The sequence below is a fragment of the Camelus dromedarius genome, chromosome 12 (genome assembly GCF_036321535.1).
Source record: "Camelus dromedarius isolate mCamDro1 chromosome 12, mCamDro1.pat, whole genome shotgun sequence".
In the NCBI taxonomy this organism is placed as follows: Eukaryota; Metazoa; Chordata; class Mammalia; order Artiodactyla; family Camelidae; genus Camelus; species Camelus dromedarius.
In genome coordinates, this window is record NC_087447.1 from 8,422,003 (window position 1) to 8,491,680 (window position 69,678).

The window sequence follows — 69,678 nt, forward strand, 5'->3', positions numbered from 1 at the left end:
GCCCTGAGCCCTCAGGGACAGACACAGGTGACATTTTCTGCCTGGATGTGCCTACCATTTCCTGGGAGGCAAATCTCCAGGCCCCTTCCCAGGAGGCACCAGGCAGGGGAAGCTGGTGCCCTGGGGAGTATTGTCTGCTTATAGGCAGTACCACCCTCTATTCCACTGGGGGCTATTCTCAGCTCCAAGTCTCCAGACCATCCCTCAGAGAGGACCCTGGGCCCTCAGGGCTCAAACCAGAGCCTCCCAATCCTGCCCCAGCCAGACTCCTCCTGCCTGAAGCACCGAGCCCTCTGTCCCGCTCGAAGCCCCGCCAGGCACAGCCCTGCCACCGCCCCAGCCTTTGCTGAGGCAGCCCTTTGAGGAAAGCTGGGCTTAGTGGGTCCACAGCTCTCTCCCTGCCGGTATCATTAATCCCCAAAAGAAAGTCAAACATTAGCCCGGAAAACGGCTTATGCCTTATATAAGCCCCCCTGGGGAAGGCACAAACACAGCTTGTAGGAGCTGAGCTGCCAAACTACAGCAGCTGCCGGACGCGGGGACAGAGCAAGGGCTTCAGCCACACCGACAACCAGCCCCACCGGAGGGAGCCAGGCCCAGCTACCAGGTGAGGAGGGATGGAGGCCCCCCAAGCTCCAGCCGCCAGGGACCCCTGGGAGGCCCCCGAGGCCAGGTGCTGCTTCCTCACTGCAACTGGCCAAGTCCCTTATGCCCTCTGGGAACTGCCTGGGCCCCTTCCACTGCCCCAGTATGATGTGCCCAGCCCCAGGGGACAGCCAAAAGCCAGGAGGTGCTGGGCTTGGGGAGACCTTCCCAGCACACAGCCTGGGCTCTGCTAACCCTGTGTGTGACTGGGGACCTCTCCCACCTACTCCTGACATCCATCCTGTGTGGCCAAAGTCCAAGACCAGGCCCCTCGGTCCCAGCCGGTTGGCCTGCACTGCCCCCACGCCTGCAGCATACGTGATCAATCTAGCTTAACACATGCCTACTCGCACCCTCAAGTCCCCACACACACAGCCACACGCCCAAGCTCACCCAGCTGTGCCCCCCACACCCCATCTAAATGTGCACATCCCTGTAGACACCCCTGTGAACACATGCCAGGACACACCACGCCTGGGACCCCGCATCTGGACATGCGGTTGGGTACATCCTCATCCACACATAAATCTGCGGGCACACAAGCTAAGCCCCACATCCTTACACATTGATACATACATGCGCACTCACACGTACACCTGGGCACACCCTTCCACATGTGTTTCCACACCCATCCACCTGCCCTCCATCACCACCTACCTCTCCCCGGCCTGGCGCCCCGTCCACAGCTCCGGTTCATCTTGCCCGGCACCATGACCTTCGCCGAGCTCGTGGACCGTGTGTCCAGCAAGGGACCCTTCCAGTTCCTGCACACAGTCCTGCTTGGCCTCCCAATCCTCGGCATGGCCAGCCACAACCTACTGCAGATCTTCACAGCAGCCACCCCCATCCACCACTGCCGCCCACCACCCAACGCCTCCGCGGGGCCCTGGGTGCTCCCCATCGGCCGGAGTGGGAAGCCTGAGACGTGCCTTCGTTTCGTGTATCCACCCAACACCAGCCTGCACAATGACACCCAGGGGGCCACTGAGCCCTGCCTGGACGGCTGGACCTACGACACCAACAGCAGGGACTCCATTGTGATTGAGGTATGCCCAGAGCCACCCCCTCCCTCTGCTTACAGCAAGCACCCCACACCCTGCAGCACTGATGGACAGGAGAGCAGGCTGGGGCCAGGACAGGGCGCGGGGCAGGCAGAGAGGAGGGACCTGGGTGCAGATGCTCACAGACCAAAAGGCTCTGTTTCTTCACATTCAGAGCACAAGCTTTCTTCAACAAACATCCCATTCTATGACAGGTACAGTGCCAAGCCCTGGGGATACAAAAATGCACGGTCCATGTTCCCACGGGGTCCACAGCCTAGCAGGGGTAGCATCAATTAATGGAATATCAAATTATAACTTCAAAGTACTTAGGGCTGTGACCTCAGACCACGGCCTACCCCTGGGCTGGGAGCAGGCGGGGAGGGGCAGGAGGGAAGTGTCGGAGGAAGTTCCTCTAAAGAAGTGACCTGGGCTGAGATGAGTCCCAGTAAGAGTTAGCCAGGCAATGGGAGAAGGAGGAAAATTCCATCTCGTGCAAAATCTTCAAGGTGGGAGGGCGTGTGGAGGAGGCAATGGACAGAGGGGAGGGTTGGAAGATGCCTGAGCAGACCCAGAAAGCTTCTCACCCACTCCCACCGGCACTCACAGGTTCACCTGCCATTCATTCACACCCTCATTTATTTACTGATTCTTTACCTGCCATCGCTGGGGGTTACGGAGTTAAATCAGGCTCTCAAACGAACTGGAGCCCAGGGTCAAATGAAGAGGAGGAAATGGGAACTGGCGTTTGTTGAGGATTCATAAACGGCCAGGCGCATTTTAGTGTTGGGCAGATGTTGTCTCCTGCAATTTGATTCTCACAGTGATGTTCTGTTGAAGGTGATTTTATCTTCTTTTACAAATTTAAAAAAAAAAACAAAAAAACTAAGACTCAGAGAAGGGAAGCGAAGGTTCAGCGCCACACAGCTGGTCAGTTTTGGAGCCGGAATTTAAAGCGAAAGCCCAAAAAAGGCCCGGGAGGGAGGCATTTATGGCAGAACAAAAGAGGGATGAACCACAGGGTTCTAGGGAGGCTTCCTGGAGGAAGTGGCATCTGAGCAGCAAGCACAGCCCAGTGTTTTCCTTCTCCCACAGGGGACCATGAGCCCCTCAGCGGCAGGATCTTGCTTTTACCTCATCAGAAGAGATGCATTTCAAAGTCCTTACCTGGTACCAGGCCTGCAGTCCTGGAACCCCGGGAGATGGCATCTCAGTGAGGGGAGTATCGTTAGAATCTTCAGTTCACAGATGAGGAAACTGAGGCGCAGTCTGGTTCGACAGCTTTCCCAGGATTTTATATGATTACAACCTGACAGAGGAAAGAGTTGAATCCAGGACTATCTACGTTCAGAGTCTATGATTGTTATTCATTTGTTTAATGAGTATTTGTTTATATATAAGGCACTTATTACATGCCGGACACTGTTTTAAGTGCTTTATCAATATTAACACTTTTAACCTTCCCAACAGCATTCTAGGGTAGTTTGCATGCTAAGCCCATCGTTGCGATGGGGAAACTGAAGCCCATAGAGGTTAAAGAGCTTGTTCAAGGTCGCACCACCGGTAAGAGGCAGATTCAGGATCTGAACACAGGCACCTGGCCCCAGAGCCATGCTCCTAACCATCACATCTGCTGCCTCTCATAGCCCCAGATACTTCTTCCCTGTCCTATGTACTTTTTCTCCCCAGCACCAAACACAGTGCCTGATACGCATCCAGCATCCAACAAACATTTATTGACTGCTACACGCACAATATCGAGGACATGGAGTCAAAGAACTCAAGAGCCCTGGCTGCCCTCGATGAGCTCACCTCTCGTGAGGAGGCAGACCCACCCACCAAGGATTATTAGCAGGGTGGTGGGGTGTGCGAGCTCCCCGAGGCAGGGATTTTCAGCTGCTTTGCTGTATCCCCAGCAGCTGGAATAGTGCCTGGCACAGAGGAGGCACTCTGTGAAATAAATATTTGTGTAACGAATGGATATGAGCTTTATCATCTCAGGGTGCTCTGGGAGTCCGGAGGAGGGGCATCTAATTAGCCTGGACAGGGAATCCAGGAGGGCTTGCTGGAGTCAGCAAAGTCTGAGCTGAGTGTAAAGGAGGAGTGAGAGTTAGGGGGCAGGCTGCAGGGGGCAAGTGCACCCCAGGCAGAAGGAACAGTGTGCATGGCGTCAAATGCACAGTCACAGAAGCATGAAGAGAGCAAAACAGTCAGGACCACAAGAGACGGAGGAAGGCTGAAAGAGGCGGGCAGTGGGGTGCAGAGGCCATCGGGCATGGGCTGGAGAGGACAGGGGGAGGGCCTGGCTTGGATGCTGAGGTGAAGGTGTGGCCTCTGTCCCCAGGGTGACAGGGAGCCACTGATCGGTGTTGAGCAGGAGCGGGCATGCTCAGCCCACCTTCTCAGGATAGTCACTCTGACTACAGGGTGGAGAGTAGCTTGTGGGGAGTTTTAGTCCAGCGGCAGAGAGACCAGTTAGCATGTTGCCACAGGGATCCAGGACAAAGATGACAGATGGCAGGGGCAGTCAGAATAGATATCAGAGATGTTAAGGAGTTAGAATCTCTGGGCCTGGGGAGCCAAATGGATGTGAGGATGAGGGACAGGAGGAGGAGGGAGAAGTCAAAGATGCTCCAATACCTGTAAATAAGTTTCAGATGTACAGGTGGCTTGGCTGTACATCTTGTCCCTGGGAAGACAGAGAGAAGGGATAAAGCCACCGTCCATGTTCTACAAAGCACATAAGCTCGCCAAAGAAACAAAAATCCTACAGGGAGTAATTAAATAATCGCCATCGCTACCACTTACTGCATGCATGCTTGTCCCACCCCAGATGGTCCTAAGCACTTTGCTCATATTAACTCATTTAATCCTCGTAATAACTCTCTGAGGTTAGTACCTTTATTTATGCCATTTTCACAGATGAGGAACCCCAGTAACAGGTTCCTGGTCCAAGGCAGCCCATTTCATAAAGCATGGAGTTGAGAGTCAAAGCAGGTCTCAGGGCTCCAGAACCACCCCTCCCTACCAACCCAACTGCCCCAGCCCTGGCTCATTGAGACTGCGCACCCTGCCCTGCTGCGGCCCTGCTCGGTGCAGTGTGTAAGAAGCGCCCAGTTAATGCTGAATGAAGTCTGTGCCCCCTCGGAGCCCGCAGGAGGGACTCAAACAGTGCTGACTGCAGGCAAGTGGCTGCCCCTCCAGGGTGCACATCCGGATCCAGGGAGCCTGGCCAAGAGCAGAGCTTGCACGTCTTGTACCCGGTCAAGCGTCAGTTCACATCCATGCCAACTGGGTTCCCAGTCACCCTTCCAGCAGTTGAGGCCATGTGAATCTGCATCCCACCAAAATGCAGGATTTCACCGGGCCTCAGGGTCTGCACCCTTCTCCAGGTCGGGTCCTGGGCAGGCTCTGGCTCCCCTGAGGACTCTCAGCCAGGAGAGCCCATTATTGGGATCCCCAATCAGTCAGGGAAGTGTCGGTGGCCAGACCCAGCCAGGTGCTAGTACCAGCCCAGCAACGTCAAACTCTTCTGATTTTTCCACTTATGGTTCAAAACTTGACAAATACATGCTCCATCTGCTGGAGGTGGGGTGTGGTTGCAGGCCACCACCTGTTAAAGGTAGAGCAGTGGCTGGGCCTGACCCAGGGGTGGGCCTCCGGGGTGGAGGCAGGGCACTGGACTTGCCAGCCCTGAGGGGCAGGATGGTGATGGGGAAGGCAGCATCTGGCAACCAGCTTGAGCCAGATGACCCTGGTTGGTAGTGGCAAGAGACCATCTCCCAGGTGGACAGTGCCAGATCATGAGCCAGCACCAAGCAGCAGAGTTCACATTCTGACTCTGCCATTTTGGGGGGATTTAACGGCCCCAGAAGTCTTGGTTTCCTCATCCGTAAAATGAAGTAAGAACAAATGTGAACATTAAAAGAGATACTGCAGGGCCTAGGGGGTAATAGCTCAATGGTAGAGCACGTGCTTAGCATGCATGAGGTCCTGGGTTCAATCCCCAGGACCTCCATATAAAAAAAGAGAGAGAGAGGGAGGTGGAAGAGGTAATCCCAGGACAACATTAGCACAGGGCCCTGCGCCTGCAGGACACATTCAGCTAATGTCTGCGGCCACTGCTGTTGTCACGGTCATTGTTAAAGAGGTGTCCTGAGAACCAGGGGGTTAGTTCCCCTAGAAGAATAGGGGGACCCCCAGTAAGAGGGGAATCAGCCGTCACAGCTCTTCCCGGCTCACCCAGGCCACATAGCTTTGCCTCACTCCACGCCCCCACCCAGCCCTCCTCTGGAGGAAACATCACAGGCCTGAACGCAGGACCTAGCTCTACTCCCCTAGTCGGCAGCCTCAGTCCCCTCACCTGTGAAATGGGATAACAAAGAACTTCCCCATGGAGGAGGCGAGGGTGGGAGGACCATGCTGGGTCCAGCCCAGAGCGCGGGGAGTTCCTCTCCCCCTTCTGATCCCATAAGCTTTTCTGGCAGAGGTGACCCTACATTCCTTTCTCTAGGTTCAGCAAAGACAGGGTTGGAATTTTTCAGAAGGAGCTTTACTAGGACATTAAAAGGAAACAAAGGGCTTTCTTTTAAGTCTGGAAAGTGTAGAGGGGCATGGATTGCAGGCTCTGGGTTCCCTGGAGAGGAGCCAGAGCCCACAGCTCCCATACCACAGAACCTCAGGCCTGCCGGTGCCCAGCTCGGTCTGGGGGGCTCCTGAAACCCACCCCTGCAGCCCTCGAAGGCCTGGGCCTGTCCTTGGATGAGCATGCCCCTCCCTCTAAGGGCCTCGAGCCTTCCTGTCCTGTGTCCAGGGCCACAGAAAACTTGTCCAGCCACACAGGTCCCTGGAGGCCCCAAGTCAGCTGTGGGAGAAGCAGAGAGCCTGCCCCAGTGGTCCTCCCAGAAGCAGGTCTCCGTGATGGGAGGTTTCCCTGCTGAGCCTCTGGTCTTCCTCCACCCCCACCCCCAAATCCCCAGGCTGCCCACCTCCCAAACCACCTGTCCATCTCTTGTCTCCTGCTTCACCCCCATTTGCTCACCTCAACCCTGCCCTGGGCACCCCTCCTGTCATCGCCTCTTTCCTAGCCTCTAATTTGACTCCTGGGTAAAGATCAGAGCGCCCCACCCCAGCCACGTTTCTGGGCCAGCCTGACCCCCCATGGCGGCCCTCACCTAGAAAGCCGGGATTCTGCATAGGAGGAGCCTGGAGTCGTGCTGTGGGCTCTCCAGGATCAGGGACTCTCTCACTGAGCACCTGCTATGTGCAGGGCCCTGGGTTGGTACTTTGCATTCCTTCTTTCATGACCCTGAGAATCTTCTTTTATGACCACAGCAGATGTCACCCCAGAGGAATACACTGGGCTTGGATCCAAAAGGTGGCTCTCTCAGCCATGATGGTCATGTCAAGCTTTTATAGGAAGAGGGACGGAGCAGGGGGCTTGTGAAGGGGGAGTCCTGATTCCAGAATCCATTGCCTTTCTACTGCATCATTTGTCCCTACAAGTGCAGGCCTTGCAATGACATGTGACAATCATAGTAAACAGCTATCACATACTGTCAGCTGTTTGCCAGGTATAGTGCTGGGTTCTCCTCATTCCTTATGCTATTTACAATCCTGAGAAGCAGGCCTTAGTATTACCCCCATTCTACAGTCAGGAGACAGCCGCAGAGAGGTTAAGTAACTGGCCCAGGAACACACAGCCGCTAGGTGGCAGAACTCATGCCCTTTTGGGTCTCCCTGGGTACCTGGCTCATCCTCTCTGGCCCTCGTACCAGGTTTCATCAGGGACCCGAGAGCTCACAGGGGCCACAGCAATTCTCCCCAAGGCCTAAACTAGATCTAAAAAACCCCAAATCTAGGGAACGTTTCTTCCCTTGTTCTTGCTCGGGGCGGGGGGGGGGGGGGGAGTACGGTCCATGTGTGGGGTCCCCTGGCAGAGTCAGCCCGTATATACACACCAAGCAGGGTCCCCATCCTGCCAAACGTGATTTTCATCACGAATGGTTTGCCCTGACCTTTTATGACACGCCTTCTGCTTCGCCCTCCTAGGGGCCTCCTGGCCTGTGATTTTGCTGCTGCCCCAGCTCCTGAGCCTGTCCCTCACCCTTTGGGTCTGACATCAGACCAGCTCACCTGGCTGTGGCCCCGGCTGCCTCCTCAGCCCCAACTCGGGCCCATCCGATGCTGCATGCCTTACAGTGCCGCATGGCCACAGCTCCCGCGCACTGAGCCTTCCCTCCGGCAGCTCAGCGCTCAGAGCAAAGCACGCATCAGGGGGCCGTGGTCAAGAGCGCTGGCTGGGGGTCCAGCCAGTCTGAGCTTGAGTCCCTGCCTTGAAATGAGCCAAGCTGTACTCGTGGGCTAGTTATTTACCCTCTAAGCCTCAGGTTCTCTGTCTGTAAAATGGAGACAATAGCACCTATGAAGGCATCATCTGCAAACCTCCCTCCTGAGCACAGTCGGCCCCCTGTTTCTCCCCCATCACCTTCCTGATACATTATCACTCAGGAAGACATGGCAGCGGGCTTCCTGTTCTTCCCTTCCTGACCCCAGCTCCTTAGGATTAACCATTCCAAGAAAGGACAAAGAGGGCCAAGAACAGTGGATAGGATATTGGGAGCAGCCGAAAGTTGACAGACCAGAGGTCAGCCCAGGCCATGCCGAGGACTAGACAGAAGCTGAGTGACTGGCTCCCTCCAACCAACAAGTTACATTTTTCTCTCGGGGCCTTATCAGTAAAATATGTAAACCCATCAATTATTCATTGGACAAACATTAACGTTCACTGTGCACCAACTACTCTGCTAGCTGCTAGGGATAAAGAGTTAAATGAGAGGTCTCCGCCCTCAGTGAGGTTACGGAATACAGGAGAGACAGACAAGTAAACAGGCAGGTAGAATGCTATGTAACTGGTGTCCTCTTGGAGGTGAGAACAGGATGCTGAGGGTGGAAGAAATGAGGAACTACACTGGGGTGTCTGAATGTGCTTCTCCTTCCACAAATACTTACCAACTGCCTGCTTGTGCCAGGCAGCCAGAAAAGATGCCCCTGGACCAGCCTGAACCCCGTGGCCCCTGGAATTCAGGAGAGATGATCTTGACGTATTTCAAAGGGCCAGCAACATTGCTAAAATAAAGAGAAGATAATCAAGTACAAAAGCAAAGAGGAGCACAGTAGCCTGAAGCTTTCGTAGAATCACTGGTGTAACCCAATTAAAACCACGGAGCCCACGTGGCCAGGCCCACTCACGGGGCCAAAGTCAAAGGAACCATAAGTCACACTCTCAACACCTTGAAGAATGGAGGCTTCAGCTATAGGGTTTTGGGGTTTTTTTCAATTGAAGTGTAGTTGATTTATGATGTTAGTTTCAGGTGTGCAGCACAGTGATTCAGTTATACCTATGCATACATGTGTATATTTTTTTCAGATTCTTTTCCATTATAGCTTATCACAAGAAATTGAATATAGTTCCCTGTGCTATATAGTAGGTCCTTGTTGTATAACTATTTTATATATAGTAATTTATATTTGCTAATCCCAAACTCCTAATTTACCCACACCCCCAGCCAACCTTTATAGGGTTTTTTAAATCAGTCTTCTCTAGGATTTTGTACAACTAACTACACAGAAAGCATGCCAGAAGTCCTTCAAAATATCTTTCCCTCCCTCCAAAATTCCAGGATGCCTTTAAAAAATCTCTCCAGTTCTCTCTATATCTGGTCCCTTGTTTGCCATGCTCCTCTGTTCCCAATCCCCTTCCTACGTCATTCAGAGACCCAGACGAACAGCAGCTCTGCTGTCTTCAACACGTGGTTTTCAGGGTCTCTCTAGTTGTCACCATTCCCACCACCATGAAGGGGGAAAACACACAAGTCCAGGCCAGGGATTCCCTCTTAATTAAACAAAGTGGAAGGAGCATCCATTTCTTTCACTCACAAGCCAATGTCAAGAACGACATGTCCCCATCCAGCTCCAGGATCCCCCGTCATTGAACATGGCATGCCACAAGGTATCAGAAGTCTCTCTAGACACCGACACCCACTGGGGTACTCCTTTCATGCCCCTTCTCTTCCTCCTTTACTCTTTTCCCTCCCCCATCCTCACACACGTACCACACAGGCTCCCTTTCCAACCAGAAGAGCCCACTGGGTTTGCTGGCCATGCCGCTCTGAGACAGCTGGGGGACCTGGAGTCTTCCCCATCCCCCAGCCCCCCTTCACTTCCCTCGAGGAGAGTGGGAAGGGCTCCCCGGCATGTGTGGCTCTTTCCCCACACTGTTTTCCTTCCCAAACATTCTCATGAGGCATTTCCAGTGAATAGATTCTTCACTTCATTACACAAGTAATTCAGAATAGCTGGACCAAGGGTGCGTGTCAGGGATTAGCAGGAGATTAGGCCAGACAGGTAGGCAGGGGCCAGAGCATGAGGACTTTATAAATCTGTGTTAACAGAGCTTCCTCTTTACGCAGAGGGCAAGAGGAAACCAGTGAAGTGCCTTAGGGGAGGCAGGAACCTGATTTGAGAGGTGTTTTAGAAAGCCATCCAGGTTATCATGGAAAGGATGGATAGGAGGGACTGAGGCCAAGACCTGTCGGAAGATTGTTGCAATAATCCTCTCCGGGATCAGTTTCCTCAACTGTAAAATGAGGAAGGTAGTAGCTCTATACCATCAGGCGGTGCTGAGGATTAAAAGAGTTAAGGCATGGAGAGTGCTTACTTAGAACCGTGCCTGGTGCGTAGTAAGTCCTCAGTACACATTGGCTGTTATTCTTAACCCAAGGAAAAGATGATGAGGCCAGTGCTAAGTAAGCAGTAGTGAAAATAGTAGAATCCATATTCAAGAAATGTTTTAAAAATTAGAAACTGGAGAAGCAAGTGATAGTAACATGGAAGAGGAAGGAGTCAAAAAAGGACTACCAGTCACTGAGATTGAGATCTTACAGGGAGGGAGGTGACAAGTCTCGTTAGCTCTGAGATGCTCGCAGAACATCACCCATGTTGAGATTTCAATTAGGCAGCTGAATCCACTGGTCTCGAGGCAAGAAGAGAGGTTGGGCTAAAGACAGGGATTTGGAGTCTTCACCGTAAACTAGTCACTGAAGTCATGGGAGCAGATGGCATTTCCTGGGGAAAGTGAACAAAAAGAGAGGAAGGTCCAAGAAGAGCCCTGGGGAACCTGGAAGGGTGAGAGAGAAAGGAACCTATGGAGGAAAAGGAGGAAGACTAGGTGTTGAGGGCAGCCAAATGTAAGTCAGGTCAGGAAGCAGAAGGTTCCATTGGTTCTGGTGAGAAACGTCACCGGGGGCTTCGGCAAGCAGTTTCAGAGGAGTGATGGAGGCAGAACTGGGAAATGAAGGCAACATGAGGACAGGGTGACAGCAAATGTGGTTCCTTGTTCAAGAGATTTGGCTTTGAAGGAAAGGGAGAAATAGAGGGAACGTGGAAGGAAAATAGGCTCTAAGATGGAGAGATTTTTTTTTAATTGAAGTATAGTTGATTTATAATATTGTGTTAGTTTCAGGTGTACAGCAAAGTGATTCAGTTTATATACATATATATATACACACACACACATATATGTTTTTTTTCAGGTTCTTTTCCATCATAGGTTATTACAAGATATTGACTATAGTTCCCTGTGCTCTACAGTAGGTCCTTGTTGTTAAGGTGGAGAGATTTAAGGACATGCAAATGCAGATGGAGAAGGAGTCAGGAGAGAGTAAGAGACAGAGGCTGAGGGTAGGGGATGGAGAGAGGTGGCAACAGTAGAGAAATGTCCCCTGGAGGAGAGAGGTTGCAGGCAGGGGGACTAGCCTTGGATGTGTGAGGTGAGGAGCAGACAAGCAGAGAATCACCGGGTGCGGATGAGCCTGGAGGGGCAGAGTGGAGGAGCTTGAGGACAGACCTGGATGTGACAGCTGAGCAGACTTTGTAAGCTATATGGCAGGCCACATGTGCTTAAGGGGTGTTGTCATTACACAACCACGGGTCAGGGACCCAAGGAGCCCCGGGTCAGGCTGGAGGGGAAACAGCACTTGGGGGTAGCAGGCCGGGCACAGGGAAGTCAGGTGAAGGTGCAGGGAGAGTGAGCCGCACATGGGGGGACACGGGCTGAGCACGGCTGAGAGGGCTGGTCTGGACTGAGCCAGGCTGGCGCTACCTTTCTCCCATGCAGTGGGACTTGGTGTGCAGTTCCAACAAACTGAAGGAGATGGCCCAGTCTATCTTCATGGCGGGCATACTGGTTGGGGGGCCCTTGCTGGGAGACCTGTCTGACAGGTGAGATGCTGGGGCCTCACAAGGGGAGGTATAACCCATGGAGACCCTCGCCCCTCTCTGTTCCACCCAGGCACCCCCGAAGAGGCAAAGAGCTGGGGGAGGTGGGAGGGGGTCTTTGCTGTGTAGCCAGCCCTCTGGGGGGCCATAGCCTTCTCTCTGCCTCCCAGACCCCTCCACCTTGAGTATTCCAGCCTCCCCAGGCCTGGGGGTCATGCCTCAAGGTTTTTGGACACCAGAGTGGTGGCGTGGCAGTGGAAGTGGGTAGATGCCCAGCTTGGAGATGAGTGGTCCTTTGACCCCTGTTCAGACGGCTAAGCTGGGGGTGGAGGAAATCACTCATTAACTCAAACCTGTAACTGCAAACTTGTCGAAAATAATACAGCAATTTCCAGTAAGGCTCTATCTGGGGAGAGAGTTACACGCCCTGCCTGGCCCTTTGGGAGGTGGGAAGTCCAGCCCTTTGCCCCGAGGCCTGCATAGTCACTCTCCTTGGCTGGCTCACAGTGGCTAACCGACCCTCTTCTTCTTGGAGCTGCAGGTTTGGCCGCAAGCCCATCCTGATCTGCAGCTACCTGCTGTTGGCGGCCAGCGGCTCAGGCGCAGCCTTCAGCCCCACCCTCCCTGTCTACATGGTCTTCCGCTTCCTGTGTGGCTGCGGCATCTCAGGCATTAGCCTGAGCACCGTGATCTTGAGTGAGCCACGGGGGAGGGGGCAGGGAACAGGAGCTGGGGGAGCACCAACCTGAAGCCAAGAGTGGGGTCCGAGCCTGGCTCAGCCACTGGCGCCGGGTAACTTTGGTCAAGCAAGGTGCTGCTCCTCTCAGGACCTCAGAGGCCCCCCTCTGAACATAATGTGAGGTGGCTTCAATATGAGGACTTACCCTGGGCCTGGCACCTGCCAGGTACATGATCTCATTCAGTCCACACACAGTTAGGTAACACTATTACCCTGATTCTACAGATGAGGGAATTGAGGCAAAACAAGGGAAGTCACCTGTCACTAGGGAGGCAGTCAAGAGTGTGGGCTTGGGAGTCACACAGACCTGGGTTCAAGTCCTACCTTGTTGAGCCTCAGTCACAGTATCTGTACAATGGGGGCAATGCAGCCTTAGGATCAGGGTCAGATCAAGTAGCCAGTGGGGGGCAGGAGCTGATGCCCCTGCTAGGAGGTGCCCAGGGCCAAGCAGGGTCTTAACCTGGTCCTTGGGCTCTCCCTGCAGATGTCGAGTGGGTGTCCACCCGGATGCGGGCCATCAAGTCAACTGCGATCGGTTACTTCTACACCGTTGGCCAGTTCATTCTGCCCGGCCTGGCCTACGCCATCCCCCAGTGGCGCTGGCTCCAGTTAACTGTGTCTGTTCCCTTCTTCTCCTGCTTCCTGTTGTCCTGGTATGTGGCCCCCTCCTCTTCAGCCCCCTACATAGGCCATCCATGGCTAAATGGGGAGCCCATGACTGACCAGGCTGGCCGACTCTGTCTGTCCAGAGACACCCCATCCCAGAGTCAGGAAGGGCATTCCAGGGAGGACATGTGGCTGGAGGGAGTGCTCAGGGGCTGCCCACAGTGGAAAACGGGGGTAAGTTGAGGTGGCTGGCATGGGGCCAGGCTGTGGTGAGTGGTGAGCCCAGAATGCCAGGGAGGCCTTGGCTTCGTGTGGAGGGACAGACCAAAATCCTGAAAGTCCTGACCAAACTGTCATTTGGGACATAATCACACAGGAGGGCAGATCCAAGTAAGTGGAGACAGGAGACAGAGGGAGGTGACTGTGGGCAGGAGGAGCCTGGGGGAACGTGTCTGAGAGGCACTTTGAAGGAATAAATCCTCAGAGCTTGGGGACTTCTGAGTCTGAGATAGAAAGGAAAGGAAAGGTCAAACCTGAGAACCTGGGAGAATCAAGGGGCCTGGGGCAGAGACCCTGAGTAAGGACACACTGAAGACAGGAAACGAATCTGTGGGTGGTAGCTGGCAGTTGGCCAAAGAACAGGAAACAATGAACAAGCTCAGGAACAGACATGAAGTCTTGGAGGGACACTTTCTCAAGCACTTACTATGTACTTACTAAGTTCCGGGCATCACCCTATGTCATCCTGATGCTCATGGCATCTCTGTGTGAAGGGGGCATTAGGATTCCCATTTCACAGATGAGAAAACTGAGGATCAGAGAAGTGAAGCCATCCCCCAAGTTTACACAAAAAGATGCAGAACTGGAATGTGACCTCTGGAAAGGACAATAAGTTCCCAAGGGGAGTGGGCAATCTTGCAGTGAGAGAGATGGTTGGAGGGTCCAGGCTGGAGCTGGGGATGTCCACAGCCTAGGATGGCAGGCAAGAGTCAGGAAGCAAAATGAGGGCAGATGGTTAGCAGGCCCCTTCATTGTGTGACTTGGAACAAGCCTCACCCCCACTGAGCCTCAAGATTTTTCTAGGAAAAATGGAGATACTAATGCCCATCACCCAGAGTTACCTGTGCCTGGTCCACGGGGAGGCTCACTAGTTTGAAGTCACTGTTGTCATTATTCTCAGGGAGAGGAGGACGGATCCAGGCCCCGCCTCTGGTGTTTGGGAGGAAGTCACTGATCATCTTGGTAGGCACAGGCTGAGAAGACTGTCAGGACAGAAACAAGACCATAAGGCCAGGAGGGTGGGTAACAATGGACCCAGCAGGCCACCACTGGACCAGTGATCTGAAACCAACTGACCAACGTCCACTCCCCCTAGGGCCTTGCTAGAGCCAAGACCTGGGTGCCCACAGGGGCCACAGCCAGAGTGGACCTCACCTTGGACTAGACTTTCCCAAGCATCCCTCCTTTCTCCCCACATGTCTGCCTCCTCCACTCCTCTTCACCCAGTGACCTTCAGGGGTGGCTCAGCAGGAGCCAACCCCAAAAGTACAGCCCGGGCATTGGGGAGAGGGAGCTTGGTCACGCTCCGGCCAATCCCAAGACCCCATGCTGTGCTGGCACCCACCCTTCCTGAGCACATCTGGCCTTTTTCAGGGAGAATCGAAGGGTCCTCAGACTCATTCCCTAGGTCACAACCCTAAACTTGGCCCCCTTCCTAAGCTGCCCCAGGACTGCAGCCCTGCCCCCACTTCACCCAGGACCTGGAATGCACCCCAAAGAAGGTGGACGTGCAGGACCCTCCAGCTGTCCAGCCTTGAACATACCGTCCCTTCCCTAGGCCCGACCTGCCTTGGCCCAGGGCCCAGGGCCCAAGGCTCCTGGCTAAGAACGACACCCAAGGACAACAAGCGACCCAGGTGGGGGGCGGGAGAAAGGCTCTCCTGGAAAGAGAAGAAGAGAACACTGGAATTTGTGCTGGCTGCAGGCTGCCCAGGTGCAAGGCTTGGCCAAGTTTAAATTCCATGAAATCCACAGTGAGGCAGCTCGAGTTTCCGGGCCTCCTACCCCCTGGCCGGCTATTGATCTTCTTCCAGACTCTCAAAGGGCCTCTGGTGTTGAGGAGAGGAGGGTGAGCCACTGTGACTTGATTCTGGTCCCCCAGGTGGCTGCCAGAGTCCATACGCTGGATGGTCCTGTCTGGAAAGTCCTCCAAGGCCCTGAAGACACTCCGGCAGGTCGCTGCCTTCAATGGCAAGAAGGAGGAGGGAGAAAAACTCAGCCTGGAGGTAGAGGCTGAGAGGGTCTATTGTCTCGGGCAGAATCTGGGCTCTGCTTTTGGGCTGCCCCTGCCTCCTCTGTTTCCTCCGCTCACAAGCCTACCTCACATCTAATGCCCTAAGCAAGCTTCTCTGAAGTCACCGGCCTGCACCGCCCTCTCTTCTTCTTCCTGCCCCCAAGCTGGTCACTAATGGCCCTCTCCCTTTCTTCTGCCCCAAGGAGCTCAAACTCAACCTGCAGAAGGAGATTTCTTTGGCCAAGGTCAAGCACAGCTTAGCTGACCTGATCCGGACACCCATCCTGCGCCGTATGACCTTCTGTCTTTCCCTGGCCTGGTAATCCACCACACCTCCCTGCCCACACCCTAGCACCCCCACCAAGGCAGGAATGACAAACAGGCCTCAGCCAGCTCATCTGAGGACAAGGCCTAGGGCATCTGCAAGAGGAGTCAAGGGATCCCCTCCTCTGGGCTGCCCCAGCCTAGCCCCAACCCCAGAAACCTCCCACATCCCTGCCCCACACCCAGGTCCAGCCATCAGGTCCTGCTTTCCTCTGGGGTCACACTCACCTCACCCACAGGGCAATGCTCCAAACCCCATCACCAGTTTACATCCCTGCCATGGCAGTTCCCTCAGGATGTGCCTCTCTGTCTCTGCCCCCACCACCACCCCTGGGTCCAGCTCTGCTGCCTGGGACCCCGCAGAACAAGGCTGGCTCTCAAGGCTTCAAGACTTAACAACAGAAATCGTGTTTCTCCTGAGAAGCCTCTTCTGTCTGGCATCCTGCAGCTCCTTCATAGCCCCTTCTGAGTCCCTTCTCCAGCCTGGCCATCCCCATATGAAAAGGATTCAGTTTGTTCAGGAACTCTTCAAAAGGGATCCTACAGTTCAGAAGGCGGGAAGGGAGGCGTCTGACCCATGTGCACAGCTGACTTTCACCTCCTCCCTTCTGGGTATTAAACCATGACCCAACCAAGAGAGATCATTTACTGCTCCCTTTGGTCTCCAAGAGTCTCTCCAGGATGGATATTCTCTGGAGCATCTTTGCAACCACAGCATAGACCACGCCCCTGTCAGACATAACCAATCAATCCCAGCACTCTCTCACTGAGCCCAGACACAATCTCAGAGACCTCAAAACGGCACTCAAGCAGCCCCTACCAATCAGTGGCAATTGGGACAAGAAATGAAACTATTCACCATCCTGGTGACCCAATAAGCCGGATGAGGAGCAGTCCCAGCCTGGCTGCAGGTCTTACTCAATTGCTCTCTGCCCTTCAGGTTTTGTACCGGTTTTGCCTACTACAGTTTGGCTATGGGTGTAGAGGAATTTGGAGTCAACCTCTACCTTCTCCAGCTCATCTTTGGTGGGGTTGACATCCCAGCCAAGTTCATCACTATCATCTCCGTAAGCTATCTGGGCCGGCACATCACAGAGGCCGCTGTTCTACTCCTGGCAGGAGGGTCCATCTTGGCTCTCATCTTTGTGCCCTCGGGTGAGACGCTGGGGCTACCCCAGGACCCTCTGAAAGAGGCTGACCTGTGAGGCCAATGTGTCTGTGAGAATCACAGGCTGGGAAGTGGGGTCCCGGGGACCCCAGATGTGCTGACTCTGCCTCTCACTCACTCTGTTACCTTGAGCAGATCCCTGTGCTCTCTGGGGCTCAGTTCTCTCATCCAGAAAATAACTCAGTTGGGTGAGATGGTGTTGATGGTCTTTTCCAGATCTGACTTAAACTGGGCAAAGCATGGTGGTGTCTGCACAGTGGGAGGAACTGGGCATGGCCTGGGTGACATCACTGCAGAAGATGAGCTTGGATGGGGAAACATCAGAGCCCAGTGTTAAAGGAACACCGCACAACCTACTCCTCCACCACCTTGGAAGAGCCACTTCTACTTCACATAAATGCTTGTGTGTTGACACTATTCTTCCAAAGAACTTGAGATGTTTTAGGACAAAAACAGATACAACAAAATATAAGAAGAGGGGATCAGAGCCAGGGAAAAACACAAATGCAGCAGGACACAAGCCTGCAAAGCACTAGGAATAGCAGAGGGGCTATTACTCAGCTTTAAGTTTGATCTGAGCTTTCCAGCAGCCAAAACAGAAAGGGAGACAAGGTCTGCTGAGGAGTGGGAACACTCAGGTGCGCTTGAGCGCCAAGGTCTGCCGTATTTTCCTTCCTCCAGACTTGATGACCCTGAGAACAATTTTGGCCGTATTTGGGAAGGGATGCCTGTCCAGCTCCTTCAGCTGCCTCTTCCTCTACACCAGCGAGCTCTACCCCACGGTCATCCGGTAGGTGTGGGACCCGGGGTCCAACCAGCCAAAGGATACAAGGCAGGTGGGATTGTAGCATCCTCCCACCCCTGCTCACAGGTCCCAGAGCTGTTCTTTGGGACTGGCCTGCCAACCCCTTCTTTGAACTCTCCCAGGCAAACAGGTATGGGCATAAGTAACCTGTGGGCCCGCGTGGGAAGCATGATGGCCCCGCTGGTGAAAATTACAGGGGAGTTGCAGCCCTTCATCCCCAATGTCATCTTTGGGACCATCACCCTCCTAGGAGGCAGCGCAGCCCTCTTCCTGCCTGAGACACTCAATCGGCCCTTGCCAGAGACTATTGAAGATGTAGAAACCTGGTCAGTCCCCTGCCTCCAGCCCCACCAACAATTCTCCATGAGGAAGCCCCGGGCTTTTCCTGAGCAATCTTTCCCTAGGTCCCTGCGGGCAAAGAAGCCAAAGCAGGAGCCAGAAGCAGAAAAGGCATCCCAGAAGATCCCTCTGCAGCCTTGTGAACCGGGCCTGGGCCCCAGCTGAGGGCAACAGACCATCCTTTCCCTGCCCTTCAGAGACTAACCCTTGCCTGTCTCTGGGCTCCGAGGGCACCTTGGGGATGGCTCTGGATGGATCCATGTTCCTAGGACACAGTCTTCGGAGAACTTGGTGAAGGCATCTCCACCACCACCAGAGGCCCCCAACCCAGCCCTGGCCAGCTCAAAGTTTGGGCCACAGGCTTTTGCACACCCCACCTTGCCTGCATCCTCCCTACAGCCCAGGCCGACATTCTTCTGTCCAGCCCTTCCCCACTGGCCACTTCCCCCATTGTTCCCACCCTCTTCCCTCTCTTGCTCCTCATTTTTCAATGGGAGATTTCAATAAACAGCAATGGAGAACTCGAGCCATGCTGATCAGGAATGGGCATGGGAAAGGGAGCAGGCCACCACATGGATGCGTGAACATGCACATCTGTGCATCCGAGCTTGCGTGCACATGCAGGTATGCGCACACAGGTACTTGCAAGCTGGGCTGATATGAACGTGTGTGCAGTGTGAGTACACTGAGGTGTGTATGCACCAAGCCTGTATTAGCCTGCTCGGGCTGCTATAACAACATGCCACAGACTGGATCACTGAAACAATTTCTTCCTCACAGTTCTGAAGGCTGGGAAGTCCAAGATCAAGGTGCTGGCAGGCTCAGTTCCTGGTGGGGGCCACCTTCCTGGCTTGCAGATGGTCAGATGCTTTCTCACTATGTCCTCACATGGCAGGAGAGGGAAAGATGAAGCAAGCTATCGGTTTGTCCTCTTATAAGGGTACTAATCCCATCACAAGGGCCCCATCCTCATGACTTCCTCTAACCCTAATTACCTCCCAAGGGCCCCACCTCCGAATACCCTCACATTGTGGGTTGGGGCTTCAACGTATGAATTTGGGCAGGGACACAAGGTAGTCTATAGCACGTCTTGTGCTTGGAAATACCACATGTGTGTCTACATGTCCCATCATGCATGTAAGCACTTGACTGCACAAGCCCAGAATGGCTGCAGGCAGAAGCCGGGGCTTCTTCAATCCCAAACTCCTTCCCCCTGCTCACCCCAAGTCTCTGATTCATGTCTCAGCCCCACACCCATCAGGCAGCTTTGTCTCCTATTTAATTAAGAACGCTGCAGCCATAACTGAACTCTGTCAATATCCACCACCGTGTTTACCAAGTTTCCTCCAATCACAGTAGAAAGTCCGGTCCTCCCTTGGGACTCTGCATCCAGCCTCTCCCACCAGCAGCCATCTGCTTTCCCGCTTAGGTCTCTGCCCATTCCCTCTCTCCTGGCTCCTTCCTATCACCTGTTGAATAATCTCTCTTATCTCAACACAAATCAAGCAAACCAGCCAACTTTCCTTGGATGCCATATCTCCCTCCAGGGGCCACACTGTCTCTTTCTCCCTCCCCTTTGCAGGCAAACTTCACAAAGTTGCTGCCTGCCTCCCTTACCTCCACTTTCTAACCTCATCCAAACTTGCTCTGGCTCCCACCCTTCCCTGAAACTGCCTTCACTGAGGACACTCATCACCCCCACGCTGAATCCATAGGTCACTTGTCACCCCTTCTCTTACTTGACCTTACAGCAGATTTCATTCATTCTGTCGGTCATGCCCTCCTTCCCTGGTTTCTGAGATGCCATGTGCTTACAGCTGCCTCCCATACTCTGGCTGCTCCTTCTGTCTCCTTTGCGGTTTCCTATAAATGCTATGGCGGTCGCTTTGCCTATCCTTCCTCAAAGGTCTACCTCCCCAGAACCTGCTAACTGAACAGTTACATGACCCTACACCTCTCTGGTCATGATTGATTGGATCAGAGGGTACTCTGGATCCAAATCTCATTAATTCCATGTTCCCTCCTGGGCTGGGATTTGGGTCATGGAGATTCTAGACTATCATTTGTTTCCTGTCCTGGGAAGGCAAGTTAGCACGAGGGTGGGCTGGCCCAGATGAAAGTAAGCAGAGAAAGCCAATTGCAGAGAAAGAATAAAGCAGGTACACAGAGACATGACCAGGAGACACAATGGACCCAGATAAACAGAGCTGGTGAGACCATTTGCATTGATTCTCAGTGGATTCCAGATCCCAGTTCCCTCTCAGCCCTGGATGCTCTTTCTGCTCTGGGTTCTATTAAATATCCTGAATTCTCTGAATAAACTCCTTTTTAAAAAGCTAAACTCAAGGGTTTCTGTTCCTGATAACCAAACCATTCCAAGAGCAATTCCTTTATCATCTCAATGCTGACATTTCTCAAAATCCTTTCCTAGGACCTCTTCCTCTAGGATTCTTTACCAGCACTGTCCAATGAAAATATAATGCAAGCCACTCATGTAATTTAAAAATTCCTAGCAGCTATTTTTAAATTAAAAAGATGAAATTAATTTTAATAATATATTACATACTATAACAATATATTTTATTTAGCCCAATATATCCATGTATTACCATTTCAACTTGTGATCAATATAAAAGTTATAAGTGAGATATTTTATAAAAGGCTTTAATTCATACTAAATCTTCAAAATCTGGTTTGTATTTGACCCTAGTAGCATATCTCCATTCCAAGTAGCTAAGTTCCAGCACTTAGTAGGAGGTAAGAGCTAATGGCTACCATACTGAGTAATGCAGACACACTGCAGGGCTTCAGTTATCAGCCACAGAGCTAATTATTCTCAAATCTGTATTTAGATATTTGCAAGAGAGAACCTAATAAACATGAACCAGCCCATACCGCACCTCCACTTCAACTTTTTGGTGACTTCTCTTTGGGATAAATTCCAAACTCTGTTGCAAAGCTTGTCATGATCAGGCCCCAACCTGCCCCAAGGGTTTTTGTCTTCACTTCTCTTATGCCTGCCCTTCCCACGTGCCTAGCATTTGACTTCTCCCCATCCCACCTTCACCACACTTGGCTTAGGGTCAGCTGACAATGGGGCCACCAATGCCTCCCCTTGGCATGAGTAGGTCTCAACCTCGATGGAGAAGAATTGGGCTCAGTGAAGAACACTAGCCCCCTCACTTCAACCCCATCTTTCAGTTCTCCAGAATTCATGGTAGCTCCCAGGATGTCCTAGCCATGACCATTCCTGCACTGTATCTGGGTGGTTATTGCAAAGACCCAAAGGAAGGTAAGGGAAGATGCCCAGGAAAGCACTTCCTAGCCACATGTTCAGGACTCCTGGTGAACTGGGATGCTGGTCAGGATGTACTGACCTCCCCCCACCATAGGACCCATTCCTCTTGCCATTCCCAAACCCCCATTCTGGATTTCACTCTGTCCAACTCTGCTTCTTCCTCTACAACTCCAGGTCCTCCAGGTTTCCCTACATCTTTCTCTCTGTCCCTGGACTGGGAGGCTCAGTGAATTGCCTCATTGAATTGAGGCAACTGGCTCAGTGAATTGCCATCCAGTTTGGAGTGCGTCGCTTGGGAAGCATCCTCATGCTGAGCCAATTCTTTGATTACTAGACTCAAGTCCAGCCTTTAATGGCAGTCTTTGGATGAATTTCTAATCTCTGAATGAATTTCTAACCTCACCCATTGGCCAGGGTAGACAGGCCACAAGGTTTAAAGCTCACAATTTGGCTCCTTGCTCAGAATGTTGCTGTGGGCCTGGCAAGCACTTGGAGTCTGCCAGAATTCTCTCCAGGTCAATCAGTTCAAACTCACACTTAGGGCATGTGATCTGAGCAAAGGTGTTTTCTTTATCTGTAAATTATTTATTTGAAAAGTCTCACAAAATAATCAAAATCAAAACCACAGGTAGTCACACACCTTAAATCCCATTTATTTAACAGAATAAAATTTTGCAAAATCTGGATGACTCAGAAAATCTGGGATATGTAATGGCTGCTAACATGGCAGAAAGAGCAATGAAATCAAAAGGGCTGAGTTCTAGATTTGCATGTTGTGTGGTCATGGACAAATCCCTTGCCTACTCTGGGCCTTGGTCTCCTTACCTGCACAAGGAGAAGTTTTCACCTGTGTGATAGCATTCATTTCTAATGGCATGTGGTTCCATGGCTCTTGGCCATTCAGAAGTCTCCAGATCTGACCCCTTCTCAGCGAGCATGGCTAGAACTTAAGTCCACATTCCTGTCAGCACAGAGGAGTCCAACCCTGGGTGTTTATGAACCAAAATGTCCCTAAAGGATAGTTCCTGGCTCTACAAATCATTTGCCATGGGAGCATTTCTATCCAGGAACTCTCCATGAGCTAGGAGGCTGGTAGGGAATCCTCTCACTAACCAAATGATCCCAGGAACCAACTGCAACTGAGCCCCTAGTTTCCAGCTGAGCCTTTTACAGACTGAGCCTGGCTTGGAGCTGGTCAGGCACTAGGGAGGGAGCTTCTTCCCCAGGCGGGACTGGACACAGGCTCAGAGAAGGAGGGTGTTTGTAGGGGCCCATCATCTCCCGCACTGCCCTCAGCACTCCATCCACTCCCCCATGAGGGCACCAAGTCCTGGCAGGAGACTGGCCCCAGAACCCCCAAGCTGTTTGTCCAGCTGTCCTCACATCTCCAGGCCACAAGGCTCTTATATACCTTGGCCTGGAGAATGTTGTCAGGCATCTGGACACCAAACGGGCACCAGCCCAGAACCAACACTGGGTGGGAGGAAGGAGGCTGGGCGGAGCCACATCCCTCTTTGGGCCCTCCTCTATTCTCTTCTGTACACATGAGATCCAATGGTCTCCAAGACCTCTTTAGCTGGGCAGTCGACACCTCTAGAGTAGCAGTTAAAAACTTGACTTTGATGTTAGGCAGAATAGATTTGAACCTGTCTAAGACATTATATACCCCAGGACGTTAATAGACAATAAACACTCTCCCAGCTTAATACACAAAAGTATAGATTGTGTAATCTGTACAATGATAACAGCATCTTGACTCCTTACACGAGAAGTTGGAAATCAAACTGCTTGCCCTCAACAAGACTTGGGGATTTGTGCCCATGAGAATTGACAAATGCCCCTTCCCTTCATGGCCCTTTGCATCAGCTAATTTGTACAGGACCTGGTACACCTCCTGTAAAAGTAATGGAATCCTAACAATCCATTGCGTTCAGACATATGCAAAATATCTGACGTGGGCTAGAGAAAGTCAGTAGAGGGAAGATTACAGAGAGGGACAGCCAGAGACCCAAAATGGTAACACACCACAAAGGGCAAGAAGGGATCTAGCAAAGTAACTCGAGCCCAGCAATCGAGTTAGAACACAGTGGGAAAGAGCGTTGACCTGGACAAGGGAGACCAGTCTTGATTCAGCTGCTCCAGTGGCAGAGCTGAGGGGCTAGGCACAGGTAGGCGAAGAGTTGCAATACTTCGGAGCCCGAGACACTCTGCTGTTACTCAGAAGAGGAAGAGGAGTTCTTGTCCTCACCTTGCAAACATTTCCGCACTCAAATATGAGTGTGGGGATTCTTAGAAATATTTTGGTAGGAGTCATCCATCTGACTGTAACATCCTTTGCCAAGCAGGTATGGGACTGATGATGACACAAGTCTGGGGTGTCTTTTAGGGCAGGTTTCACAACCTTAAGCACTAGTGACATTTTAGGTCTGGAAAAGTCTTGATTATGGGGCGCTGTCCCATGCCTTGTAGGATGCTCAGCAGCTTCCCTAGACACTACCCACTAGATGCCAATAGTACCAGCACCCCCAGTGGTGGCAACCAGACATTGCCAAATTTTCCCCGGGGGACAAAATCTCCCCCAGTGGAGAATCTCTGTTCTGAGGGTAGGATGTACTTAAGCATATCTTCTTTCTAAAATCAATGTGAGAGTCTCACCTTTTTACCAGAAACAAATAATAAGAACAGCTCAGGATCACTGAGCCGCAGGGCAGAGACTACCTTACGATCTTTACCGCTATTTGCTCATTTAACCCTCCAAAAACCCCGTGAGGCAGACACAATTATTATCCCCATCTTGCAAACAAGGACACTGAGATACAACGGAGTTTAGCAACTTGCTTATGGCAAGTGTGGAATGAGGACTTGGATCTAAGTAAACTGACTCCAGAGTCCATGTTTTATATAATATGCACTCAGCAAATTAAAAGCAAGAAGCTGCAACCTGCTTTCTTGGCATCCCCAACCCATGATCCAATCAGCAGGAGCCCATAAAAACCCATCCAATCAGACCCCGGCCCTGCCCTGAGCATGAATGACCAGGACTCGAGAGCCAAATTGTTGGAGGAAATCAAGTGATTATCTTAGAGTTGAGGTGAAAGTAAGTAAGTTCATGCTCATGGCAAAAGAAGAAGAAGAAGCAACACCTGCACCCCAGTGTTCATAGCAGCACTATTTACAATAGCCAAAACATGGAAACAGCCTAAATGTCCATCAACAGGTGACTGGATAAAGAAGATGTGGTATATTTATACAATGGAATACTACTCAGCCATAAAAACCGACAACATAATGCCATTTGCAGCAACATGGATGCTCCTGGAGAATGTCATTCTACGTGAAGTAAGCCAGAAAGAGAAAGAAAAATACCATATGAGATCGCTCATATGTGGAATCTAAAAAACAAAAACAAAAACAAACAAACAAATAAAAACAAAGCGTAAATAAAGGACAGAAATAGACTCACAGACAGGGAGTACAGACTTGTGGTTACCAGGGGGGTGGAGGGTGGGAAGGGATAGACTGGGATTTCAAAATTGTAGAATAGACTACACTGTATAGCACAGAGAAATATACACAAAATGTTATGATAACTCACAGAGAAAAAAATGTGACAATGAGTGTGTGTATGTCCATGAATAACTGAAAAATTGTGCTGAACACTGGAATTTGACACAACATTGTAAAATGATTATAAATCAATAAAAAATGTTAAAAAAAAAAAAAAAGAAGAAGAAGAAGAAGCTATAGACAGAAGACAAGACAATGGAAAACTTTGAACTAGGATAAGCAAGAAGGTAAAAGCTGAGACACTGGAAGGATCAATCTGCATCACGTATGATGTTGGTCTGAGGTCCCACTCCTTCAGAAGCAGCCTCCCACTTCTATTGTGTCTTCCAATTGAGCAAAGCAGTGGTCCTACAAGATGTAAGCTTTCCCCGGAAGACCAAAGACCAGGGTAACCAATTTTAGCAAATAAGAACACAGGATACCCACTTAAGTTTGAATTTCAGCTGAATAATTTTTTAGTATAAGTATGCCCCCATGTAATATTAGGGACATACTTACACTAAAGAAAAAAATTTTGTTTGTTGACCTGAAATTCAAATTAACTGGGTGTCCTGTATTTTCTCTGGCAACTCTCCCCAAGGACAGACCATTTGGATGCTGTCCACAAGAAAGGACGGAAGCCCTGTAAGAGGCCAGCACGCATCCCAGAGCCCAGTTTTCTCACTAAAAGGAAGACAGAAAGGTCCCACCCCACCCGCTCCGGCCCCCAGATGCCCAGGTGGGCCCTCCCAGCCCATCGCCTCCCATCACCCCCACTTCAGTCTGCTCTCTCCTGCCCTTTGCACCCACTTGGAAAAATTCCACCGATAGAAGGATAGTCGGAGGGTTAATCCTTCTGATACCAAGTCACACTTTAACTCATTCCCTCCAGGCCAAGGATTAAATACTGCCCATTAGGGGTCAGGGCTACAGCAGACCCTGAAGCCTACGCAACGCCCCCCACCCAAAGTGAGCAGAGGCTGCAAAAGAAAGGCAGGAACAGGACAAAGAGAGAAGGAAGGAGGGGCAGCCTGGCCGGCTGCTGTCCCCCCGCGGAGCCAGCTCAAATTCAGTTCCAGGAGCAACTCAGCTACAGAAGCAACGGCAGGACCTCTCCTCCAGTGAAGAGCAGCAGGCAGACACGCAGACAGAGGGCCTGGGACTGGAAGTCCTCAGCCCCCAGCCGCTCGGCCAGGCCTGGCCCCATGGCCTTCAATGACCTCCTGCTGCAGCTGGGGGGCGTCGGCCGCTTCCAGCAGATCCAGGTGGCTCTGGTGGTCCTGCCCCTGTTCCTGTTGGCTTCCCACAACACCCTGCAGAACTTCACCGCCGCCATCCCCAGCCACCATTGCCGCCCACCTGCTCACAGCAACCTCAGCGAAGATGGGGGGCTGGCGGCCTGGCTGCCGCAGGACAGGCAGGGGCAGCCCGCATCCTGCCTCCGCTTCACCTCCCCACAGCGGGGACCACCCTTTCCCAATGGCACAGAGACCAACGGCACGGGGGCCACCGAGCCCTGCAGCGACGGCTGGATCTACGACAACAGCACGTTCCCTTCCACCATCGTGACAGAGGTGAGGAGACCTGGGCCCTCCTGCTCTGAGACATACACACGCATGCACGCGTGCACAGACTATTGCAGACTCTCCAGAGGCCAAGATGGGAAAATGGAGAAAGGGGTTCAGGACGGGAGCCTTTGTAGAAAAGGTGGATGTGGGAGTCGTGGGGTCAGGAAAGTCTCTCAGCTCCTGAGACCGAGGAGACAAGCAGCTAGGAGAAGCATCAGGAGAAGAAGGTGACACAGACCTCAGAGGGCCAGCCGGAAGGAGGGTAAGGCACTGCCCTGCGGCCCAGGCTCACCGCAGCCTGACCTTTGCCCCCTCTCCCCACAGTGGGACCTCGTGTGCTCTTACAGGGCCTTACGGCAGCTGGCTCAGTCCTTGTACATGGTGGGGGTGCTTCTCGGAGCCATGATATTCGGGTACCTGGCAGACAGGTCAGTCCTGGGCAGGGCCAGGGAACCAGGCTGGGACTGGGGGATCCTCAGCTGGGCTCAGGGGGGCGGTCGGCATTCCCAGCTGGGACTGGTTTGATGACCAACAGCACCAACCTCATGAGAGGTCACGGGCCCTGGGCTCCCCTAGGGCTAGTGCCCCTCTCCCAGATCAGCCTGGCCCCTGCTGGCCCTCCGGACCCCTGCTGCCTCAGGTCTTCCCTCCCCCACAGGCTGGGCCGCCGGAAGGTGCTGATCTTGAACTACCTGCAGACGGCCGTGTCGGGGACCTGCGCCGCCTTCGCTCCCAACTTCCCCGCCTACTGTGCCTTCCGGCTCCTCTCGGGCATGTCGCTGGCTGGCATCGCCCTCAACTGCGTGACACTGAGTGAGGGAGGCCCGGAGGGCAGGGCGGGTCCCTATGCACTCCTCTCCAACCTCCCAGCCCCTTGACTCCTTTCCAGCCTCCTCCCCCAGCCCACCCCTCCTGCACTCAGCCTGCTCTCGGCCTGTCCTTCGGGTCTGCCCTTCCAGCCAACATAACAGCCTTTTTCCCTGGGCTCACAGCATCCTGTACTCTCATTTAGACACAGGATTGCAAACCCCATTTTTAGGGCCAGGTAGTTCCCATAAAAGATTGAAGCAGATGAGAGGCATTAGGGAGTGGTGAGGACTGTCTCCAAAGGAGAGTCACAGCAATCCAAGATGCCACAGCCACTCAGCTGCTGGAACCAAGAAGTTTCAGGGCTGTCAGACTGTTCCCCCTTCCTTTCGTCAATGTAAAATATTTCAATTTTTTAGTGTTTACAATTAATTCTAATGTTTTTAACATAGGGCAAGCCAGCATCATGTAGACCAAAAGCATTTATGGGCTGAGCATGGCCTGTCCACAAGCCATCAAAGTGCATCCTCTGATAGGTCACCCCCCTTTTCCCCTGTTTCTCAGATGAGGAACCCAAGGCTGGGGAGAAGGGAAAGGGTTTACCCAAGCCCAGGAGGGAACCTAAGGATTCAGATTCTCTGGACTAAAGAAATTAAGTGGGACTGGGCTAGGGCTGGAGCAGGACACCTAGAGAATCCAGCCCCAAAGCCCAGTCTGAGCTCTCAAGCCAATGCCCCAGCAGCCGAATCAGGAGCGCACAAGGACCGCAGCAGAGAGGTGGTCCCCCTCCGACCTCAATTCTCCAGGATGGATGAAAGCCACTGCCCCCCTCTGAGCTGCTCTGGCCACTAAGGCTGGAATCCAGCCCAGGCTGAGGACGACCAGAGGCATGGGGGCTGTTGATGATGAACTGAGCGGTCAGAAGCACCCCAAAGGGAAACAGGTCCCTGGCCAGGACAGTCGGCTGGGGAGGAGCAAAAATGCAGCAAGGGAGTGAAGCGGACAACTCCTGGGAATTCCAAACCTATTTCCCCCTCCCTACCTCCACCACAGTCCCCCTGCCACGGCACCTAACCTCATTTGATGCATCTTCCGCTGAGCCTTGGGACAGACCAAGGTGTAGACGGAGAGAGGGGTCTTGGCCTGCACCAGGGGTCTTCACCCACCTGGCACCCAGTAAGGTGCACCACTCCATTCTAACCCTCTTTTCAGATGTGGAGTGGATGCCCATCCACACACGGGCCTATGTGGGCACCCTAATTGGCTATGTCTACAGCCTGGGCCAGTTTTTCCTAGCTGGTGTGGCCTACGCTGTGCCCCACTGGCGCCACCTGCAGCTGCTGGTCTCCGTGCCCTTTTTTGCCTTCTTCATCTACTCCTGGTACGTTGGGTCCATGGTGGGTGGGGATGCCACAGGAGCCCAGAGGGATACGAGGGACAAGAATTCCCCCAGATCTTGCCACACACTCCACCCCACAGAATTAGGGAAGGTCAAACCCAGGCCGGTGACTCAGTGTGATAAATAGGGAAACTAGACTGCAGGCAGAAGGACTTGCCCCAAGGTGTCCAGTTTTCTGGCTTTCCCCAGGTCTCCAGTCTGCCTGCACTGCTCCCTTTACCCAGCACCCAAGAGCTGAGCTCCCATGCTGGGGAATGAGTCATCACCAAGCTGGGCACTGCTCTGTGGTCCTAGAGAAAGAGACTTGGCAAAGTCCTGGGTTCCCAGCCTTAAATAAAGTCCCACTGCAGATCTCTGGAAAGCCCACACCCTACCTCCAGCCCAAATGACTGGGACTGGAGCCATGCCAACACGCACACTCACCCCTGCTCCCAGGTTCTTCATCGAATCGGCCCGCTGGTACTCCTCTTCTGGGAGACTAGACCTCACCCTGAGGGCCCTGCAGAGAGTGGCCTGGATCAATGGGAAGAGAGAAGAGGGGGCCAAGCTAAGTATGGAGGTGAGACCCCCAAGACCTCCCCTGACAGCCCACCAGGGCCCCATCCCCAAAACCAAGACTCAGAGGGCTTCTCTGAATCAGGGGCTAGGCTGGGAAGAGCTCCTGGAGAAGTCCAAGCCCTGAACCCCATCCATCCCGGCAGGTGCTCCAGGCCAGTCTGCAGAAGGAGCTGACCATGGCCAAGGGCCAGGCCTCGGCCTTGGAGCTGCTGCGCTGTCCCACCCTTCGCCGCCTCTTCCTCTGCCTCTCCATGCTGTGGTAGGCCCAGACAAACAGACTGATGGACAGACAGACAGACCAAGAGACAAAAGGCAGGGTGGGGAAAGAGTGGGTGCAGTGGGTAGAAGGCAGACAAGAGGCAGGAAGTCAGCAGACCAGCCACAAGAGGCAGTAATCCTCCACCAGAGAGTCTTGAAGAACCAGATGACCTCCAGTATCTATTCACTTCCAGTCCCCAAACTAAGCGTCAGTCTCTCCATATTCTTCTCCTTTTATCAGCTCTCTTTCAATTTGGAAACACCTCCATATTGGATTGGTGGCCCCCAGAGTCACCAGAATTATATCAAAAGGCAGAGACAAGTCTGGCTTCCAAAACATTTGAAGACTTTACCAGCCTTGGGGTGCCTGCAGGAAACACAGGCACAGGCAATAAGATGCCTAAAGCTCCCCTCTGAAAGTACACTTCGGCCAAAGTTGATAACAGCCAAACACCTTCCTTTCCTGTTGCAATATTCGCCTTTGCCGTTTTTATGTCCCATCTTCCCAACCCCATCGTCACAGCAGTCCCACTGCAGTTGAGGGAAACATGGTCAGGAGTCAAAAGGAACAATCTTGCCAATAAATTCTTTGCTTCCAATTTGGGACTTACTTTGGGGTGAGGGTTCCATCCAATAACCTGAGCTTTATCTTCTGGGCTCTTGACTTCTCAAGAAGCACAATACCCATCCCAGGACCACGGACAGATCCTGGAAGGCTCTGGCCTCTCCCAATACCTTGACCTTAAAGACACGGTCTGGATATCCACCTGCCTTCCTTCAGTCCAGTATCCATAGATAAAATAAAGACGAAAACTATGTAAGTCCTACAAGGCAACTAAGTGAAAATTCCCTAAGACACTGGGGGCACTATTAGAAGACTGAGAAATTTAGGGTATTAGAGGACTATCCCAATACTTGAAGTGCATATTAAATGTCAGAAGAAACATTAGCCAAGGCGGATTCCAGACTCTTCAGCAGGGTACCCTGTGCAGCTCACCCCTGTTTTGGATAAGCACCTCCCCTCTTAAGCTTCCTAATAAACTCCATACCCTTCAACCCTCCCCACTAGGTTTGCTACTAGCTTTGCTTACTATGGGCTGGTCATGGACCTGCAGGGCTTTGGGGTCAGCATCTACCTAATCCAGGTGATCTTTGGTGCTGTGGACCTGCCTGCCAAACTTGTGTGCTTCCTTATCATCAACAATATGGGCCGCCGGCCTGCCCAGATGGCCTCACTGCTGCTGGCAGGCATCTGCATCCTGATCAATGGAGTGATACCCCGGGGTGAGCACCCATGAGCATCTTGGTACCTCATCTTTGGCCATATCCTCAGACATGACCCAACTGCTCAGCCCCCACTCTCGAGACCCCACTGACACCCTCCTTTCTCTGTAGATCAGTCCATTGTCCGAACCTCTCTTGCTGTGCTGGGGAAGGGCTGCCTGGCTTCCTCCTTCAACTGTATCTTCCTGTACACTGGGGAGCTGTACCCCACAATGATCCGGTGAGTGGGAATTTAATGGGAGGGGTTTTGGAGCAAGACATTCCCCTGCACACAGGTCAGATCCCAGCACATGGTCCAGTGTGCCCCAGCCCAAGGCCCCCTCCCAACACCCATCAGTGCAAAGTCCCTGTCAGCCACTCAGTACACACTTCGTGGCTAACACAGTTGTGGCTGCCCCCAATCCTTACCTGACCTGAGAAGATCTCAAAAGGAGCCACCAACTGGGATAGGGTAGGGAGATAAGAAGACACATCTCACAGGCAGTTAATTGAAGTCCTCCCTGAGTCTCCAAAGCGCAAATTAGAAGCTGCCATGAAATCTAAATTCCATCTTTAAACCAAATGCTATGTCTAAAACCAAAGACCACAAACATGAAAGTAATTTCTTATCACAAGAGCCACAGTTAATAATGGTGGTACTAGTGGTTGTATGGATAAACATAGCACCAATTTTTTGAGTGCCAAGGATAGAGGGAGGTGGTATTTCTCAATTAAGACGCAAGAAACACATGTCTATTTTAAGGATGGAATGCCAAATTCATATGAGATGTCAAAGAAATGCCAGGCTTCTCCAGGCTACTTAGAATGAGAACCCTGAGAGGTCATGGTTTCTGTCCTGTACCCTCATGGGACTGCACTGAAAGAACAATAGTATAAAGCACCTACTATGTGTCAGGCACTGTCAAACTTTTTACAAATATCAATTCATTTGATCCTCATAGCAAGCTTATGAGGCAGATATTATGATAATTTCCATTTTCCAAATGAGAAAACTGAGCCACAGAGAGGTTAAGTGACTTGCCCAAGGTCATACAGCTTATAAATCAGGAAGCTCAGATTTGAACCCAAGCAGTTTATCTCTGGAGTCAAAGTGTTTAACCTCTGCTCTCATAGAGAATGTTCTTTACATGCAGATTTCAGATTCCTTCCCCTGGGGATTCTAATCCAATAGGTCTGTGTGGGGCTGGGGCAACAGCAAATCAAATCCCCCAGGTGATCTGAGAACAACTGGCCCAACTCAGCTGTCACATTTGACAGTTCAGGAAGCTGAGGTCTAGAGAAGAAAAGAGACTTCCCCCAAGATCACATAGTAAGCTAAGGGCAGAGGCAAAATTTGAACTCTTGATTCTCTGGCCAGAGCCCTTCCCAACCTGTTTTTTGAAAAAAATATCCAAACAAACGCCAAATTGGTTAGCTAATCATATGGGGAACAGAGGAGGCACCAGGGGGTTTCCTGGGTCTGAGCTGCCCTGGCCTCAAATTCAGCCAGAACCTCAGCATTCATGCCAGAACACTTACCGACACCATCCGCCCTGAGCCCCACAGGCAGACAGGCTTGGGAATGGGCAGCACTCTGGCCCGAGTGGGCAGCATTGTGAGCCCACTGGTGAGCATGACGGCGGAGATCTACCCCTCCGTGCCTCTCTTTATCTACGGCGCTGTCCCAGTGGCTGCCAGCTGTGTCGTGGCCCTCTTGCCGGAGACACTGGACCAGCCACTGCCAGATACCGTGCAGGACGTGGAAGACAGGTGACTTGCCCCGGGTCACACGTTCAGGCTGGGGTGGCTTTGAGACTCAAACTCAAGCCTACTCTTCCAAGCCAGGGCTCTTTGTCCCTGTTTCTCCAGTTGGCTGAGAGTCTCCCAGAGTCCTCCCTGGGGTTCGCGGCTCCAAGGGGTGGTAGATGTTTGGGGTAGAGACCTGGTAGCTGGGCACAGCTAAATGGAGAGTCCCCTGGGACCCCGCGGCTCCCAGCCCTGGCCCGGAGGCTGCATACCCAGGGCACCACTCTCCTGCCCCCGCAGGAGGAAAGGGAAGAGGAGGCAGCAGCAACGAGAGCAGCAGAAGCAGATGGTCCCACTCCAGGTCTCAACACAAGAGAAGAACGGACTCTGAGCACTGAAAAGGAGCCTTACAAAGCCCTAAAGGAAGTGAGGACCCTACAGGTCCTGGACCACTCACATGAGAAGGGGGAGGGGGAATATGGCCCAAATGCTGGGGCTGTGGTTCAGGGAAGCACCGCCTCAGGGGTCCCCCCCCCGAACAGATGCCACGAAAACCACATCATTAAAAGGCTTGTCTGTGTATAGCATCTCCCTTTTTCTCTCTTGTCTCAAATATAACACATTCCACATGAGCCAGCTTCCAGCCCAAAAGGGCATACAGTCCAGTTCCCGCCCTCAACCCCCAGGACTTTACAGACCATCCCAGACAACTAGAGAAGAATCTCTTATCTTGGCCCCTTCCCCAGTCCTTTCTTTCCTCCCTCTTCCCTCCCTCTTTCTCTAACCTATCTAAATATTTCTGAGTTTTAAATACCTTATACCCCTCCCCTTCCCTATTAGGCTGGAAATTGACAAGGGATTAAAATGAAAGCAGCCAATCAGAGGCTTTGTTTCAGGTTCCTCCCCCTCCAGGAAAGCAAATAGGAATCTCAGGCAGCAAAGAAGGAGAAGAGAGAGCATCTGTGACATCAGGACACTGATCCCTGTTCCTCTGGATTCCAGCAGGATCTGGACTCAAAACCAGTTTGCCACTACTAACTCTGCATCTGGAGATTCAGCCTGCTAGCTACCCTGATCCTCACCCGCTGCACTTCCTGGCCATTCTGCTTCTCTGCTTTTGGCTGGCACTGGGCTGGTGAAAGGGAGGGAGGAGGGTGAGGGGAGGGTGGAACCCAGCCAGAGAGCCAGCACTGCTAATTTGATGCCAGGCACTGTCTTAAGCACTTTGCATACATTAACTCATTCAATCCTCCCAGTAACTTTCTAGAGATGTCTTATTATTATCCCCCATTTTACAGATAAGGAAATAAAGGCACAGAGTGGTTAAGTAACTTGCCCAAATTCACACAGCTATTAAATTGTGGAGTCAGGATTAGAAGCAGATCATCTAGGATATGTGTGCCTGACCCTCTCACTGCCTCACGGCCCTGGGACTTTGGCCTCTTCTATGCCCGGGGGGCGGGGGGGAGCGGGCTGTGCTTCTCCCACTCCTCCCTCCTGGGCTGAAAGGAGACAGAGAAGGGGAAGCAGGAAGATCACGTGGTAGGAACTGTGTGAAAGGAGGGATAGAAGGCAGTTTAGGGGTCACTGTCAGGAAAAGAGGAACGCATCAGCAAGGGAACTCCCTACAGGGAAGCTGGGGGATTAAGGGGTAATGTGGGGAGGCCATGGGAAAAGACAGCCCTGTTAACACCTACAGGTGGCAGGGATGAGGGGCCAGCCATACCCTCTACTACATATGCTTCTCAGCCTTGCTTTTCTGCTAGCATACTGCCCCTTACTCTTTCCCCTCGTCCTCTGGGGAAAGGCCACACTCTCAAGCTGTACAAGTTGCCTTCCAGGTGGGACCCCAGGGCTCCAACTGAGTCAGGGCAACCTGGAGAGAGGAAGTGACCTGGAGATTCCTTGAAAAAGCCACAGAGTCCCAGAAGAGCTCACAGCAGCTCAGAAAGCCAGAGGACAAATTGGGGAGGACCAAAATCACCATAACTCACCCCATATCTTGGACCATCTGCAGCCTTGGTGTTCTCCCATGGTGCTGACACTCCCCGTGCTCCCCAACAATTTCTTGGCAGGACCCAGTAGATGCCGGAGGGCCACCACCCCAACCCCTGCTACTCTTTTTCAGGCAGCATTGCCCTCACGACAGATGAGGGGCACCTAGGATGGCATCTTCACCAGCCTTGAGCAGGGATACAGGGCTGGAGCTGAGAGGCGGGGCACCTGGATCTAGCCCTGCTTCTGCAAATCTAGGGATCTGGGGACCAGTGACTTGCCCTACTCCTGGCTTAAAACCCTGCCAGCAACTCTGACTTGCCCTGACTCCTGGGGGTCTCTCATCTCTGTGCTTAGATCACCTGGCACTTGCATCTCCCTCAACCAGAGCCATTCTCTGACCTGCCCCAGCTGCATACAACCCCAAGTCCTGGTGCTGACTCAGACGGCTTACACAATTTGTGCAAACTCCATTTCCCCAGCACCTGATCTGGGACTTCCCGCAGTCACCCCATGCCCTTGACCAAATGGAATTCTACCTTCCTCCCACCCTTAGGTCACCAGTCTTACCCTGTCGTCCCAAGGAGTCACCCCCAAAATACTGGCTCACATCTCGTTCTCTTTTTTAAGTTTTTTTTTGTTTTTTTTTTTTTACTATTTCTGTTTTGGGGGGGGGATGGTAATTAGGTTTATTTATTTATTTTTAGAGGAGGTACTGGGAATTGAACCCAGGACCTTGTGCATGCTAAGCATGCGCTCTACCACTTGAGCTATATCCTCCCCCCTCACATCTCATTCTCTTGCCTTGGCCCTGAGCCCGAGTTCTAGGACTGTCATGCACCACCCCAGTGACCTCTGAGGCCACCCTCAATTTCTCTACCTGCAGCCCTGAGCACTTCCTGGCCAGGACGGCACATTCAAGGAGTTCTTCAACTGCAGGACCCTGGTAGAGGGCTCACTGGAAGCTACCTCATCAGGTTCCACCTCTACATCCCACGCTTCAGTCCACACCAAGCTCCTCCACTAGGCTCTTCTCCCCACTTCTCAGGAGTTTACATGAGAACAGAGGCCCAGCCAGTTAAGCTTTTTATATCATGCATGGGTTGAATAATGGATGTCCAAAGATGTCCACGTCCTAATCCCTGGAACCTATGAATATATGTTAACTTACATGGTAAAAGGGACTTTGCAGATATGATTAAGTTAAGGATCTTGAGATGAGGAGATTATCTTGGGTTACCTGCATGGGCCCGATGTGACTACAATAGTCCTTTTAAGAGAGAGGCAGGAGACCAGAGTGGGTAACAGGAGATGTGACAACAGAAACAAGAGGTTGGAGTGATACAAGAAGGAACCACAAGCCAAGAAAAGCATGCAAGCAGCTTCTAGAAGCCAAAAAAGGCAAGGAAATGAATTTTCCCCTAAAATCCCAAGAAGGAATGTCCCCATGCCAACGTATTTATTTTAGACTTCTGACCTCCAGAACTATAAGAAAATTAATTTGTCCTGTTTTAAACCACTAAGTTTGTGACAATATATTACAACAGCAGTAAGAAACTAACACACATCCTTTATCCTCAGGCTCCTCCAAGGATCAACAACTGGCCTATAGAGCTTTTATTTTCCCATGCATTATGTTTTTGGTAGGGAAAGGGCTGTACTGTCTAAATCACCATAGGCCTCACTACTCCCTATTGTCCTACATCTGGTCAGAAGCACACAATTATGTTACCCTCTGACCCTTATAGTCATTTAAGTTTAGGACTCCTAGACTCCTCTCTGTTTAATCCCCACTTTGCCTTCACATGTTTATAAAATTGTGGAAGGAAAGATTTTTGTCACAAGTAGAGAGAGTAAAAGAAAAACACTGGGTGAGTCCCATTGTTCCATCGTCCCTCCTCTTTCAAGAAAACCATTTAACAATCATCTCTGAGATGTGACTGTTTCCATGTAGTTCATGTTGTAATCATAGAACTATAGTTGATTCCATGGCAAAAAGCTGGAGCAATAAGCTAGACAACCTTGAGGCTCAGTTGCCCTAACTGGCTCCAGAGAAGTCTGTTCCTGCTTCTCCTAAATGTCTCCCCCAAGAGAAACCCACACCCCAGTAGTGAGTTCCGTATGAGCCACACCCACAGAAGAAACCAAGTAGCCTGTTACGGCCTGAAATGGCCAAGGTTTAGATTTAGCTGATAGACAATGCTGAGTCTGGATGGGATGTCTGGAACTGTGGCAGCCATCTTGTGACCCAAGAAGAAAGCAGAGCAAAGACTAAGGCAGTAACTAAGAGTAACACAGTGGAAAGATCTAATCTAGGGGGTTGATGGTGTCACAAAGCCACGATAGAACCAACTCTGAAGCCAGCTAGATCTACCCTAATTGTTGAGGGTGAGAATTTAAATGTAAGTCCTCCTTATCCTCCTTATTCTTTAAGCCATTATAAGCTGGTTTTCTCTGACTTGCAGCCAAAGACATCTTAACTAATATACTTTTACAGATTTTTGAAATATAATAGACAGATAAGTAGTTGCCCATATTTATAGTGTAAGATTTGATGATTTTTGATAGATGCATATACCCGTAAAACCATCACCACAATCAAAACAATGAACATACCCTTTGCCTCCAAAACTTTCCTCTTGCCCTTTTTGTTCAGACGTCGCTTGCATTCTCTTGACAAACATCAAGGAGTAGAATGTCTGAGTAGTATGTAAGGTGAATGTGTAACTTTTTAGGAAACAGCCAGTTTTCCGAAGTGGTTGTAACAATTCACATTCCCACCAGCATTATGAGAGGGTTCCAGTTGCTCCACATATTTGCCAACTCTTGGTATGATTGATATTTTAAATTTTACCCATTGGAGTGAATCTTATTATAGTGTAGAGATATCTTATTATAGTTTTAATTTGCATTTCCCTAATGACTAGTGATGTTAAGAACCTTTCATGTGCTTATTTCCATCTAGATCTTTTCTTTAGTAAATGCTCAAAATTTTTGCACATTTTATTATTTGATTTATTTCTTATGACTGAGTTGGAAGCTTTGTTTAATGTATTCTCGAAACAAGAATGTACTCCTTTCATTTAAAATTCTCCAGAGTTGTTTTGGCTAGTCTAGATACTTTGTATTTCCATATAAATTTTAAAATCTTTTGTCAGATATGTGTTTTGAAAATATTTTCTACAAGTTTATAGCTTGTCATTTCACTTTCATAAGTGTCTTTTGAATAGCAAGTTTCTACATTTTCATAGTCTAATTTACTGATTTTTTTCTCTTAGAGTTCATGCTTTTTGTGTCTTACTTTTTAAAACTTTGCCAAACCCAAGGACACTAAAATTTTCTCTTACATTTTCTTATAGAAAGCTTATATAACTCTTACATGTCAGTCTATGATCCATTTTGAGATCTCGTGTATATTTTGTCAAATTTACCCCTAAGCATTTCATATTTTATGCTTTATTAATGATATTTTTATTTTTGTGTGTTGCCATTATATAGAAATTCACTTGACTTTTATACCTTGACCTCGCATCCTGCAAACTTTCTGAAATCACTTATTAGTCCTAGTAGCCTTTTTTATAGATTCCTTAGGATTTTCTACATAAAGAATCATGTCTGCAAATAAAGACAGATTTCCTTCTTTCCTCTCTGGAATTCTTTTTTTTTTTTTTTAACTGACATTATTACTCTGCTTAGAATCTCCAGTACAAAGTTAAATAAAAGTGGTGAGAGTGAATATCCTTGTTTTGTTCCTGAACTTAGGAGGAAAACACTTAGTCTTTCACAATTAAGTATCATGTTAGCTATAGTGTCCCCACAGATAATCCCTTCCCTTATCAGTTTGAAGAAGTTCCCTTTTATTCCTAGTTTGCTAAGAAGTTTAACCACGGACATTGTGGAGATTGAGTTTTGTCAAATGATCTTTCTGCATCTATTGAGATGATCGTAAAGTTTTTCTTTTTCAGTCTATTAATATGGTGAATTACATTAACTGATTTTTTTAATGTTAAATTAATGTTGCATTCCTAGGATAAACCCTACTTTATCAAGATACATTATGCTTTTTATATATTGTTGACTTAAATTTGATAAAATTATCAAATACTTTCAAAATAAGATCTTTGTATTTATCATCATAAAGGACATTGCTCTTTAGTTTTGGGGGGATTTTTGTTTTGGGTAATGTTTTTGCCTGGTTTCTGTAACAGAGTGTTATGGACTGAATGTTTGTTTCCCTCTGAAATTTGTATGTTGAAATCTAATCCCCAGTGTGGTGGTATTTAAAGGTGGGGTCTTTGGGAGAAAATCCCTCATGAGTGGGATTAGCATCCTTATAAAAGAAGGTCAGAGAGCTAGCTCTCTTTCCACCATGTAAGAGTACAATGAGAAATTAGTCATCTGCAAGCCATAAGAGACGTTCAGCGGAACCCAACCTTGCTGGCACCATCACCTCATCCTTCTAGCCTCCAAAACTGTGAGAAACAAACTTCTGTTTTTGAGAAGCCACCTAGTTTATGGCATTTTGTTATAGCAGCCAGAGCTTCCTAAGACACAAGGTAATGTTGCCTCATGGAATGATCTGTGGAGTGTTTTTATTCTTGAATTTTCTGTGATGTTTATGCAGAATTCGGCATTATCTCGTTCTTAAATGATTCACAGAATTAACCAGTGATATCACCAGCATTAGTCAAGCAGCAAATGCAAATGAGACCATGAGATTTCACTACACATCCATACAAACGGCTAAAATTCAAAAGATGGGCCATACAAGGCATTGGAAACAATGTAAAGTAACCAGAACTCTCATACATTGCCGATGGAAATAGAAAATGGGGAAAAACTTTGGAAAACAATTTGACAGTTTCTGTTAACGTTAAGTGTACACTTGCCATATGATCCAGCAATTCCACTTCTAGAAGTTTAGAGAAAAAATTAAAACATATGTCTACACATTGTAAACAAATAATCACAGCAGAGTTGTTTGCGATAGCCAAAAACTGGAAACAACTCAAATGTTCATCAATAGGTGAATGAATAAACACATTTTCGTACGTCCATACCATGAAATACTACTCAGCAATTAAAAAAGAATGAACTGTTGGTACACTACAACACTACAGAAAATATTTGACTGAACAAAAGAAGCCAGACACAAAAGAGTATACACTGTGATATTCATTTGAAACTCTAGAAAAGACAAACCTATTGCCTAGGACTAGGTAGAGATGTCTGGGATATGGTACAAGGAAATTGGGGCTGTGATGGAAATGTTCTATAGAGTGGTTATATGGGTGTATAAATTTGTCAAAACTTGTCAAAGTGTGTTCCTATAATTGATACATTTTATTGTGTATGTTAAACCTCAACAAAGCCTTTTTTTCCCAGTATTTGAGGATGTTTAACCAGCTAATGGGATAGACTGTGGTGGGCATTTCCTTGACTTTAGCTGTTACAATTGAAGGAAGGAGAAATAGTAGAGTGGACTGTAGAGAATATTATACTAAGAAAAGAGGCCCAGGGGTGGGAAGGGATAAATTGGGAATTTGAAAATTGCATCTCTTGAGGAGTGATGGAAATGTGAGCTATCTTAAATGTGGTGGTGGTTTCATGGTTGTATACATCTATCAAAATTCATCAAATTGTACATCTGAAATATGTATAGGTTACTGTACAGGAACCATACTTCAATAAAGGTGTTTTTAAAAAAAAAAAAAAAAAAAAGAGGCCCTGCTGATATAGAACTCTGAAGAGGGTTCACTCTTTGAGTAAAGGTTAAGCTGAGGCTTAACTGAAGGCCCACGTGCTGGGATTCACACAGAGGCAGCACTCATGGTCAGGGGGTGCTGACACCCACAGCACAACGGCATTTCTCCGTGAGCACTTTAGAGTCTTTCCCCAACTTCGTCTGGTCTGAGTGGCTTTGAGAAAAGGGAGTTCAGTTCCAGGCCGGTGTGCCTCCACACCAGCCTGGGCGTCCCTCTGCTCTTTCTCTTCTCCGGCATGGAAGAGGTCACTTGCTCTGCCCTGCTGGGAAGATTCAAACTGCCGAACTTCGAGGCGTCATGCATATCCCTCCTTCACGAGAGGGGCGTTTTCTTCCACCCAATCCAACTTTACTTGCCCTTTAGATCCCCTTGAACAGACCATTGACCCGATGAGTCTTAATCATTGAATATCTTACTTTCAAGTCACAGTTTAACTTGGCCTCTTGGCAGAAGCTATAAAAACTAGTTTTTAGTTCAGGTGACCTAAGGCTACAGTAGACCCAAGAACTGATGAGCTGAGGAGACAAAGGGCAGCCCCTCTCCTCCCCCTGCATCGAAAGGCAGGAAGCAGGTTGTGGGAGTCAGCGGTCTCAGCTCTGGTGCCCCTGCTAGGTCTTGCATTCAATGACCTTCAATGACCTCCTGCTGCAGGTGGGGGGCATTTGCCGCTTCCAGCAGATCCAGATCCCTCTGTTGATTCTGTCCTTATCCCTGCTGTATTTGCACCACGCCCTGCAGAACTTCACCGCCGCCATCCCCACCCACCACTGCCGCCCACCTGCTGACACCAACCTCAGCAAGGAAGAAGACCTGGGTGCCTGGCTGCCCTGGGACAGGCATGGGCAGCCTGTGTCCTGCCTCCGCTTCACCTCCCCCCAACGGGGACCACCCTTTCCCATTGGCACAGCGACCAACAGCACGGGGACCACCGAGACCTGCAGTGACGGTTGGATCTATGACAACAGCACGTTCCCTTCCACCACCATGACAGAGGTGAGGAGACCTGGGCCCCCTACACCCCACCGTCCAACCCCTGTGTCCCCATCTTACCAAGTCCACACACAGGCACAGACTGTGTGAACGTGACCTGATCTTGTCTGAATGTGGGAAGACCCTGGAGCTTTGAAGAGCTTTGCCGAAAATGCAGGTAAGAGAACAGGGGTTGGAGTTCTGAGAGAAGGTTATGGAATGCCTAGTGGAAAGCTGCTCCCTGCCCTCCACCTCTGCCAGAGAGAGAGGTACTGCTGCAGGAGTTTGATATTCTACTTTGGCTTCCCTGAGGGGTTGGGCAATTCCACAGGGCAGGGAGGTGGGGAGGTGGTATGGAGGAAGAGAGAAAGGAGGCATGTAGATGGTGGAGGGCAAAGAGGGTATTCCTGAGCAGGGGATTCTGGGCTCAGAGTCCTAGAGACAAAAACAGTTTCCTGACTTCATCTAGAAATAGCTCTCAGCAGCTGGGGCCAGGAGATGGAGAGCAGCCAAGGAACTAAAATGCGAAAGAGAACAGGGTTATGGGGGGTTCTTTCGTCTCTAGTGATTTAGCATCCCTCCCCCAAAGCACACACACAGCCAATTGTAGAGTCTCCCTGGCCTGCTAAGTGGTTCATCCGGCTGAAGTCTGCACTTTGTAGCTGTCACATTGATCATGCTCTTAACATCTGTTCTAGTCAATGGCCTTTTGGTTGGAAGGAAGAGAAGTTCTTTCAAACCAGCTCATGAGAAAAGGGATTTCAGGGAATCCAAGGACAGGAAACAAAGTGTATCCAGGCCTCATGGAAACTGGAATCAGAAATTGGAACACCAGAGGCATCGCTATACACTTACTCCATTACTTTCTCCTTCTCAACCCATTTCGTCTGTGTACTCACCTTGCAGGAGGACCACCAATCCCAGCTACCTCTCAGGTCTAGGGCTCACAGCCAACCAGAACACTTCTGTGTATCTTAATTCAAATTCTTAGAAAAGGTTCTGATTGGCTCAGCCCAGCACACGGATGAGCAGTGCCTGCCCCGACCCTGAAACTAGCTCAGGTGTCCACAGTCCATCTAATCATCATGCCAGGGGGCAATAAGTGGGATTCTGTGACCCACTACCCATTAGCCGGGGCTGTGCAGAGAAGATGCCCTGAGGAGGGGCTGTGGTCAAGCAGAGTCCCCAAACTTACTGGATGCAGCATCTGTCTGAAAGTGATGAGCCTTAAGCCATACTTTCCACTAGACAGACCCAAGGCAGAGAAGCAGAAGGTGACCAAGGATGCTAGTCCTCCTCCCTGTGAGGCACACAGGCATCGTATGCCATCCCCCCACCCTGCATAGCTGGGGGGAATTTCTTCATTATTCACCACTCTCAACCCAAGTTGTGAGACATCCTGGTCATCCCAGCCCCTTTTCCTTTTTTCTGTTAGCAAAAGAAATGAGTTTAAAAGTCCACTCAAAAGTATACAAAAATTGGCTCTTAGCTGTAAAGGAAATGTCCCATCTATTTATCATTTTGACTTAATTTTAATGGCACTTCCATCAGCAGTATGATTTTTCTGCAGACCGGAGAGCTGTGTTACTCCACCTAGAAAGGAAATACTTTTAAAATAAGAAATTTTTTTCTTACATTCATTAAAAAGAGCAACAAAATTTAAGCTATTAGTTGAGTTGTCCAATTGCTGCTTATTCGGGATTGCAAATAACTACAACCCTCTCAGATTTGCTAATGGAAAGTTAATGGAAGGACGCAAGGGTATTTCATAGAACCTAAGGTCAAGAACTTGAGCCCAGGTTTATGAGGGAGTAGCTGAGGAGAACCAAGGCAACTGGACTCTCCATCTCCACTTCTCTGGCACTAAGCTCTCACCCTGGCCTCTCTCTGACTACATATCTGTATTCTTCTCCACTCCTCCTCCCCCTCCTTCTTCTTTTTCTCCTTCTCTCTCTCTCTCCCACTCTCTCTCTGTCTCATGATTTCTCAACTCCATTTCCACATCGTTCCAAACACAGCCCTCCCACCCTGACTTTGGGTGTCCTTACAAATCTTGCTTCTCTGAGTCGCTTTTCCAAATTTGTGAGAAAAAGAACCTGATTAGTTCTGTCCATCTCCGGGTTCAGTTTTTTCCTCTGTGTCCAGAGAGGGACAGGTTAAAGAGATCTGAAGGAACGTGAGGGTTTAGCACTCAGAGAAAGGGAAGGAGTCTGAGCAGTCATCCCATAAGGCATCTCTGGTGTGTTTTGAAGGAGCATGAATCATTCTCTCCAGAAGATGATGAGAAAGATTGTGTGATTCAGGGAGGGAGGCCCTCCTGATGCGCTTATCCCAGTTCAAGACCCTCAGCCCCACCAGGAGAGAGGAAGTGGGCTTTTGTGGGATCTGCCTAGCTCTCCTTGACCCCAGTTCTCGTTCCTCACAGTGGGACCTCTTGTGCACACACAAGACCTTGCCGCAGTTGAGTCAATCCATCTTCATGGCAGGGATACTGGCTGGAAACTTGATATTTGGAGTCTTGGCGGACAGGTCAGTGGTGAACAAGGCTGAATCAAGGAGCAAAGGCTTAGGACCTCTAGGCTAGACCCAGAGGGGAGATTGGCATCCCTGGGAATCCAGGGATGGACACAGAACTGATCCACCCAAGCCTGCCACATCTGGAAAATCTGTAGGAATCACACCACCATCCATCAGCAGTTTGCACGTCTCACCTCATTTCTATTAGTCCTCACAATACCTTTGTGAAGCCAGCATGAATGGTACTATTACCTGTATTTTACTAATGAGGACACTGAGGTTCAAGGATGTTAGATAACTTGCCCAAACTGCTTAGAAGGAAACCAAGGAAATTATGTTGTTATTCTGAGGAATGCAAATGGAATAAAAGAAAACTTTTCACTTTTCATTACTATATTGTTTGAACTTTTATGATAATTCATTACTTTTACAATTGTATAAAGTAAATACTTAATGTTTACTTTTTTTTTAAAGTACAGTCACCCAGCTAATAAGTGGCAAAGGCAGGACAAGAATCCAGATTTCCTGACATCCTGAACAAGTCACTTTCCATGACTTCTGCCTTGTTTGTGACATGTGAGTGTCACAGAAACAAACAGACCTACAAATCAGTAAAAGCTAGGGACAAGTATCAGATTTGCCATAACTGTGTGCCCATATAAAGGTTACATAACCTCTCTTAGACTCAGTTTTTCCATCTGTGAAATGGTGGTGATGATCCTAACCTCATAGGGTTATGGTGAGGGTTAAATTAGTATGTGCAACTCAGTGTTGGTTACTTTAACCTTGACTATCTTCCAGATCAAAGACCATATGAAGATTATGGGATGAATAATTGGAGGCAATTTTCTAAAGAATGAAATTTGAAAAATACTAGAAGTCTCGTAATCATCTTTAAGCCACAGTCATATCCATTTTGCAAAAGCATAAACCTTGCAAGGGTTTCCCAAAAGTAAAAATCACATAAACCAAGCTCAAAGATACAGAAAACGGACTGGTAGTTGTCAGAGACAGGGGATTAGGGGATATGCAAAATGGGTGAAGGGGGTCAAAAGGTACAAACTTCCAGTTATAAAATAAATAAGTCATGGGAATGTAATTCCAACAGGACGACTATACTTAATAATGCTGTATCTCGTATTTGAAAGTCAAAAGAGAGTAGATCTTAAGTGTTCTCATCACACACAAAAAATTGTTGTAATTGTACATGGTAATGGATTTTAAGTAGACTTATTGTGGTGATCATTTAATAATGTATACAAATATAGAATTATTATGTTATACACCTGAAACTATCATAGTGTTGTTTGCCAATTATACCTCAGTTTTTTAAAAAATTACAAGAGGCTATCTCCTATCTAACAGGAGTCACCATTGATTGACAGTCACCATCAACCACACCCCAGAGCAGTAGCTCCCAAACCTTGGGAGCTTGTTAAAAATCAGGTTTCTAGATTACTTTCCAGATCCAACAGGCCTTGAGTGGGGTCAGATATCTGGATTGTTTCAACATCCCCCTATGTTTTTGATGAGAGTGTGTAGCTACCTCCCAAGAGGTATGCTGGGATGCGTCAGGACACTGGACAGTGGCACCCCAAGGCTCCTCCCAACACCAGGCCCCCTAGACGCCAGCCCTCACCCAATTATTCCCCACCTCCCATCTCAGCATCTCATGGTCACATGTGGGCAGCCTCACAAGCATCTGTTAGATTGCCCAGGGCACCAAGGGTGAGACAGCAGGGGACGTGGGGTGCGGGAGGAAGCAATGTGCTCTCCAGACCCAGGTTTTCCCTTTCTCCACAGGCTTGGCCGCCAGAAAGTATTGATCTGGAGCTACCTGAAGTTAGCAGTCTCAGGGACCTGCACTGTCTTCACATACAACTTCCCAGCCTACTGCGTTTGCCGTTTCCTCTCAGGCATCACTGTGTCTGGCCCCAGCATTACCTCCTTCTCTTTGAGTGAGTGAGAGGGGACCCTGGAGAGTCAGGCTTATGGGGACTCCTCAATCACAGGGGTCCAGAGAACCAGAGGACCTGACAAATTCAAACCTCAGCTCCTTCTCTGAGTACAAAGTGGAGTCCATCTGTCGCAGTTTATCCTCACCTACCAGGATCTCTCCTGGGGTAGGCAGTGCCCCAGACAGAAAGAAATTTAGATCATGGCCTCTCTGGTGGCTCTGATCATTTGGGGAGAGAATTCACCCTAGATATTTAGGGACCATTGTAAGGATCAACTAAATAAAGACTTTGGTGGGAGTTGGTATAGCTCAGTGGTAGAGCACATGATTAGCATGTACTAGGTCCTGGGTTCAATCCCCGGTACCTCCTTTTTTTTTTTTAATTGATCCAGTACCTCCATTTTTTAAAAAAATTTCTTAAAGACTCAGAGATTGGAATGAGGTTGCTTAGAGAGGCCAAACAAACTGGGAGCCTTTAATTCAACATTTTTTTATTCAATACAATTTCAAAAGGCATTTAATTTGTACAGATCCTGCACCAGGATATACAGGTGAACAAGAGGACACTACCCATGACATCAAAGAACTGATAGTCAAATGGAGGATACTGCCAAGCAGTTACAAACTGGTTTACTAAAGGCTGGGATGGGGAACATCCTGGGTGATATGGAATCTCAGAAGTGGGGTATTCAATCAGGACTTGTGGCTCCAGGAGATCTCCCCAGAAAAGGTGACATCTAAGCTCAAAACTGATTGAAAAGTGAGGCAGGAAGAGAGGGAATAAGGTTCTAGGGAAGAGTTCTAGACAAAAAGAATAGAATATACAAGGCCAGAGTGTGACCCACTGGAGAAAATAAAAGTGGTGCAGGATGGCCTGAGAGTAGGGCACATTCATCTCTATTTCCCAGGTCAAACAAAGGGCATGGCACAGAACGGTCAACTCTAAATGTTTATTGAATTAAAATAAGTTGAAGGAAGTACAGAGGGAGTGGCTGTAGGCGGGTCAAAAGAGGTTTTGGGGAATGTTGGGCTTGGGGACACTGAATAGGAGCATGCCTGGGAATTCAGAGCCTTCCAGCCCATCCCCTGTTCCACACACCCACTGAACCTAGCCAGAGATCAAACCACCCTTCCCTTACCCTGTGAGGGGCTGGTGGTCCAGTGTAGGGTTGAGCTCAAGAGAGGAGCCCTTCTACTCCAATGTGAGGATCCTTTTCCATCTGGAAGTGACTACCTGCCCCCACCCAAATTCATACTTACACAGCCCTGAGTTCAACCTGAGCTCTGCTTTTCTCCCCAGGTCTGGAGTGGCTGCCCATCCATGCCCGGCCAAGTCTGGGCCTCCTATTAGGATTTGCCCCCACCACAGGCCAGCTCTTCCTCGGTGGCATGGCTTATGCTGTGCCCCACTGGCGCCACCTACAGCTGTTGGTCTCTCTGCCCTTCTTTGTCTTCCTCATCTGCTCCAGGTGTGTGAGTAGGATAGAGGGTTCACAGTAAGTCACAGGTGGGCATAGCATCTCCTAGGACACCCTCACCTTGCCCCCTAGTTCTAAGCAGATCAAAGCAAAAAGAATTAATGCTCAGACTGATAGGTGGGGAAGACCATGGCTACAAAGGGGCAAGACATATCTCAGGTCTCCCAAGAAGATAGCAGTGATCCTTGGAGTAGAACCCATGGCTCCTAATCCTCAGCCCAGAATTCTTTTCACCCCTCCAAGATATCTTCCTGCTCTGGTCTGTGCCTTTCTCAGGAAGCCACAACTCTGTCAATCCAGGCTGAAGTTATGCCCACCCCCACACCCCACCTATAGGTTCTTCATTGAGTCTGCCCTCTGGTACTCCTCCTTGGGAAGGCTGGAACTCACCCTGAAGGCCCTGCAGAGAGTGGCCCAGATCAATGGGAAGCAGGAAGAGGGTGCCAAGCTGAGTGTGGAGGTGAGAACCCCAGGACCTTCTGTGATACCCTACCAGGGCTCTGCCTGCCCCAACCCTCACCCTAGAACCCAGGACATCTGGTGCTCCCTGGGTAGGAAATGAGGGAAGGGGTCCCCAAGGGAACCCAAGCCCTGAGCCTCGTCTATCCAAGCAGCTACTCCAGATGAGTCTGCAGGACGGCCCGACCACAGGCGGAGCCCAGCCCTCGATTCTGCAGCTGCTGCGCAACCCTACAGTCCGCCGGCTCTTCCTCTGTATTGTGCCACTGTTGTAGGTCCATCCCCATTCAGATAGGAGACAGACTGATGGACAGATAAGCAGACTAAGAAAACAGGACAAGCTGGGTAGGTGGGAGGCTGAGGGAGGTCCCACAGCCACTGGAAAAGGACGCCTGTGCTCTAGAGGCACAGGGGTCCCCCATCTGTCTGGAGAAAGCCCAGCGGTCCCTCCCATCCTGAGCTCTGAGCTCAGCCAAGTGGCCCCACTGACCTTGTGAAAAAAAAGCAGCAGCTAATCCCAAAAGCTAAGGCCCTCTTTTTTTTTTTTTTTTTTTTTTTTTGCAGTTGTAGGATTCGGGGCTCTGGCTTCTCGCTGGCTATCAGCTGGAGTGGGGGTTTCCTCAGCTTCTAGGGGCTGCTCTCCGTTCTTCACATGGCTCTCCCACTATGGCTGCCCATTTCACCATGCCAGCAAGGAGAATCTCTAGAGTGGGTCTGCTAGCAGGGGGCCACCCTAGAGTCTGACTGCCACCACGTCTTCCTAAATACTGTGCAATATGTCCCTGGCAACGGGGTCATTTGCAGTTGACAAAAGTATAGCTATGATCTCACTTGATTTGCATATTTCCAAAATAGCTCTGAAGGAAAACTTAGAGATAATCCATGTTTACAAGGCGATATTAGGCAGTAAGGATATGCAAACAAAAAAATTTAATGATTTCCTAATCCTGTATTTCAGAAATAACCACCATGAACATACCAGTAAATGTCTGTTCAAACCTTGACTGTTTTCACCCACAAGAAACATACACACAGTAATTTACATTATATATAGTTACAAAAATTCAATCATACTCTTCCTACAGTTCTAGAATTTTTTGCCCTTAATATTTCATGAACATCTTTCTAAATCAATAAATGTAGATCCACACAATTGACCTTGTATTCTCACTGATTCCACTCCTTCCAAGAGGGCTTCATACTCTTTGGCTGTGGCAAGGGGCTGGGTGAGCTTTGAAGGCAGCAGTTTATCACAGTGATGAGCAACTCAAGCCGACTCATGAAAAGCATCCTGTTACCAGTCCAGGTTGTCTCCATGCAATGGTACTGAGAGATAGGAGAGGTGGGGCAATTCACAGCCATGTGGTTTATTTGTGCTGGTTGCTCCCATGTCAGCTGCAGAAAGAACAAGCAGATGCTAGAAATTCCAGGGCACATAAGTTGAATATATTCCCTTTATCCATCACGCAGGTCCTCCACCATATTATTTCATTCCTGTCCTCCCCACAAACACCTCCCAAACTCTACCTCCTCATTTCTCTCTTCTCTTCCAGACACACACATACACACAAACACACACATACATTAAAAAGCACTGTCTCTTCCTCCTTATCATTTACACATTTCCAAGCATCTTGTGCCCCAGGTTTTTATGGGTGTTATTGATGGAGATGATTATATTCATCCAGTTGTACTGACTGAATGTCTTACCTTTTTAGCAACAAAACATCATACACAAAATATGGCCAAACACGTTAGACCTCATACAGAATCTCTTTTGAATATTTACTATACATATTACCTTTCCTGGCAGCTTCTCCTTATATTATTATAATGAGTTTTCCCCACCTCCAATCAGAATTCCACTTTTAAAGAATACATAGCATTCCATAATTTTGTAGTTTATTTTACTAGTACCAGTGTGGACAAACAGGTTCTTTCCAGCTCTTCTCAGTTATAAACAAGTATCTATATGCACACTTTCCCCATGCATCTGTCGTATAACCCTGGGATCAACCTTAAAAATGTGTGGGGAGGGTAGAGCTCAACCAGCAGAGTGCATGCTTAGCATGTAGGAGGTCCTGGGTTCAATCCCCAGTACCTCCATTTAAATCAATCAATAAGTAAACCTAATTACCTCTCAACAATAGCAAAAAAAAATTTTTTTAAAGAAACCTTAAAAGTCTGCTTACTGGGCCAAATGTATGAAACTATTTAAGGCTTTCACAAATATTGCCACCTACTCTACAGTAAAATAACATTTTACAAAATTACATAGGATACCCTCATCAACACCAAATACTACTGCTCTAAGAAATAGAAAAAGTACCTTGCTATTTTAATTCACATTTATTTTGTTCTGGAGAAAATTGGACATTTTCTTCGTATAATTTTAATTTGTTTATAATTTCTTTTTTTTTCCTGTTCACATTCCTTGCCCATTTTTTCTTTGTATTGACTTGTTTAGAACCCTCTTTTACATTAAAGACACTAACCCATTACCATATAAGGTCAATATTTTTGCATTTGCATTTTAAAATCTATTTTTTAATTTATCACTTTTTCAGAATGAGAACTTTGTACACCAGAAATTAACACAATATTGTAAATCTACTATACTTCAATTTTTTTTAAAGAGAACTTTTATTGCTTTCTATAATCACATCCATCTATTTTTTTTTTAATTTATTTAGGTTACTCTAAGTATAAAACTATTCACCTAGATTTTCTTCAAACATGTTCATTTGTACTTGTTTGTGTTTTTATATTTTATCATATTCCATCTGAAATTTAGTTGAACATACAGTAGGGAGTAGGATTCTGTATTTTTTCTTAGATTAGTTAATTGTCCCAAACCCATTTAATGAGTGGTCCAACCTTTCCTGGCTGGTGTGAAACATCACCCTCACCACATACTGTTTCTGAGCTCCTCAGTCCTGTTGACCTGTCTGTCTGTTCTAGTACCAATACTATTCTGCTCAATTCTTAAATATGGAATGGTTCATTTTCTTCTATGGACAGCTTCTCACTGTGCCTTCTACCAACCTTGAGGCAGGACACTACAATTCAGCGCATCTTTAAGAAGCAAAGCTGCCCTACAAAGTGTAACTAAACATTGTTGATTTTAGGAAGACTCCATGGGAGATGGAAGGAATGTTATATCACACACCACACAGCCAAGAAACTTAATAGTTCTCCCTCAAAGCCATTCTTGGCTAAGTCATTGATTCTTCCCTATTCTCTCTCCTGACACTTCTTCTGCATAACCTCTAAAATCTCCTCTTAAGAATTCATCTCTGGCTGTAAATCTGCATACATCACTCAGCAAAGCAAAACTAATGGCATTAAATGAATCCTTCTTTAGTATAATTTATCATTTGTTACTTGAGCAACCCTGTGAGGACAGGATCTCTCCAAAACACCCTTTCCCAGTGCAATCAACTAATCAAAGCGTGCGTTTATCAAAAGCAGGGCCCTTAAGGCAGGGAAGTGGGAGGAGGGAAAGAGGACCTATTACAAAGTAAAAACATTATTTTCTCCTAGGTAACTGTAAAACGTAGTTTAACATACAATACATAATATTCTAATTTTTAGAATTAAAGGAAGACTTTCTTACCTGCATTCAAAATATAAAAACCCCGCTCATAGGCCTAAAGGAAAAAACTGATGTGACAGCAGTTTGCCAACTGTAATTGCTACATGGACGTGGCATGGCTATTACCCAAAGTGTATCCCCTCTGCTTCTGCCCTAGGTTGGTACACTGTTTCAGCTTCTTTGGCTTGTTCATGAGTCTGCAAAGTTTTGGGATCAACATCTACCTGGCCCAGGTGCTGTTCACAACTGTGGACCTACCATTTTATATCCTGGGCTTTCTGGCCACCAAATCAATTGGCCGCAGGCCTACCCAAGTAGCCTCCTTGCTGCTATCAGGGATCTTCATTCTGACCTGTGCAGTGATACCCCTAGGTGAGCATATGCCCCATTACTTCTCCTGCCCTGACCCTTTCCCAAGCCCAGCTCCCAATCTGGTCAAAGCCAGCTACCTAAAAGGGTATGAACGACCCAATGCTCCTCCAAACCTTTCCCAGCACTTTATCATTCTCTTTTCCTTCCAGATCAGATATTCCTCCACATCACAATGGCCACATTAGGAAAAGGCTGTGTGACTAGCTCCATGAACTGCATCTCTATGTACACAGGGGAGCTGTACCCCACAGTAATGCGGTGAGTGGGGTATTGGGGAGGAGTCCTGGAGTGGAACAATTAGGCCCTAGAGCCAGAAGTTTTCCAATCAGAAAGTGCACAAAGGTCAGTCAACTATTTTTAAGGCAAGAAAGGAGAAAAAAATACAGAAATGGGCACAAATTAAAGACAAAAAGTAAGATGGTATCAATAATTCCAAATATATCAGCCACTACAATAAATGTAAATGGACTAAACCTACCAGTTAAGAGGCAGAGATGTTCTAAGCCGATTTTATTTAAGTTTAGTTCATGCAGTTTACAAGAGACACATCTAAATTGTTAGACCATGAAAATCTTAAATATGGAGAATTAGAAAAAGATATACTAGGCAAATATTAACCAGAAGAAAGTCAGGTAGATATAGGAATCAAAGTAGACCTTAAGACCAAAAACAGTACAATAGTAAAGAATATGGCTCTGGTGTAAAAGGTAGCTAGTCCAAATCCTCAGTCATCTTACCTGTAAAACACAAATAATAGTAATAATACCAGAAATAAATTAAATAAAAAATAAGATATAAAAAAGAGGTTCAACAAAACAAAAAGTATATCTTTGAAAATATTGATGAAATGGACAAAGCTCTGGTAATAATTTTTAAAAGACTTGACATGAATAAATATTAGGAGTAAAAAACTGAACTATAGATCTAGAGTAATTACAAAGATGCAAAAAATCTATAAACAAGTCTATGCTGATGAATTTTAAATTTAAATGAAATTGATAAATTCCTTAAAAAGATACTATAGGAAAAGTAATCCTAGAGTAAATTAAAAGTCTGAATAGTAAACCTTAAACTTGCCTCAAAGACTGTATCAGGCCCAGATATTAGTATAGGTGAGTTCCAACACAATTTTAAGGACCAAATTTTCCAATGTTATATGAATGCTTCCCGAGAAAAAGGGGGAATTATCTCAACATTCATTCTGTGAGTCCAGGTAATACTGAAATCAAAGGAGGATAGTTGTGAAACAAAGATTCCAGGCAATATTACTCATAAACAGACACAAAAATCCTAAATAAAATATTAGAAAAATGAATCCAGTGATGTATAAAAAAAGATAATACATTATGACCAAGGAAGAGTTGATCTCAGGAAAGCCAGGGTGGTTTTACATTAGAAAATGTATTAAGATCACCACAATAATAGATTAATACTCCAACAAAGCAAAAAAAAACTTTCAAAAAATTAATATCCCTTAAAAATAGTCTTAGTAAAACAATAATAGAAAAAAATTTAACTTGATATGGAACATCTACCAAGAATCCACAGCAAATATTATTCTTAATGGTGAAACATTAGCAACATTCTCTTTACACTTGGGAACAAGACCAATGTACCTGTCATCTCCTCCCCTATTCAGCATTGTCCTGGAGAATGTGGTCAGTGCCTAGGATAAGAACAGCAAATAATGGGAATAGGACTGGAAAGAAAAAAATCAAAACTATCACTATTTAAAGAGAATGTAAAAATCTAAAGTTATTAGAAATATTAAGTTTGGCAAGGTGGCTGGATACAAAGGCAGTAAATAAAAGATCAATTGCATTCTCTACTCTGCTAAAAATTAGAGTTTTTTCAAATTCTTATATCAAGAAAGCTTTTAAATTATACTGAAATGTATTAAAGAAAATGTAAATAAATGTATTATGTGATGGATAGGAAATCCCATAATATATCAACTCATAATTGGCATAAGATGATATTAAAATGTCAGTGATTCCAATACTGATTCATAAATTGAATGCAACTATGATCACAGTCCCAATGGATATTTTAAAGAAAATGGCAAGCAAATTCTAAGATGTATTAAAAAACTGCTATGGGCCAAATATAACTAAGGTACTTTTTTAAAATGAACAGAGTGGAAAGACTTGCCCTACCAGAAACCAAGACATATTATAAACTCTTATTATAAAATTGTACTAATTAAGATGGTGGATTCTGGAGCAGGAAAGAACAAATTGTCCGTTGGAAAAGAATAGCAAACCCAGAAACAAACCCACACATTGGAAAAACTTGCAGAGGAAGCACTGCAGATGATTGGCTAAAACATGGACTATTTAACAAATAGTACCAGGACATCTACTCACCCATATGGGAAATAAATAAAATGCAATTCATATTTCAACCTTAAAGGAAAATTAATTTCTGTTGAAGAGGGGAGGATTTCTGAAGACATAAGAAAAGGCTAACCAAAAAAGGAACATTGATAAATTTTTCAACTTTGAATTTTTTTAATGCTGACCATTTGTTTCACTACAAACAAGGTGAAAGAAATAAAAAGAAGGTATTTGCAAGTATTTGTGTATAGCATTTGTAAAGAACTTCTGGAAATCCATTGGGAAAAATGGACTTCTATTTTCATTAAAATAACAAAATAACATTGGCAATAACCCCAAAAAAGAATAAAGTATTTTAAAATACCCATCAAAGAGCTGGAATGAGAGTAAGGGAAAGCTAGGGCAACCATCTAAGGGAAATTAGAAACCCAGAGAGGTAAGCAGAGCATCTGGGCACCAAAGCAAACACTACTGTACATAGTGAAGAAAGTTATGTGTGTTCTCTCTGACCTCAGAATCAACTGTTCAACACAGTCCTGGGGTGTTCCTGGACAACACTGCTCTACTAGAGAAGAAAAAGAAATGAGAAATTTAAAAGAGAAGTGTTTAAAATATTATTATTTAGAGACAATATGATCATCTACCTAGATAAGCTAATCAAATAGACAATTAAAACGAATAGAAGAGCTCAGCAGAATGCTGGATACAAAATCAAATTACCAAGATGTTAACAGCAATAACCCGGAAGCTATAACCTAGAAGCAATAATACAGAGAAATCACCTAGAAAATAACCTAGAAAATCTTTTAAAACTGAAGACACCATTCAGAATAACATCAAAAGCTAGGTGACATCAGGAAATTAACATAGGACACCCAAGACTTCCATGCAGAAAATTTTTGAAACCTTTTCAACATTACAAAGTATCTTAGGAAATGGAGATAAATTCCACTCTCTTGTTTAGAATGACATAACATTATAGAGATGGCCACCCTCCCCAAGTTAACTTAAAGAAATTTATAGAAATTCAACAGAATCTAACCAGAATTTCAATTAGATCATTTTTAGGAGCTCCAAAAATTTATTCTAAAATGTATGTAGAAGAAAAAAGGCCACAATTGCTACTCAGTTCTGAAAGGGAAAAACAAAGAGGAGAGTTTCACTTTACCATCTATTAGACTAACAACAAAGCCATAGTATGTCTATAGCTTTCTTGGTGCAAGAAGAAATGAATAGAATTGAAGAGAGGGCTTGGAAACAGATAGGTAGAGATGGAGATGAAGGGGGAGGAGAGAGGGAGGAGGAGAGGGAGGGGGAGGGAGAGGAAGAGAGAGTTATGACAACTATATAAATGTGATATCGTAAAGGATTTCTGCTTATTGAAGGACACAATGGACAAATTTAAAAGACAGATGACAGATTGGGTGGAGATATTTGCAACATTTAAGACGGGCAAAGTTCAAATATTAAGAATACACATGATACTCCTACAAGTCAACGAGAAAAAGAAGGAATCCTAGTAGAAACATGGGCAAAATAAATAAGTGGGTATTTTAAAGACAATGAAACCCAAAAGATTAACTACATAAAGAACAAGATCGTCACTTTGCACACATTAAACCGGCAACATTAAAAAGCTGGATAATGCCAAGTATTGGTGGCCTCAGGAGAACACAAGACCTCTAAATCCCCACATGACCCACATGCACCACTGGTGGGAGTGAGAAGGTGGTGCCACCATTCTGGAGAACAACTGGCAACACACACACACACATACACACAGAATGACCTAGCAATTCCCTTCTCGGGCCTTATCTTAGAGAACTCACAAAGGCTCCTAAGGATTCATGTACAAGCACGTTTGTGCAGTGTTGTTTGACGTCACGGCTGATAGCAGCAATCTAGATGTTTAGGTAAACCATGGAGAGATGCACACTGTGGAGTACTACACATCAGCATGGAAATATCTTTAAAACAGGGAGCTGAATGCAATGAGAAATAGAATGATCTACCGACTACCATTTAGGTAAATTAAAATATTTGCGCACAAAACAATGCACATTTTACAAGAACATAACCAAATAAAAAATCCACATTAAACACAACAGAATAGTTGGCTTTGGCAGGGAGAGGATTAGGAGTGGGGAATAGTGATAAAAAGGAATAAACAATTAAGGAGGGAATAAGGGGACATTTCAATGACCAACAATAATACAAGGTGGGATTCATGAACTGAGGGTTATGATTAACTTAACCCTCAACACATAAAGTTTAACAAAAGTAAAAAAAACAGAAATTGACTGGGTATCTACATTTTTTTAAAAATTTTTTAATAGAGGTACTGGGGATTAAACTCAGGACCTAGTGCATGTCAAGCACACGCTCTACCACTGAGCTCCACCTGCCCCCTTAGGTATCCGCTGTAGATATGATGATCAGGTTAATAGGGCAGGTCTCCTCGGTAAAGATCAAAGGTAAACAGTAAGGCCTTAATGAGGAAACAAAGGGACAGGGTACAAGATAAGAACTGGGTAGGCAGGGACCAATCATGCAGGGATTTAGAAAGAGATCAGATTTTATTCTAGCATGATGAGACATCACTGGGTAGTTTTAAGCAGAGGGTGAAACGATCTGAAAGGTCATTTTAAAAGATCACTTCCTTTTAAAAGATCACTTTGGCTTCCTCGTGGAGCATAGGCTGGGGATAGAAGGCCAGGGCCAAGAGTAGAATGTAGGGCCACCAGTCAGGAAGCTACTGCAATAGCACAGTCAAGAGATGAAAATGGCTTGGCATGTGGTTCTAATGAAGCTGGTGGGCAGCAGTTCTAAAGATGGGAAGGAGGGAACTGATTCTGAATGTGTTTTGGAGGAAGAGCCATCGAAATTCATATTTTGGATGTGAGGAAATAAGGGAACAGGAGGCATCAAGGACAATTACTAGATACTTGAGCTTGAGCAACTGGGTGGTTAGAAGTGCCCTGTGCCAGGATAGGGAAATCTGAGCAAGAGGCAGACTAGGAGGTAAAAACAAAGCATTCTTGACCACAGAAAATCTGAGGAGCCTTTTAGACACCCAGAATGGAGATGTCAAGGAGGAAGTTGGATATAGCGTCTGGAGTTTCAGGAAAAGGTAGGTTGGGGACGTGTTCACAGTCATACAGCAGGTTTAAATTGGAACTGGAGCCCAGGCTTCCTGATTCTGAAACTGTTTGCTTCCAACTTTCCTACTAGCCAAGGTAAGTGCAAGCATTTGGCCCTGTAGGGAACATAAAAAGAGAAAATACCATTGGCAGGCAGAGTTAGGGTACCCACAAGCCCCAGTGGCCTCACCGAGGTGCTCTTCCTCCCCACAGGCAGAGAGGTGTGAGCGTAACAATCACCTTGGCCAACGTAGGCAGCATTCCGAGCCCCCTGGTGGACATGACCTCTGAGTTCTACCCTTCCCTGCCTCTTTTCATCTATGGAGCCATCCTTGTGGCTGCCTGCCCCATCACTGTCCTCCTGCCAGAGACTATGGGGCAGCCACTGCCCAACACAGTGCAGGACCTGGAAAGAAGGTAAGCTGCACCCTCCCCTCCCCTCGCTACCCTCAGAACTACAAGGACCTCGCAGCTCCTTGATCTAGCCCCATTTGACAAAAAGACAAGACTCAGGGGCGAGCAGGGACTTACATGGGGTCATTCGGCTGGACTCTGGTGGAGTCAAGGCCAGAATCCAGGCCCCCTGCCTCCTGGTCCTGTTCTCAGAGATAGACTGAGTTCCCTAGAATCCTTTCTGGGACTGGTGGCTCTTGGAAACTGTGGGAAATCTGGACACAAAGTGGGACAGCTGAGTACAAACACCTAAAAAGGATCCCCCAACTCTACTCCCAAACCCGGCTTCTCCTTCCCCCATAGGCGGAAAAAGAAATCAGGGCAGAAGCAGCAGGAGCAGCAGATGGTCCAGCTCCAGTCCTCCTGAGGGCTGGGAAGGGGCAGAAAGTGGGCGAAACTCCTGCATCTCCTGGACATCCACACCAAGAGGAAGAACGGAGACATGGCAGGCGGGGAAGGAGGGAGGGACCACTACTGGACCTGTGGTTCCAGAGGAATGCTTCCCCTGGGCACCTCAACTCCTAGCCAGACCCACCCTATCATTTCATTAAAAGTAGTGAGGCACAGCTTCTCCCAGTGCTCCCCTCCGACTGAAACACAGTGGTCTCTTCACATCAGCTAACCCTCGGTTCAAAAACTCATGCAGTGATCTTCTACATAGAGAATCCAATGGCATCTGCACAAATGCTACTACAATTAAAACAAGTCTAGCAAGGCTGTGGGTTATAAGATCAATATGTTAAAAGAATTATATTTCTGTATGCTAGCAATAAACAACCGGAAATTGAAATTGTAAAAAGAACACCATTTACAGTAGCATCAAAAAATATGAAATATTTGAAGATAGTAAAAAAATCAATGGTTGCCCAAGGCTCAAAGGGAGGGAGGGAAGATGAATGGGGGGAACATGGGGGATTTTTTAAGGCAGGACAACTATTCTATATGACACCAAAATATCATTATGTGTGTCAAAATGCTCGATAACCTACAAGATGAGTATTATTATTATCCTTAGGCTGAGGAAGTTCATGAGACACAGCTAAGAAATAATGGTGCCTACACTTGAACTCAGCTGATTTGACAGAAGAATTCATGCATGTACACACACACGCACACCGTGCTCCCACCTTTCTCGCCATTTTTCTCTGTTCCCGTCAAGTCCTTCTTTTAGTTACAGTGAAAAACTTTGTGCGTCTTGCTCCCCTCACCTCCCTATTCAGCCTTACCTAGAAGTGGAGAAGGGACTAAATGAATGCAGCCAATTCCAAGGCTATGAATCTCTTGCCCCTCCCTGTGGCAGGTGCAAATATCTGGAAGCAAAGGAGAAGAGAAGCAAGGGGAGAAGAACGCTGAAGCAGCCTAGTGTCTGCCCTCCAGGCCAGGCCCTGGCTGCAGGAGTGCAGAGCCACCTACACCTGGGCTCTTGTCCAGAAAGTTCAGCCTCCCAACTAACCCAGGCTTTCCTGCCAGACCACAGGCTCTTCTGTGACCTGCCTCCAGCAAGCCTTGGGTTGGCCGTGATGAAGCCCAAAAAGGCAAAACACAGCAAGAAGAGTCACTGAGCTCTGGTCTCATCCTTCCATCGCTCAGGCCCTTCCTCCTCCTTAACCCCTGCCTGCCTCTCCTGGGATGGCAGGAACTGGGGAGACCACACGGAAGAGGGATGAAGGATGGCATGATCAGCAGTCCAGAAAAGAACCCAGGATTCCTGGTCCTTGTACCAGTTCTGGGCCAGGCGGTGGAGGCGATGAGGAGCTCTGGCAGGGCTGCAGAGAGGCAGGAGCTGTGGCTGCCCCGCCCAGAAAGCTGACAGTTCATCCAAGCTTGTCTACCCACCCCAAGGCCTGCTCTGGCCTCTTCCGGGGCTAATGGGACTCTACCCTGGACCAGGGATCCTGGCTCCTGCCGCATCCAGACACAGGCACATACTGCCTCAGCGCCAGGGCGGGGAGTGGGGGCTGGTATGATCCGCACCTGGCTCTGCAGCTGCTGGGGCGAACGTGCAACCTCAGACTCAACACGCCAGAATCCCATTGGTCCCTTGGTCCCGGTATCTTTCTAGACCCACCCCTTAGCCTTGGCCCTGCCCCCTGACTTCTGGCCCTGCCCCCTCACTCTACCAACCTAGCCTTCAGAGCCCCGGAGTCTCGGAGTCGGCCCCGCCTCGCAGCCTCTGCGCGGTCCCAGAGACCTGCCCGCAGGTTCGATCTCAAGGCCCCGATCACCTGGCCCCACCTCAGCGGGGAAGGCGGGGACCCGCGCAGCCTTCTGTCTCAGCTCCTCCACCTGCTGCACTCTCCCCTTCCAGGTCAGATGATGTTCGGGGACGGTCCTCACCTGAGTGAGCCATGTGAGTGCCCCTTCCCACACGCAGCCCCGCCCCTGTGCCCATGCCCCCCCCCTCTGGCCTTTCCAGTCTCCCAACCCAAACTGCACAACCACCAAGCACAGGGTTTCTGTCCATTATCTCACTAATCCTCCCGGGTTCCTGTGGGACAAGACCTGCTACCCGCATTTTACAAGGAACATCTTGTCCAATCCCTGGGCCGGGTCTCTGTACCTCTTTTTCTCCCTGGACCTTCCCAGTGGTGTCGCCATCCGGCTCATCCTTCCAGAGTTTATGAGCCCACGGCTGGGACTAGGATGAAGTGCACTTGAAGTGCTCCTGTCTTTACTTAAAAGTTTGATATTTTGTTCGTCATGGATTTTTTTTAATTAATTTGGATTTTTTAAATACTCCATGTCTTGATTACTGAGGTTTTTGGCACCCCCTGAAATTTTGCACCTGAGGGGAGTTCTTCACTCACCCAACCCTAGTCCCAGCCCTGCCCTGCACACACACCTTCCTCAGCTGCCCACTTCTCAGGGGACATTCAGAGCCTTTCATGATCTGGCCCCTGCCAAGGTCTCTAGGCTCCACTCTCTGTGCCCACTGCCCCAGGCCCCAGCTCTTTGTATGGTCTCATCATCAACTTTATCTTGCAGAAATCCGACAGTTTGTTTACTATTACTGGGCAAAGATAACAGTAGTGCAAAGTCCTCTAGTAAGGGAAGTGCTCGGCATGTTCTAGGAACAGCAAGGCCAGTGTGGCTGGAACAGAGGAGTAGGAAATGAAGTGAAGAGGGGAGGAGAGGCTGATCACATGGAGGCCTTCCTTAGGATTGGAGCTTTACTCTGAGCAAGATGAGAAGTCGATAGAGCATCTTGAATGGTGGAAGGATACACTTTGACTTATGTGTCAAAAAGAACCTGTTCTTATGTGTTGAGAACAGACAATACATGAGTCTGGGTAGAAACAGGAAGACCAGTGTGGAGGCAGTTATCCGGGTGAGAGAGGACACTGGCCGAGACCACAGTAGATGTATAAATACACCCTGGATGCATTTAAGGAAGAGAAAACAGGATATTCTAGTGAATTCGATTTAGAATGTGAGAGAAAGAATGAAGCCAAGGATGACTGCAAGGTTTGGGGCTGAGCTCCTAGAAGGACAGTGTTGCCACTGACTGAGATAAGCAAGGCTGCAGATAGAGCAGGTTTGGGTTAGGGATGAGTCATGTCTGAGATGATTCTAGATGTCCAAGTGGCCCTGGCAGGCAGCAATAACGAGAGGGGTAACAATAATCATAGTTTCTGCCGCAGTATTAATTGAGCCAGGTATTCTTCCATGTCTTAACTCATTTAATCCTCATAACAACCCTATGACATCGAGCCATTATTAGTCCCATTTTACAGTTGAGAAAATAGTGGATACACGAGTCTGGTATTCAGAGGAGAGGCTGGGCTGGAGACATAAATTTGGAAGTCAGCAATGTGTGGGTGGCATAAGTTCACCCGGGGAGTGGAGGTGAAGATCCCAGGGCTGAGCCCAGATGCTCCAAAGTTTAGAGAGTAGGAGGATGAGGAAGATCAGCAAAGGAGGGTGGGGAGCAACAGCCAGGGATGTAGGAGAACCAAGAGGAGGGTCCCCAGGAGCTCTGTACAAAAAATATTTCTAGAATGAGGAAGTGATGAAGAGAAAGCACTTTCGTCATTGTTTTGTTTTGTTTTTTTCTTTTTTAATGGAGGTACTGGGGATTGAATCTCTTTCGTGCTAAGCATGTGCTCTACCACTGAGCTATACCCACCCCCAAGAAAGCACTTTGGAAACCGCAAATCGGAATCACAATACAAGGAGACAATTTGGGGTTAGGTACTAGCCACTGAATGCTTATACAGCCTACTGCAAGTCACAGGACCTCGGCTGCCACATCTGGAAAATGGGTCTTTACGTCCTGTGACTGGTCCTGGTCCCCAGTCTCATCCCAGGACCACCTGCTGAGTTACGCTTACCACTTCAATCCCTCCCCTTGTCTCCTTCTGAACTCTGCCTTTACCTCTCTGCACCCCCCACCTTCTACCATTTACTTCACTAGAATATTCTAGTTCATAATCTATATTTTTTGCCTCCAAGGTGTTCCCTCATCTTGAACCAGGCTTATGTTGGGGTGGAGGGGGTATTACTGTACATTTTTGTAGGGTTCACCTCTCACTCTGCCAACATGCATAAGTGCTCTCCTCCGGCCCTGGGTCTCTTCTGACCCTGGCTTGGGCCCAAAGACCTGAGAGATGCAGCTAGGGAGAGGGAAGGGGCTACCTGTTAACTCCCTAGAACCCAAAATCTCAGATACGACTTTAGAGAGGAAGGCTGGGAGCCATGGGTGGGAAGTGGGACTAGGGTGGGGAGCTGAGGTTCAGGGTCAGGGGTCTGGAGCTGGGAACCAGGATACTTGGGGCTAGAGGCCTCATAGAGGGCTGGGGAATAAGTTCTGTTGATTGAGGACTGGAGGCTGGAGGTTGGGTAGGGGGAACTTGAGGCTGGAGCCTGGGACTGGGGAATAGGAAACCATATCCTGGAGCTATGGGCAGCCATCACATTGGCCCCTGCCATGAGGGCCCAGACAGCACCCTTCAGGCCTCTGGGGACCAGAAGAGATCTGGGAAGGGGCAGCTAGACAGAGTTTGAGTTCTCCAGGGTTGAGCCAGGGAAAGTCACAGGGAGCCAAACACAAAGACGGACACATGAAGGAGCCCAGATATGGAAGTGTCCAGGAAAGGCTGGGGCCAGGGAAATGAGTCCTTGAAGGGGCTGAAGTCCAGGCCTGAAAGATGGAAGGAATGCCTGAAATTATCACACATTGGAGCTAGAGAGTTTCTAGATAAGCTAGTTCAGAGTGACTCAAATGTGTTCCTCAGACACCAGTCCTAAGAGATGCTCTACGTAAAAAAGATTGCATGGTGAAATAAGTTTGGAAAACACTGCATATTCTCTCTGCCTCTCAGAGATTCTTAGTGCACATTTGCCATTAAAAGGCTCTGATAGGTTCCTGCACTTAAGAAAGCAGAAATTAATTTTCTATTTTATCATGGAAGCCTTTTTTTCTTATAACTTACACCTATTAATGTCCTGCAAAGTAGACTTTGAGGGATACTAGGGTAGCCTCCCATTTTACTTCCAGGAAACCAAAGCTTCAAGAAGGGAAGTGATGTGCCCAAGGTCTCATGAGGGGAGAGGCAGAGCTGAGTCAAACCCTAAGTGTCCTATTCATCAAAGAACATCAGTGCTGGGAGAGTCCCCTGGGGCCATCTAGTCCATCTAATCTATCTTGGCCTCTATCCCCAATCTCATTTATGGATGGTAGACTGAGGCTGGGAGAAGGGCCATGACTATTTCTCTCCCACAAGGTTCTAGACTGGGCCCCCAACTTGACTTAAACAGTCTGGTGCCCTGACAACTACATAACCTCCATAATCAGATCATCCTCTCCAGCCAGGCCTACATCCACCCCACTGGGGCTAGCTCCCACTGATCCTTCCTCTACCTTTCTATAATTTTTTTTCTATTCTAAGAAAGTTCTGGTCTGCCCTGGTAACTTTCTCAGGATCATCTTGTCTCAGCTCACTCATCAACCCCACAGCTTCTGGGCCCCGGTTTCTCCTGTTCCATCCCTAGTGCTGAGCACAGTGCCAGGCATAGATTCCAGACTGTTCCCTTAGGAGGGTGCTGCATTATCAATCTGGAGGAAGTAGAATATGTTATAGGCTGCACTGTGTGGTTTTTAAACAAGGACGACTGGTTGAAAACTCTGGAGGCCTATCCCTGGAATAGAGGTCAAGGCTCCAGTGAGGATGGCTGAGCTGGAGCTGTGGTTTTATTCCTGTCTCCCCCCACCCTGGGTGGTTTTACAGAGTCGCCCCCCTGGCTGTTGGTGTCAGAAAAGCTAGAGCAGACTGAGCATGTGTTAAGGGAGAGATTCACATGCCTGGGAGAAAAACATGGAGACAAATACTTACCCCAGAAGTGAGATAGCTTGAGGCCCAAGCAAGGCTGCTTCCCACCATCCAAAACCCAGACCCAGCCTGGCTTCCTACCTCCCTCCCTGCACTGCTGCCATATTCTGTTGGGAGATCTCCTTTCGAGAAAAGGGCTTCCTTCCTCTGATAGGCACCCAGTGCCTCCCCTTCTGAGCCTCTGGTCCTCTGTGGGAAAGGGAAGGAGGGCGAGGAAGGTTGGTCCCCCACCTCTGAGGGTCACACATCCCCTATCCCTGCTGTCAGGGCAGAACCCCTTCTCCAGCTCCCCAGGGGACTCCAGCTTCAAGCAAACTCCTAATGTGCCATAGGGAGAGGCAGCCTAGCCCACAGGCCCCTCCCCCACCCCGGCCTCAGCCCTAGAGCTCTGGCCCTAACTCGATTGTGCACTCTTAATCACAGTGTGTGCCGGCCGGAGAAGTAAACAGGCAGCCCCCCAAGGTCCACTCAGACCCATCAATCCCCGCCCTGGTCAGGCCTCCTTCAGCGCTGCAGCTGGCAGGAGGCGCCAAGGTGGGGGGGGGGGGGAGACCACAGGGCTGGGTCGTGTTAGACCCTGGCAGAAAGGCTGATTGCCCTCTCAGTCCAGGGATCTCGATGGGGAGGAAAGGAGAACTGGGGGGTACATTGGCATTGACATTGGGGGATCTTTAGGCTACGGACTAAAGCTATGAGTGGGAGTGGACTGGCTTAGCTCTGGCACCTACTAGCCATGCAACCTTGGACAGAATCTCTCAGAGCCTCAGTTTCCTCATATATAAAATGGGGATAGTAATCCTACTTAGTTGGGTTACTAAGAAAATTAAATTAGTTAAAACATGTAAAACACTGAGAACAGTGCTCACGCACAGCTGGAGCTATGTAAGTGTTTGTTAAAGAAAGGGGACAGCAGGATGAATGACTGGGAGAGACACTGGCCTCTCGAGCTCCTGGGATACCCCTTCGCCTTACAAATGGTTTAGAGAGTTCGCAAGTAGTTAGGCTCCAAGCTGGGAGCAAACCTACTACCTGTGAAGGAATCTAACGGCAGAATGAGTTAACCAACATCTGTGGGCCTCAGTTTTCTATCTGTAAAATAGTGATCATAACTGCGCCAACATCTTGAAGCTGTTAGGAGGATTAAACGAGAAAGTGCACTAAAACGTTTATGAATGCGGCAGCCAGTAGCAAGCGCTGCAATCAAGGGCCTTCAGCCCCTTTTTCTTCCTGAGAGCTAGATCTGCACCATCCCTTACCCACCCCTGCCAACGAAAAGCCTGTACTATAGGCCACGAAGGAAGACTATGTACTATCATTCCTCTCCCTGCGAAGGAAAAGGGGCGCGCGACACCAGGTACACGCCATCCGCAAGCACCACGGCGTCTCTCTGCCCCGGTCCTGGGCACGGAGGTGGGCGGGCCGCTAGAGGGCGCGGCGGGAGGTGCGGAGCGCGGTGCGTACCGCCGAAGCGGCCCCGGCAGCCCGCGCTGGGGCTGAGGTTTGGGAGCCGAGGCTCGGAGGTTCGCTATGCTGCGGGCGAGGAGGGTGAGGGACAAACCCCTGCCCACCGACGGACTTGCTGCTCCTGCTCGAGGGCGAGGGTCTAGCCGAGAGATGGGTGAGAGAGTGAGCCGTCTTAGTCTCCACTGGCCCGGCTCCGTCCCACTCCTCGCCTTCGTGGGCTCTGAACTTCGGTCTCCGCCTCGGTGGGGACTCGACGACAAAGCGTACGAGCCCACGGGAGTCGCAGGGAGGGATTACCAGGAAAGGAAAGAAACTTAGCCAGGCCTGGGGCAGAAGACCCCGAAATCTGTCCTGCCTCACCTGGTCACTCCCTGGGCTCGGAGACTCAGCTAAGAAAAGTTGGGAAGAAGCCTTGGGCATCGGGACCTGAGGGATGGGCTCCAGCCCTAAGTTCCCGCTGAAAGCGCCTCCCGATTTCTCTCCAGCAGTCTCACATCGGCCTAGTCCAGGGCCGGGGCGCCTATCCATGTGGCGGAAAGTGTGGGCGCCTGGCATCCACTGACCAAGCCAAGCAAATTCGATACCGTTAATCAGATTTTTCGAGCTGGTTTTGGCCGTAGACATTTGAGCGAGAAGCACGGGCCTCCACAGCGCTAGGAATAGCGCACTGTCCTCGGCCTGGGCCGCATGTCCACAGTGCGTCCAACTCCTAGGCAGCAGCAAGTGACCTGGACCCCGAGGGCCTGTCCTCATGGACAGGACAGAGAACACTTTCGTACACCCTGTGGGAACGCAGCTCCTCCCCGCGGCCAGGTCCGACCGGGATCCAGGGACTCGTCCAGGATGCGTTGTCTCGGTTCCCAGCAATCACCACCACCACGAGATCCCGGGCATCTGGTTAACTCAGCCGCGTCGCCCCACCCGCTGCAAGGTCCAGGTAGCGTGGCCCGCAGGTCCAGGCCACACGAGACGCCACGCTCCGGGCCGCCCCGAATCCATCCTTTATTCGGAAGCTGACCTCGAGGCTTCCGGGCTGGTGAAGCGGGGCTCTTGCGGGCCCTCCACCTGCCCAGAGACTCCCAGCTTAGAACCAGGCGGGGAGGTGAAGCGCCCGGTAAGCGGAGGAGAAATGGTTTCTACGAGACCTTAACTTGGAACCAGATTCAGAAAACCCCTGTTTCCTGTTCAGTGACGCCTTTATTGTGGTCACTTTTGCCTCGGCCCGTGGGCGGGGCCTCTTTCTAGGCCAGCTCTATCCGCAGCCCCTCCCTGGATTTTAGTTTCTTATTTTGAATCTGAGAATTAGTCCCTCCCGGAGTCCCCAGCGTCGGAAAGGTGAGGCGGGAGGGGGTAACGAGGCTGAGGGCCTAAAAGACCAACCAGTTGGGCTTCACAGGTCTGATGAGGGCCAGAAGGATGGCCCACTCCCACCTCCTTCTCCCAGAACAGAGGAAGCAGCACTGAGAAGTGGTAAGCATATCTGGGTTTGAACTTACAAAGTGGGTTCAAGCCGAGAGTGAGGGTTACACGGGGGTCGGGGTAAGGCCGTGAGCGCACAGCGTGTGCACTCCCAGAGCTCGCTGACTTCCTTCCCCGACCTCTGCACGGCATTCAGCTGGGATCCCCGACCTTCTCAAAATGCTGTCACAGGTTTCTGCCATCCCTGAAACTCCAGCCTACACACTCCCACCCTGACCCCAGTCCCAAGATGGCCCCAGGCCCACTGACCACACCCTATCCGAAACCCTGGGGATGAGCGCCGCTGATACATCCACTCATCTGTAAAATGGGAATAATAATAGAACCTCCCTCAGAGAGTTGTTGTGAGAAATAAACCAGTTAATGAATTAAGAGCTCTTAGCAGCGCCTGGCACGTAGTATGTGTTCAATACGAGTTATAAATAACAATAATAATGGCTTTCACTTGTAACGAACGCCAGTGCCAAGTTTAACCTGCAACTAATGATCCAACAGCGCTGTCGGGGAGGTATTTCTAACTGCCAAGACACTGATGAAGAAACAGACCTAGAGAGGGGCACTAACTTGCTCGGGGAAGGTTCAGCTGGGAAGAGGCATAGCCGGATTCGCACCCAAGGCAGCTTCTCTCCTCCTCCACGTGAGGAAGCTGAGAGAGGGGCCCAGCCTCGCGAGGCGACCCCGTGTTCCCTCGATGGCTTGGAGGCGTGAATCTTCCACCAGGCGACCAAAAATAGCAACCGACGGGAGCCGAGACCCCTGCGCCTGTAGGGTTCCCACTCCGCCGGAGAGAAAAAATTGGCTAAGGTCAGGCCCGGTCGCTCCCGGGCGGCGGGGGGTCGCGCGGGGGGGGGGGCTGGACCCCCACGTGCGCCGCCTGCCGCTGCTTCGCCAAGCCCTTTGTCGCGAGCAGCCGCGTTCGTGCCGCACTCGGCGGCTTAAAATAAAGACAATGTTCCCAGCCTCCCTGCGGCTAAATCCGGCGCGGGTGCGGGGGCGGTGAGAGAGCCGGGTGGGAGAGCTTCTCCTGGCCCTACCTCCCTTCCTGCCTCAGTTTCCCCATCTGGTAAGGGGACCTAGCCAAGTCTGGGCCAAGAAGGGTCATAGAGTCGGGGGGAGGGGCGTCATCCCCCTACCTCCGCGGCTGCACGGACTTAAGGAGCGTACAAACCTCTTGGGGCAGAGAGGGGCAATCAAGAGGAGGCAAGAGAGAGCTGGACACCCTCCTCTTCCGCCTACAAAATAAGTGTTTTTATTTCTAAAGGGACGTGTGCAGAGGCGGTGGGAGAAGAGAAAAGGAGACCAAGGAGGTTGGGGGGAGGGGGCAAGGAGAGAGCCTGATTCAGACTCGGAAATGGATGTTGAGCGTGGAGGCCTAACACCCCCACATTCAGCCACGTGTACGCGCACAAGTACACGCAGCCCACCGCGCGCACAAGCCGCAGCCGCAAACCGAGCACAGCCCAGCAGGGGGCAGCCGGAGTCCGCGCCCACGGGCAGGGACTGGTCCAGTTCTGACCCATCCCCGACCCTCTGGCTGACCCCGGCGTGGGAGGGGGTTGCTCGGATTCTTCTCTAAGCTGCAGTGTCTCCTGGACTTCAGAAGGGAGGTGGGCTGGGAGCTTGCTCTAGCCGCAGCTGGCTTTGAGAAGCAGAGATGCCCCCACATGTACCTGCCACGTGTGCCTACCACTGGCTTGATGGCTGCTGGCCACGCCCCAGGGATTCTGGATTCTGCTCTACCTGGCTCCACTGGCAACAGGGCTTTAGCCTGAGGAAGCCCTGGGTTACCCTCAGGCATCGGGATTGTGGGGGTTGCTTGACAGGGAAAGGGCAGGGGGCAAGATGGGAGGCAGGTCCCAACCACCTGACCTGCTCCAGAGCCCTGGGCTTAGAGCCAAGGGACATGAGTGCAAACACTTGCCCACCACATTTTAAACACACCTCTGCTGTTTGGTTTTCTCATCTGCACAGTGATGGTAATAGAGGATCCCCGGCCTTCCACCCCAGGGCTTCAGCATGGCCCAGTGGGGCAAAGCACCCAGCAGACCAGTGGTAGCCTCTCCATCCCTCCTCCGTGGCCAGCTCCCCAGGAGGTCTCTAGGGCCAGGTGAGGGCTGTGTAGGACACAGGTCTCTAAGGCAAAAGGCCCCCAAGGGCTCTATCTCTGCGGAAACGCAACACAGAAATCCAAACCGGCCTGAGGGAGATGGGTGCCAGCCAAGCAGGGGGCCTAAGAGATGTGAGGAGGAAGGGCAGGTTCGCCATTTCCCAGGTGCACACCTGTGAGCCCTGAGTGGGAGTCAGGGGAGACAGAGTTTGACAAACTGGGAGGAGAGCTGTCTGTCTGCCTGTCTGTCTGTCTTCCAAGTGGAAGCTGGGGGTGGAACAGGCAGGGAGGCAGAGGCTGCCTCACTTGTCAGAATTAGCAAGTTCCACAGTTGGGCAACACTCAGACACACACCGAATACAGACACACACGTCCTGGCTCCAGACCGACAGGGCGACACCTGCATTTATATAGGCTGCATGGTGACATGCGTACTCAGGGACACACAGTTGCAGGGCACTCAGCAATGCATGGAGCAGGCACCGGGACCCCTACTCGTGCCTGAAACCAGACACCCCTGTACCCTGACATCGGGCTGTGGATCAGGGACAGACGAGAACCCACACCCCAGCATGCGGGCTCC

At 49.2% G+C, this 69,678-nt stretch overlaps 3 protein-coding genes and 1 long non-coding RNA gene across 6 annotated transcripts; 3 read left to right on the plus strand and 1 right to left on the minus strand.

Annotated features, from left to right (window-relative positions):
• Positions 1-482: 482 nt before the first annotated feature.
• SLC22A8 (solute carrier family 22 member 8) lies at positions 483-18,763 on the plus strand. Its single transcript, XM_010983036.3, has 11 exons — positions 483-607; positions 1,332-1,691; positions 11,863-11,966; positions 12,505-12,659; positions 13,187-13,355; positions 15,470-15,593; positions 15,805-15,920; positions 16,866-17,080; positions 17,775-17,883; positions 18,021-18,224; positions 18,303-18,763. The coding sequence occupies exons 2-11, from the start codon at positions 1,356-1,358 to the stop codon at positions 18,400-18,402; spliced, it is 1,632 nt and encodes a 543-aa protein (XP_010981338.1). The 5' UTR covers positions 483-607; positions 1,332-1,355; the 3' UTR covers positions 18,403-18,763.
• LOC116155277 (uncharacterized) lies at positions 1,687-15,470 on the minus strand. Of its 2 annotated transcripts, XR_010383317.1 has the most exons (7): positions 15,373-15,470; positions 14,430-14,570; positions 10,629-10,811; positions 8,697-8,813; positions 2,853-2,994; positions 2,343-2,538; positions 1,687-1,915 (listed from the first exon to the last, which is right to left on the minus strand). It is a non-coding gene; the product is annotated as an uncharacterized LOC116155277 (long non-coding RNA). The 2 variants fall into 2 exon arrangements; XR_004139141.2 differs by lacking the exons at positions 1,687-1,915; positions 15,373-15,470 and adding an exon at positions 15,132-15,351 and having other exon boundaries at positions 2,273-2,538.
• Positions 18,764-25,997: 7,234 nt separating the features above from the next.
• Positions 25,998-33,267, plus strand: SLC22A6 (solute carrier family 22 member 6). The gene is made up of 10 exons (XM_010983035.3): positions 25,998-26,655; positions 26,974-27,077; positions 27,308-27,462; positions 28,669-28,837; positions 29,291-29,414; positions 29,557-29,672; positions 30,741-30,955; positions 31,067-31,175; positions 32,501-32,704; positions 32,981-33,267. Exons 1-10 carry the CDS (start codon positions 26,287-26,289, stop codon positions 33,069-33,071), a joined length of 1,656 nt encoding a protein of 551 aa, XP_010981337.3. The 5' UTR covers positions 25,998-26,286; the 3' UTR covers positions 33,072-33,267.
• A 7,672-nt stretch (positions 33,268-40,939) lies between these two features.
• LOC105091517 (solute carrier family 22 member 6) lies at positions 40,940-58,451 on the plus strand. 2 transcript variants are annotated; one of them, XM_010983034.3, is made up of 10 exons: positions 40,940-41,433; positions 43,835-43,938; positions 45,730-45,884; positions 47,184-47,352; positions 47,698-47,821; positions 47,976-48,091; positions 51,573-51,787; positions 51,937-52,045; positions 57,477-57,680; positions 58,020-58,451. In XM_010983034.3, the coding sequence occupies exons 1-10, from the start codon at positions 41,065-41,067 to the stop codon at positions 58,081-58,083; spliced, it is 1,629 nt and encodes a 542-aa protein (XP_010981336.2). In that variant the 5' UTR covers positions 40,940-41,064; the 3' UTR covers positions 58,084-58,451. The 2 variants fall into 2 exon arrangements, with proteins under 2 accessions (XP_010981336.2, XP_010981334.2); XM_010983032.3 differs by lacking the exons at positions 47,698-47,821; positions 47,976-48,091.
• The last annotated feature ends 11,227 nt before the right edge of the window (positions 58,452-69,678 follow it).

Bases quoted from the DNA above. Each gene is read 5' to 3' on its own strand.
- SLC22A6 (XM_010983035.3), top strand. From the start codon at position 26,287: ATGGCCTTCAATGACCTCCTGCTGCAGCTGGGGGGCGTCGGCCGCTTC. The intron at 27,078-27,307 runs GTCAGTCCTGGG...CCTCCCCCACAG, and splicing joins TTCGGGTACCTGGCAGACAG to GCTGGGCCGCCGGAAGGTGC. The intron at 32,705-32,980 runs GTGACTTGCCCC...CTGCCCCCGCAG, and splicing joins GTGCAGGACGTGGAAGACAG to GAGGAAAGGGAAGAGGAGGC.
- LOC105091517 (XM_010983034.3), top strand. From the start codon at position 41,065: ATGACCTTCAATGACCTCCTGCTGCAGGTGGGGGGCATTTGCCGCTTC. The intron at 45,885-47,183 runs GTGAGTGAGAGG...TTTTCTCCCCAG, and splicing joins CATTACCTCCTTCTCTTTGA to GTCTGGAGTGGCTGCCCATC. The intron at 47,822-47,975 runs GTGAGAACCCCA...CTATCCAAGCAG, and splicing joins GTGCCAAGCTGAGTGTGGAG to CTACTCCAGATGAGTCTGCA.
- SLC22A8 (XM_010983036.3), top strand. From the start codon at position 1,356: ATGACCTTCGCCGAGCTCGTGGACCGTGTGTCCAGCAAGGGACCCTTC. The intron at 12,660-13,186 runs GTGAGCCACGGG...CTCTCCCTGCAG, and splicing joins CCTGAGCACCGTGATCTTGA to ATGTCGAGTGGGTGTCCACC. The intron at 17,884-18,020 runs GTAGGTGTGGGA...GAACTCTCCCAG, and splicing joins CTCTACCCCACGGTCATCCG to GCAAACAGGTATGGGCATAA.